At 37.5% G+C, this 70,438-nt stretch overlaps 6 protein-coding genes, 1 non-coding gene and 1 pseudogene across 10 annotated transcripts; 6 read left to right on the top strand and 2 right to left on the bottom strand.

The window, feature by feature from the left end:
* Nucleotides 1-12,836: 12,836 nt before the first annotated feature.
* On the top strand, nt 12,837-17,233 carry LOC112178925. Its single transcript, XM_024317200.2, has 10 exons — nt 12,837-13,318; nt 13,411-13,480; nt 13,935-14,051; nt 14,176-14,481; nt 14,667-15,052; nt 15,226-15,325; nt 15,687-15,740; nt 15,825-15,911; nt 16,414-16,542; nt 16,692-17,233. The coding sequence occupies exons 1-10, from the start codon at nt 13,305-13,307 to the stop codon at nt 17,013-17,015; spliced, it is 1,587 nt and encodes a 528-aa protein (XP_024172968.1). The 5' UTR covers nt 12,837-13,304; the 3' UTR covers nt 17,016-17,233.
* A 4,374-nt stretch (nt 17,234-21,607) lies between these two features.
* LOC112177832 (AP-1 complex subunit sigma-2) lies at nt 21,608-24,047 on the top strand. 2 transcript variants are annotated; one of them, XM_040512206.1, is made up of 7 exons: nt 21,608-21,694; nt 21,788-21,874; nt 22,813-22,904; nt 23,030-23,138; nt 23,288-23,323; nt 23,410-23,496; nt 23,749-24,047. In XM_040512206.1, exons 1-7 carry the CDS (start codon nt 21,692-21,694, stop codon nt 23,818-23,820), a joined length of 486 nt encoding a protein of 161 aa, XP_040368140.1. In that variant the 5' UTR covers nt 21,608-21,691; the 3' UTR covers nt 23,821-24,047. The 2 variants fall into 2 exon arrangements, with proteins under 2 accessions (XP_040368140.1, XP_040368141.1); XM_040512207.1 differs by having other exon boundaries at nt 21,638-21,694; nt 21,811-21,874.
* Nucleotides 24,048-31,363: 7,316 nt separating this feature from the next.
* On the top strand, nt 31,364-33,554 carry LOC112180743 (30S ribosomal protein S9, chloroplastic). 2 transcript variants are annotated; one of them, XM_024319300.2, is made up of 4 exons: nt 31,364-31,510; nt 31,900-32,062; nt 32,251-32,657; nt 33,006-33,554. In XM_024319300.2, the coding sequence occupies exons 3-4, from the start codon at nt 32,316-32,318 to the stop codon at nt 33,291-33,293; spliced, it is 630 nt and encodes a 209-aa protein (XP_024175068.1). In that variant the 5' UTR covers nt 31,364-31,510; nt 31,900-32,062; nt 32,251-32,315; the 3' UTR covers nt 33,294-33,554. The 2 variants fall into 2 exon arrangements, with proteins under 2 accessions (XP_024175068.1, XP_024175066.1); XM_024319298.2 differs by lacking the exon at nt 31,900-32,062.
* Nucleotides 33,555-36,818: 3,264 nt separating this feature from the next.
* On the top strand, nt 36,819-46,494 carry LOC112176355 (tetratricopeptide repeat protein SKI3). Of its 2 annotated transcripts, XR_002926905.2 has the most exons (21): nt 36,819-36,964; nt 37,059-37,142; nt 37,233-37,649; nt 37,736-37,786; nt 38,035-38,127; nt 38,567-38,707; nt 38,780-38,860; nt 39,079-39,326; nt 39,406-39,577; nt 40,039-40,154; nt 40,273-40,330; nt 40,664-40,729; nt 40,864-41,076; nt 41,571-41,622; nt 42,447-42,820; nt 42,926-43,020; nt 43,196-43,432; nt 43,871-44,514; nt 44,819-45,022; nt 45,332-45,561; nt 46,344-46,494. XR_002926905.2 is itself a non-coding variant. In XM_024314229.2 (20 exons), the coding sequence occupies exons 1-20, from the start codon at nt 36,950-36,952 to the stop codon at nt 45,508-45,510; spliced, it is 3,540 nt and encodes a 1,179-aa protein (XP_024169997.1). In that variant the 5' UTR covers nt 36,819-36,949; the 3' UTR covers nt 45,511-45,843. The 2 variants fall into 2 exon arrangements, 1 of the variants encoding a protein (XP_024169997.1); XM_024314229.2 differs by lacking the exon at nt 46,344-46,494 and having other exon boundaries at nt 45,332-45,843.
* A 112-nt stretch (nt 46,495-46,606) lies between these two features.
* Nucleotides 46,607-48,928, bottom strand: LOC112176356 (protein LYK5). The gene has a single exon (XM_024314230.2). It carries the CDS (start codon nt 48,768-48,770, stop codon nt 46,773-46,775), a length of 1,998 nt encoding a protein of 665 aa, XP_024169998.1. The 5' UTR covers nt 48,771-48,928; the 3' UTR covers nt 46,607-46,772.
* Nucleotides 48,929-52,635: 3,707 nt separating this feature from the next.
* LOC112176294 lies at nt 52,636-53,255 on the top strand (annotated as a pseudogene).
* Nucleotides 53,256-61,035: 7,780 nt separating this feature from the next.
* Nucleotides 61,036-63,466, bottom strand: LOC112179751 (protein LYK5). The gene has a single exon (XM_024318230.2). The coding sequence runs from the start codon at nt 63,255-63,257 to the stop codon at nt 61,287-61,289; it is 1,971 nt and encodes a 656-aa protein (XP_024173998.1). The 5' UTR covers nt 63,258-63,466; the 3' UTR covers nt 61,036-61,286.
* A 6,701-nt stretch (nt 63,467-70,167) lies between these two features.
* On the top strand, nt 70,168-70,239 carry TRNAD-GUC. The gene has a single exon. It is a non-coding gene; the product is annotated as a tRNA-Asp (tRNA).
* The last annotated feature ends 199 nt before the right edge of the window (nt 70,240-70,438 follow it).

Raw genomic sequence — 70,438 nt, forward strand, 5'->3', positions numbered from 1 at the left:
GGAAACGTTGAAAAGAAAGGAACTTGATAATAAATGAGAAGACCACCGTGTTGCTACTCGACGGTCAAGGGGACTAAGAGTCCGAGAGAGAGGTCTTGGTTCTCGTTGAAGTGAAAGAATTGATTACAGCGTTGACAGATTGAGTTGTTTTGACATAATTTTTTTAGCACCTAATGCCCAGTCCCCGCACCTAGACTGCCAAATAGATATCCAACAAAACCTTATTAGCAAAATCCCCAAATCGATATCTAACAAAACCCTAAAACTCAAAACAAACCAAAGTCGAAACCCTAAGATTGACGAAGAAAGAGGCTTACCAATGAACAACAATGAATCAGACTCACTCCTTCTTCAAATCGAAGAACTTGACCAATAGTGACGAGGGCCTCAAAATCGGAGAGAGGTTGAGAAGACTCTTCTCTATACCAAAACTCAACAACCTCTCCTGGTTTTGAGACATGAATCGATCTGAGTTTATGTGGAAGTTCACTCTTGGTCGAGAGAGGGGCTGAGTTTCTGTGGAAAGAGAGAACTCAGGAGTCTTGTGGGGAAAAAACACAGGGTCTAAGGGCAAAACAGATGGATAAGTTAGTTGAGTCAAAAATATTTTTTTGGTCAGATTAAGAGAAATTATTTTCCGGTTTACTCAGACAACATTTGAACGTTGTCCTAATTTTCCACTTTTTCATGAGAATTTATCAGTTCTTTCAGACGACAGATATATGTTGTCTTAATTTTCTAACTTACGAAAAAGATGAAAAAACTGAAATAATATGGATTCTCATGTTATTCAGACAACAGAATTAATTTATATGTCGTCTAAAGAAGTTTAAAAGATTCAGACAACAGAAAACAAAAATTCTGTCGTCTGATGGCATTATTGGCATAGTGTAAGCCTTTCAACGTTAGTCTAAAAAAATCTCATACTTTCATGGCATCAAGATTAGCACAACAACCAAGAATCAATCCAACATTTATTCGAGAGTCAACAAAAACATATAACTTACATATGAGTATGTAGGATATGGGGCAATATTGGTGATATTAATCTCAGCATGCTTCAAACAAGTTATGACTTAAATCCTCACCCGTTTACCCTCTTTCTTCTCTCAAATTCATGGGCTCATGCAAAAATATATATTCACTCAAGTTATATGTGAGAGAGATAATATATAAGACAAACAAATAGCTCACATATAATAGAAAGAAAAACTTTTTTTGAAAATATTTTTTCAAGTATGATCTCATGAAGAATACCAACTACTTGCACAAATGGGCCCAATCCATAAGTTCAATTCTTATAACTCATCTCCACAGATCAAATGCTACTTTTTTCAAGGATCAAAGAGGTCTTATAATTAAGGTTGTAATGGGGCCAAGGCTTAGGATTTATAGAAACGAAGGGATAGGGAAATCACAAAGTATCCTAAAAAACCTAGTAGAGCTCTTGTTGATGTAGAGAGACAATCTTGAAATTCCACCAAGTAAAAATGTCATAGAATCATTCAAAGTCTTTATAAATGGCCAAATTTCCTCTCTCTTTTTTTCCTCTCTTAACCATAATATCCTGCAAATGAAGAAAACAAAGTAATATTACAAAATAATGCTTGAGTATTCACTAATTTCAAGGTAATTAGAGTTAGAAACACACTCATTAGATATTAAATACATCGAAATAGCATCAACCCTCATTTAGTACTACTTCATAAGATTCGATCAAAACACAAAAAGTCCATAGATCCCTAAAAACTAGAGAATTATTGAAAATAGACTAAGTTACTAACATAGAGCTCCCTAAACAAAGGGAAATAAAAGAAATAAAAAAATCTAACTAACTAGACCTAGTAGCCCAGTGGAAACCCATAAAGAGAGTCCAAGCCCAAAGTTTAACAGAATTGGCCCAAGCCTCAAGCTCAGTAACGTCTCCTCTAGGCAGGTCATCGAATGCACAACAGCCAGCCTCACCAATCTAGGACCCTGTTGCAGTCACTAACCTGGCCCAACGCCTCTACTGCCAAACCTCAGACGCTTTCAAACATCCAAAGGCCACGACCACAAGAAACCATCAGAAGGATCCGAACCCAAAACCAGGTTGAAATAGCATCTAACACCACAGAAACTATCAGAGAGGATGACGCCAAATGAACGATGAAGAGCGAGAATTCTAGAGGTTGTAACGATGACTTAGTGTAATAGATCGAATTCACACCAAAACCCGACGCTGAGCAATTCCATCAAACTTCGACTGCAGCCCTTCCTTCTGAGACCCTTCGAGCACTAGTATTAAAACTCATGTCTGGCAACAACCACCGGACATGAGCGGTTTTGCATAAATCTACTATGATTTTAAGCTGCTAGGGTTTCAATGCTTAAGAATTGTCAAGATTATGTGATACTTGATTAATGTGGTAGTCACCTCCATTATACATCCTTGGGAAGCCATGTAATGGAAGTAAATGGAGACTTATTCAATTGATGATGCAAATAAGAGAGAAGATATTGATGGAAGTAGATGGATATTTTTAGTAATCAGGTTCCAAACCTTTCTTTATTCTCTTACATTGGATTACTGTTTCAAAACTTGTCCTTTTGTCATTTCATCTTAAAATTGCTAATGCGCCAAGAGTATCTTTAGCAATGCTAACCATTCTTTAGTCAAATTTTAGCTGTAGCTAAAAAATCATTATAGCCACTTTTATAATATGTTTGCATCAGTTCTCTCTATTTTAGCTAGGTTTGAATTTATATTATTTATTAAATGAATATTAAAGAGTTTAAATGTATTTATAGATTACATAAAATAACTTTTTTAAAAATATTTTAAATTAACAAAAGTAATAGAGAGCCTCATCTTCCTCTCTATATTTAGTAGCAAGATAACTGAAAGTTAAAATGAAGAGTCACTTAAGAGTCTAGTGCAGTTGCTGAAATTGATAAAAAGTTAAACATGCTATCCAAAATAACTAAGAATCCAGATAGAGAGTCTGTTAAAAATACTCTTAGAAGTCTTGTATCACTGTTAAAATTATTAAAAAGCTAAACTTGCTCTCTAAAATAATTGAGCAGTCAAAATAGAGTCTTAAAGATGCTTTTAAACCACCCAATGAATTCTTTCCATGTCAACTATAGTCATACATTCACTTATTAGTTGTCTAAATTCATTCTCTAGCTGTCTATTTACACTAATTGCTTGATGTTAGGAGCATACTGCTTTTAGTGCTTTCAATGTAAATTTGTAATTATGTAATTAGCTAATTTTAGGATCTTATTTCCTTTAATTCAGTTTTCCTTTGAATATTTAGGGCAAATGTTATAAATGGTCCCCGTGGTTTGGGGTCATGACTATGTTTGCCCCCGTGGTTTAAAAATATCCAATTTTGGTCCTCGGGTTTCATTAATCAACTAATTTTGGTCCAACTATAACATTCCGTCTAACACCATTAGTAAGGCTCTCACGTGCGTATCACATGCCAAGGTATATTTGTCTTTTGCATTTAAACCTTAGTTACCCATTGTTTACAACTCCACGTTTCAACTGCATCCCTTTGATGCTCCTCTCAAGAACACCAACAAGAATTAAAAAATTAGGGTTCCTCATGAATTGGAATCTACATCAAGGATTTCATTCCTCGATCATGGTGCAGGTAAAAATATATATTTTCCTTGATTTATATAACTACGAAGAGGTCAAATAGTGCATATAACTACACATTAGTTCTGTGTGGTCTTGTGCATATGATGGTATGTTAAGATCAACTTAACTAGCTGATCTATAAACAGCTAGAATATGATGAACTTATCACAATATATATATATATATATATACAAATTCTGTGGCAATATGATTATTTTGAGTAAATATACAGTACTTCCCATTCTATCTTTAAGTGATAATTAAAAATCATGTGAAGTTTTTCTTTTTCTGAAGGAGTTTCAAAGGTACTTAATAGATTTTTTGTTTGTGTATTTATGCTATGTCTAAACAAATTAATATGAGGCAAGCTCTATTTCTAGATATTTTCTCAATTGCAGGTGTTCAAGTTGAGGCAACTGAGGGTGTAGCAATTGGAGTGAAATCATTTTGCTTGAATGGGTGAAGAGAGATCATTGCGAAGCTTCTACTGTTGTGATAAAAACTAGGGAGATAATTGGAGCTATTATTATTTGTGAAAAATTCTATGTAGTTGTAATCCATGAATAATTGGTGTATGAATGCTTGAGGTTCTTGGAATGTTGTTGCTGTTATATATCTTGTAATATCTAGCAACTGATTATTCTATTATGTTTGTTTTTGTGACAAGTTGTCTTCTAACTTGATGTTTTAAAGACACAAAAATATACAGCCACAGCATTCTACTACAAGACTGAAAAGCTTCATGTTATACTTTTGCTTATCAAGATTTCTTGTTTATTTTTCCTTGTCAGTGTCAAGATAAGTTCTTCACTAAATATTTCTTATATATCATAGCTCATGAAATTATACATCAATTGTTATTACCAATATTAAAAACTATTTTTCCATCAAATATTAATTGGACTGGTAAAATAGATGAGAGAAAACACTGAATTGCAGCAAATTCATATATGAATACACAATTAAAGATCATTCCAAGCTTACACAATACTGACAATAGAGTGCCAGACTCTTCTATTATGTCAAGCATGCAGCCAATACTTTTTTGAATATCAAAATAGACTGCTAACTACTTAAAGATAATGTGGACACCAAAAGACCAACACATGCACCTAAAATAATCATAAATTTGATTTATGGACAGTAACAACACTGCTCATTTTTTCTGCTGATGAGTCATTCCAGGTGGTCTCCATATGGGTGCAAAACCTTGTGTAGTATTTGAGGATGTCATTGAAGCCAACCCAAAATTAGAAGTTGATGTACTAGTCTTGGAAGATTTCTTTTGTGTTGGGCTGTGGATGTGCCAAATTTAGGAGCTGAAGTTCCAGCCTTCTGTTGAGGCATAATGTTTACTCTAGAAGTTGAGGTGGTTGTCTTGGAACAGTTCTTCTGTCTTGGAATTGTGGTGAATGTGCCACCTTGTGACACTCTTGTAATGATAGGTTGACGTGGAACTTGGACATGCAAGCAAATCACCACTTAATTATAGCTCTCTACATTCAAGGTCATATAAGTATATAACATAAGTTGTAATTAGAGATATACATAGCTAGCCTCATGTGGATTGCAATACAGCCCTTGCCATAAGTTTGTACTTGCACTAAACATATTTGAATTTTCAATTAGTCCAATGTTTTGGCATGAAGTAGGGTTAACACTTGTAGTCTTCTTTGTCTGAGTAAATGTAAACAACATAGAGAATACTATCAAAAATCAAATTCTGGTATAAATCAAATATCATAATCTTACGTTAAATAAATCAATCTTACCGATATGTTTACCCTTTTTCCGTGTCTTGAACCTCGTTCTGAAGTTTCACCACTTTCTTGACCTCTATTTACAGGAACATTAGCTGGCCTTGGATAAGCATATCTTTAATTTATCAACATATACATTTGGGGGGACATCTACAGGCTGATTTTTACAACTTCTCCTATTGTGTCATTTTCCATAACACTTGGTACATGTAGTGGTCTTTCCCTTTCTATTGACAACCTGCATAGGATTGTTAGGATCTTTCTCTATTTATGGGTCCTTCCACCTAACCTTCTTTGACCTGCCTGGTTGCTTTTTCACTAATGGGGGCAAGAGTGGCTCTTGATTACACTTAGGCCACATGTCAAACTCTTTAATTGGGTGAATCATAGACTCATAAGCCTTTAAGTAAGTCTCCTTATGATAATATTTATCAACATATGCCTCTGGTTTCTCCCTATTATAATGCATACATGCAACCGTATGTATGCATGGTATTCCTGTCAAATTCCACCTTCTACAGCTACATGCCCTTTCTCTTAAATTAACAACATGCCTATCTTTTATAGTCACTCCCACTTGAAATTCAAAATTTCCCGAGTATGTTGGTGTATAGTACCTAGATGCATGAATGGCCTTGTTCAGCTTCTTCTGAATTTTGGGACATACCACATTCTGAAATTCAGCAATTTGCTGTCTTTTAACTTGATATCTCCTCATTAATTTACACCTTATTATCTCCAACATGGTTAATATGGGCTGGTCTCTAGCAGTAAGAATCTAATTGTTGAAAGTCTCACATAGGCTATTCAAAAGCATATCACACTTTAACCTGCTTGTAAACCTAGACCTAGCCCATCTTCTAGGATCTTTTCTTACCAACCAGTTATATGCAGCTTTACTCAACTTCTTCAACTTCATCATTTCCGTTTGAAACTCAGCATTATTAGGTGCCCTAGCAGCACTCCACAACAAGTCTTTCAAAGCCTTCCCTTTGTGAAGTGTTTTGAAATTCCCGTACAAGTGTCTCACACACCATTTATGATCTGCCATTGGTACCACAATTTTGAAAGCCTCATCTAAACCCTGAAAGTAAAAATGCAAAAAAAATTCTCTAAATTACGTTTTGTTTCCTAGATCTTATGCACAAAACAAGCAAGATACTTTTTTTTATGACTCAGAACTTGATTAATAAGGATAAACTAAATGGACCCCTATTAATTTATTAATTACGATCCGAGAAAAAATTCCATCCATGCATCTCAACAGGTCCAAGATCTTCAATTAGAAGTTGTAGAAACCAACACCATGTTTCCTTATCTTCACTCTCCACCACTGCATAGGCTATTGGATACATATTGTCATTGGCATCAATGCCAACTGCAGCTAGTAGTTGCCATGTGATAACGTATTGACAACTTCAATTTCTTTTACATTAATTTAGAGTAATCACAAATTTATATATATATAGGGAAGTTAATACATGATAGAACTCAATACCTCCAAACACACCTTTAAGATGACATCCATCTACTCCTATAATTGGCCTGCACCCTTTTTTGAAGCCGTTCTTACAAGCTTCAAGACACACAAAAAGCCTCTGAAAGTATGGAGCATTAGTCCTCACAAACATACTGCTATTCTTATTGGTTTGCCTCACTTCTGCACAGTACTCCCATATCCTACCATACTGCTCTTTATAGCTTTCTTCAATTATTTTAATGGCTTCTTGTCTTCCCCTAGTACACTGACCATGAGTTACATCCACTTCAATTTCTCCTAACAGTTGGTTTCAAAGTTTTTAAGGACAACTTAGGGTCATCTCTAAACCGATCCAACCACTTTTTGGCAATATACTTATAGGTGACATGCTTGTTTTTATATTGCCTGCTGCAGTTGTGCACATTTAACAGAGATTTGATTTGCCACATACCTTCTTCATTCAGAGATGCATGAATTTTCCAAGGACAACCTGGGATACACTTTACAGTCATCCTAGTTTTGTCATTCTTTTTTATAGTTGTCTCATAACCCCCTTTGATTGAATACTCCTTAATTGCTTCATTCACATCATTTTTTGTAGCAAATAACATCCCTATCACGAAAAATAGGGTTCTCCATATCTGTGGCAGCGTTAAACTTAGGATATTTAGCCATTCCATCTTCGTCATCCTCTGAATTCACTGGACTATTCAAATCATCTTAATTATATTCTTTCTCTGACACAATGTCATCTTGCATGAAGTTTAATGGTAATAGGGAACCAAACTCCATAGTATTGACTTGAATCATAAATTCTTGCAAGCGTACGAATCGTTGTCAAGTAAGGGAAGTATTTGGACTTCAGTAATCGTACCTCGGGGATTAGGTGTTGGACCTAACCGAGGTAATTGGCGCTAGAATAACTGAAAAGTATACAATGAAAAATAAAAATAAAAAAAATTAAGTAAAATAATATTCACAAGGCACCAAGCCTCGGCAATGCTCGGCTTAGCTCACACCAAACCTATTCAAAGCCACTAACTTATAGCCCAAATGAGTTATGCACAATGGAAGGTAGAATTTTGTTGGGGAGTTTTGAATTGAGAATTAACTAAATTAAATGCAAACTAAAATAAAAGCAAACAACTAATTATCAAGCACAAAATTAAATTCGGATTTCAAATTAATGGAAACATGGGAGTGCCGGGTGATTCACACTAACTATCTTGTAAACATAGATGCTAATTTCACAAATGCATGCATTTCGCATATGTGTCGAGTCCCGTATCTAGTACCGGTTAAGGCTACTAAACCAATTATCCTTTCGGTGTATTGATTATGCCGGTTAGAAATAACTCTCTAATTTAGGCATTACGCCGGTCAAGGCCGCAATATCTAAAATTAGAGGCTAGAGAGTGTTGATACCCAAATTTCCACAAGTTCAAATTTAACTAGTGACAGGCAAAGGGAACGAGTCATCAACCTCGTAACCTAATTGGGCCTTCAAGCAAGCCCATTTCATGTCAAAAGGAAGTTCTCTATTTAGCAAGCGATACGAGAAGCCCAAATACTGAAACGATCGACATGCATTTTCAAAGGAGCCAACACGCTTATTTACCATGCGATACGCGTAGACCCAAGCTACGTTTGGGGCTTATACGTCGAGATATGGTGTGGAAGGTAACAGATCATGTGAGGCCCATTGTTATGATAAGGCTCATCGATAATTTTGGACTTGGGAACCAAAATTCATGCTTGAAGGATCAATATCTTAACATGGGCTAGTGGAGAGATGAAAGCAGGCCTAACAAGAGCCCACTAGAGTCACTTCCCTACCCAAAGTCCATTACACCAGTCTCTAGCCCAAAACTCGTTGGAATCGTCATCTTCCCAAACCAGAAACGTTGTTCTATCAAACTGCTGCTGGGATTATTGCTTCACCCTTTCCGGTAAGAGCCCCGAATCTATGGAAAATCTTTCCAATTCGTATCTTCCGAAATCCTGCTTCAACTTCCAATAACCCTTAGATTTTTGTGATCACAATTTACAATAGCAGAAATTAGGGATTAGGAACCCTCAAAGATCATAGCAACACAAAATCTGGGATCCCCATCACCGTCCTATACCTGCACCACCAATCTTTACCCTCATAGCCAGAGCAGGCTTTCACTCTTTTGGTTTCATGGGGAAAACAAAAGCCGAAAGCTTTAGAATGATCCCACCAAAACTGAGAATACCCTTTCAAAACCTCTGGTTCTTGGCACAAATCTTCCCCATCTACCTTCGCTATAAAAGGCGAGTTCATTGCCGTTGGAAAGCAAGCCACAACAGCCCAGAAACATCAAGCAAGAGGTCAAGCTCTATCTCTGAATCTTTAGCCATCAATTCCTCCCAATCAACCTTAATCCAAAACCCAAAAATCATGCCATTGCCGGAACTCTCCCTCTCTGCTAAAATCCCAGACATCTAGCTCCCACACCATATCCACCTATAAGCTCTGTACTTATGAAATTAACTCTAAATCGCTGCTGTTATTATCTACCTTGCAATCACTGCCGTTATCATCTAGCTAGTCACAACGAGGTTGTTCTTAGGTCCAACCTTTGATCAACTTGGGGCCTAGTCTCGCTTAATCAAAAGGGCCCTGCTGCAAAAGATCCAAAACATAAAATTGCCCTCACAGAGAGCAAGATAATAGAGACCCAAGCAAGCTTATCTACAATTAAGCTAGCTAATGGTCACCACACTTAAATCCTAGTTGCCACAAGACTAATAAGTTGTCAATTTATCAATCTATTCATCATAATTGCCCACAACATAATTTCAAAGGGTGACAAAGCCTAGAAACATGCTTCTAAGGACCAATAAATTCGGATTTAAAGTATACACAATGGAAATTGCATTTATTAACAGTAAAACATCAATATTTATACAAGATGAGTTAGGGCTTCACAACCCTAACTCCCAAATTGAACTACTCACAACCCATTATCAAATACATCACCAAAAGCATAGAAAAATTATGAAAGAGATAATAAGGAAGAGAGAGGAGAGTTAGCTTGGTCACTTCTAGCTATGGGCTAGTATGAACTAAGTAATCTCTTCACTCAACTACCCAAAAATGGATTTGTGCTCTTGATGATGATTTCCTTAAAGCCTTCAGTGTCCAATCCCAAAAGATTGAAATTAAAAATGAAGAAGGGAAGAGGAGAGAGTGTGAGGTCATGGGTGAGAGAAAATGGGAAGAAAAATAATAAAAATGGAGGTGGGTGTGTGTTTCGGCTGTAGAGAAGAAGGAAGAGAGAAAATAGGGTCTAGTGGAGTGTGAGACCACTATTGAAGAGAGGAAGAGGAATATATATATATAAATATGGGTGTGCGTAGGGTTGGAAGAAGAGAGAGGGAGGGGACATGTGTCAACAAGTGATAGGAAGGAAAAGAAAAAGGAAAGAAAATAAAAAGAAAAAGGAAAGAGAAAAGGTGAAGAGTGCACGTGGGGAGGGGAAGAAGGAAAAAAAAGGCTAATATGACGTCAGCAAAGGCTGAATTTTTTTTCCTTTTTCTTGTCTTGTCTTCTCTTTTCTTCTTTCTTCTCCCTTCTCAATGCATTTCCACAAATACTATCAGAGGCAATTAGATTTCGCTCCCTTGATGACGTTGACCATAGTTGACTAGTTCATCCTTTTGTCAGAAACCCCATTTTGCTCCAATTTTCCACAACTTCTTCCAAAATCCACAACTCTGCTTATTTACTACAATAGAAATAAAAATAGATTAATTACATAATAATTACTTTGGAGATTAGCTTAATTCTAGTGTTTAGAACATAATTACGCGCATAAAAATGCGTGGAATCAAGTATAGTCCTTCTCTAACACATTCTCTTGTGAAAGGTTCAGTGGCAAACTATCTTCATCTTCAACATTTAGTCTCCCTAATGGAGTCAACACAACAGTGTTATCAAATAAATGATCATCCTCTATGGCAATATCATTTTCTTCATCATACAACTCGTAATCTGAGTCATCACTTTCACTTCCATGTTCATATTAAGGCCTCTGTTGCAACTTATCATCTTCCCCTTCATTTTGCACAAAATTATCATACAAGCTCTCCTCTTCTTCTACATAATTCTCTTCTTCAGTCAAACCCCTACTTCTTGATTTAATCCTCGCAAGAATATTGAGACGTTGACACTCCAGTAGGTTGATCATGACTAGGAACTTGGTTAAACAACTCATCTAGGAGTTGAGAGGGCAGGTCATCAGAAATCTCATCCCAATTATAATTCAATGTACCATTACCTTCAATTTGATTAAAGATTTGTAAATAACAGATGAGTAAAAAGAAAAAGATTCCAATTTGTATACAATTATACATTAGTATAATCACTTTGGAGATTCCAATTCTAGATTATAACCACTATCTTCACTCTTTATTTGAATACTAGTATAGTGAATGTTGCAAGATGGGGTCGTGCAGTTTATATTATCATTCAAAATTTTGTTCAGTTCTAGTTAATTAAGATTAAAATTGTTGCTCTGATGCTCAATATATTTTGTATCAATATGCATCTCAGGTTTGTTCATACAAGTTCATTATTGTTTAATAATATATAACATTGAACAAACTCTAGCTAACGTATTCTTTCTTTGTCCACTAACAATAATTAATGTATTTGCTATTTCATCTAATCACCCAACAGTACTACATAAATCATGCACTTAAAATTCACTACATAGCCTTTGTATAAAGAAGGGTCCCCTATAAACAATGATAACTAACTTAGAATTCAAACGCTCAAAATATAACTTTTTGGCTAACTGCATTCTAAAAAAAATAGCACAAAGAGAGATTAGGATATTCTAACCTGGGTTAGGAGGCCCTCTGTAGAGTTTCATAGAAGAGATAGTCATCTGACGAAGAAGATACACAATGGAATTTGATTGATGTTTTGGTATTCCTAAAAGCCGTTTTAAGAAGATAGTTGAAACATGGAGTTGTAAACAAGGAGTGGGTAACTGAGATTTAAAAGAAAAAGACAAAAATAGCCCGGCATGTGACACGCACGTGATAGCCTTACTAACAGTGTTAAACGAAATGTTATAGTTGGACCAAATTAGTTGATTAATGAAACCCGAGGACCAAAATTGGATATTTTTAAATCACAGGGGCAAACATAGACATGATCCCAAACCATGGGGACCATTTATAACATTTGCCCAAATATTTAAACCGATCATTCCGATTAAAATCATACCATGAAATTCACCAACTCTTTCAACTACACTCTCTTGTGTCTTATCCACAATAAAGTTTGACGCTTTGCTTCACGAGAGATAGTGCATTAGGTATTCAGGTACGTCTTGTTGCTTATATGAATTATGAAACGACATTTCTGTAAGTTGGTTGAAAACGTGTTTTAATTTCTGTGTCTAGGCTAATTCGTGCTTGGGTGTGCTATAGTGTCATCGAGAATAATTAGAGCAGAATTTCAACCTTACTCGTGTAAAATCCAAAGAATTATTGGAGGCAATAAACCCCCCAATCCCAATACCCAAAACAACATTATCATAATGCTAAGCTTAACTACCTACATCATTGAAAAGACATTAGATTCTTCCTTTATGGTTTTGTATATTGGCTATGTGTGATGATGTAATGCAATGCAATGAAACCAAGCATGCGTTGCAAGTGAAAGCGAGAGAGGGTTCAATAAGAGCAGTGGGGACTATGGAGTTGGCAGACCCAGTTCACCTGCTTTTCTTTTCTAATCATAACGGTCACTCTACTTCCCTCCACCTAATCAACAATGATCACTCTGTCGGTCTCCTCCTTCTTAATTTTCCCTCCTTTATTATTTTCCCAATATTAACTTAATTAAATAGTCCAGAGAGAGATTTAGTTGCTCATTAATCATGCTTCATAATTGTCTCCTGTTTTCTAATGCCTCGTTCGACCTGTCTCGGTGGGTGTCTGCCCCCACATCTCTCTCATTCATTATTAATCTGAGCTCTGGTTGGATATGTTTGCACACTCCATATCTCTTCTGGTTATGGTAGATGAGCTAATTAATATATTTTTGGGCCTTGGAAAGCTCATTTGTTGTCTGTGGGTCATTTTCTGATGCTTGTTTTTGTTTTTTGGGTACCCATTTCGTGCAGTATCTGGCAATGTCAGCTTCTTGACTACTTGTTCGTTTCTTGTTCACCTTCATTCATATCTCTCCTTTTTATTAATATAAGAGATATGAATGGAAAGAAATGATTGTTTACTCTAGAGTTGAAGATACTCTTTTATAGATAAACAGGTCAACTTTCTACTTCGGTCAGAAATTTGTGATCACATCCTCCATATTTTGCTCTCTCTCTCTCTCTCTCTCTCTCTGAACTTCACATTCTGGGTGTGAATTGCCTCTCTTCAACAACCCATGAATTCCCGAAGGTAAATTGCAAGGTTAACAGGTTTTGCATTACTGATATGAGTGAATTTGAGCTAGTGTTTCTTTGCTGATATTGATAGTTGGTGATTTGCAGAGCTTCTGATAATGGCCTTCTTCAAAATATACTTGGCAAGTCTCCTAGACTATTCTCCTACTTTAACCCTGTAAGTTTTTCTTGCATTTCAGGCTATTCATATCTGTTCTAGTTGATTCTTTCTATTGACATAGATTAGTAAGTCACAAGTTTGTTTCCATTTAAGAGAAGTCCTTGGGATTTAGGAGGCTCCAACTCTGGTCCTCTCCTCTTCACTTTTAATAAGTTTGGTTCGGGAAAGTTGGAGTTAAGACATAGTTCAATGGATCTCACACCTTGCTTCTTATCGCAGTACCAAAACATTTAAGTACTTGGTTGAAGCTTTGCAGTAGTAAATGCTATAAAGTCGATTTATATTTCACAATTCATTTTGACAATGAGTTTAGTGGATCCTGCATACCATGTTTAGGATATATGAAGGACTTGAAATAGTTCATATTGCTAAAAAAAACAAAGGTAGATATTAATGGTTGATCGTTGCCCCTGGCGTGATACTGACACATTCTTTGTATCTTTTCACATAGATTGCACAGTTGGACAGGATTTTACCTGACCAGGCTTCCCTATGTTGTGACTCGGAGAAGGCACTGTGTTGTAGTGTCATCAACTCTTCTGCTTCAGATGACACTCCAACACCAAAGGTTTGTGTTTATACACCCATCTGATGGCTTTAATAGCTCTCAACAGAGCAATCTCTCTGCCGTAGTTTCAGTGCTACATTTGCTTGTTTGATAATTAAAATTTGGCATTTGGGTTGTGAAACAGTCTTCTGCAGAGCTGGAGGAGGAGATTGCCACACTAGAGCTTGAGATTTTGCATTTAGAACGCCATCTTCTTTCACTATATAGAACAGCTTTTCAAGGATGTGCCTTTCCAAGTACCCCGGATAGCCATATACAATTTATGACACGATCGCCATTAAAAGTTGTACAGAAGCAACCACGTTCCAGTTTGGAGTTGCAAATGCACAGAGGTGGACCTTTCCGTCATGACCAAACTTCCCCTTCACCTAGTCGGTTCCACTCAGATCATCACAGCAGTGCCACCAGCATAAAAGCAACACCTAAAAGGGTAAATATTCCTGGCAAGCGAGATTAGATTTATAGATTAATCAGATCATAATCATTTACCCAAGTCTTCTCTCTGCCTGGCTATTGGAGTTTCTAAAATACCGTGCCTGTTTTATTTTATTTCCATTCTAGAACATGCTATTCAAGTTATGATTTTTCTTTAATTAATTGTTTGTGCACTTGCAGGACCAGAAAACCGCTGATTCTCGTCATCGCAGTCGCAGCCTTGGGGATCATCTAGGTGCTTCTCGCATTGATAGTTCCCTTAATACTCCGGATAGAGTTTCTGAAGATATTGTAAGATGCATCTCTTCTATATACTGCAAACTTGCCGCTCCCCAAGCTCAAGTTGCACTATCAGCTTCTCCTACTTCATCCTTAGCTTCATCAAGTATATTTTCTTCAAAGAATCCTTGTGACAGTTGGAGTCCACATTGCAATGACGATGCTACAACAGATCATGAAGGGTTCAAAGATAATAATGGACCATACACTACAATGATAGAAGTGTTGAAGATATGCTTAGATGATGACAGCTTCAATTATGCTGCTCAAATGCTACAAAATTTCAGGTTGTTCACATGAAGATAAATACATATTCTTTTTCTTTTGGTAAAACAAAGCCCTGTGGGACTACTAATTAAATCATGTGTTTTTGCCTTGAATTTTTGGTCTGGTTGAGATTTCAAGACTGCTATAGAGTTCTGATATTCTCTCAAATGTGCTATGATTCAATGCTCCATAGGTCATTGGTTCGAAGTCTTGAGAAGGTTGATGTTCTGAAGATGAAGCGTGAAGAGAAGCTTGTATTCTGGATTAATATTCACAATGCCTTGGTGATGCATGTAAGCCTCCTGATCTTAGAAATATTATGTTTTTGATTTTAATTCATCTTTGTCTCCACTAGAACTAGAAATCATAAAATTTATTTATTTTTTGACTGATTCAAACTTGAGTTCATAATGAAAACTTCTACTGTGAAACTTACTGCTCTATAGGAAAGTGATTATGGTGAAACAGAATATTCTAATATCACGAGTATTACTTTTCTTGTGCTCTATGTGAAATGTGAAGAAAAAAAATCATATGATATATGCCAAGTATCGAGAATATTACAATCAATATTATATATTGATAAAGACGACCAAAAGATTGGCCATAAGTTATAGATCATGTCAGGTAAGGCTGATGAAATTTCTTTTGCAGGCATTCTTGGCATATGGAACACATAATCGTGCGAAAAGTACTTCAATTTTGAAGGTAGAAGTTGCGTACTTTGCTATTATTATGTATTTCAGCACATTGAACTGCAGTAAAAGCACTACTGACTTTTTAATTTTTCAGGCAGCCTACAACATAGGGGGACATTTCATAAATGCATATGTCATACAGAGCTCCATTTTAGGAATTCGAGCACACCATGCAGCACCGGTATGCACTCTTCTTTGAAACTCTTCCTACCTATATGGTCTGTGTGCTTTATGACTCTCAACATTGCTGGTGGTATAAATTTGTGACAACTAGATGTTAATCAGGGAGCAAGTCTGATTGTTTTATAGTCATATTACCAAATAGCATCTGAGCATGAAAACTGGTGTGTTCTTCTGCAACACCTTTGTTAATCAATGGACAGAAAAACTTAAAGTGGCCCATCTTTCCACCCTAAAAGTAGTCTGCTTCTTTTATTCAAAGGACCACACTTAATGATCCCTTCTACATGAAGTGTCCTTCTGGAGAGCTGCATGGTATGGACGGCTCTGCCCCATGAAAATAATTACTGTGTTCCTGTTTCGGTCAAACGGCAATTCGATTTTGCTGATAGCATGTCAAGCAACCATCATTTTGAAGTCAATTTGATGCCTATCCAGCATTTCACAATCTCATTTCCTGTACGGGAACATTTCACTTATATCTGAATACTATTTCAATGCAGTGGCTACAATCATTGCTGCATTCAGGAAAGAAGTTCAAGACAGGGAGCTTGAGGCACATCTACGCTCTAGAATACCCTGAGCCACTAGTCCACTTTGCTCTATGTTCAGGGGCTTACTCTGACCCAGCGGTAATTGTTTCTTTTCTTTCTAAAATGATTTATTAGTTGCAGATTTATCTAGCTCTATGCCTAGACTTGAAATAGTTATGGCTCCTTAATAAGTTAATAACTTTGCATCTATAGTCTGGTCTCAAACAGTTGTGCTTTGCTGGATGTAGGTTCGAGCATACACCGCAAAGAGTATATTCCAGGATCTGAAACTTGCTAAAAGAGAATTTATTCAAGCCAGTGTCTACACAGATAATGATACAAAGGTTTACCTCCCAAAAATTCTTGAGTACTTTGCAAAGGACATGTCATTAAGTATCCGTGGACTCTTGGAAGAAATAGAGGAATGTCTCTCAGAAATTCAAAAGAAAGCTATCAGCAGCTGTATGAAGGGGAGGCTTGAGGACAAGTCTGTACATTGGCAACCTCAAAGCTCAACATTTCGGTATGTGATCCATGAGGAATTAGCCACCGTAAGAATAGCAACTGAATAATTAAATTTGTGGTGATGGATAGGATTTTTCTTTTTGTGCAAAATTTCCCAGTCTTAGAATCGGTCTATGATACCAGTACATGAAAGTATATAGGCATTGAATTACTTGTACAATCCACTGATGAAATTAATCCATTAATCCATACAAAACTTATTAGAGGATTTGGATCATGCTGAGCTTGTACTGGTCTAAATTTATTTATTTTAGTCTTACACTCACAATTTTTTTTAGTAAAATTGAGATGAACCTCTAAACCTAAAAACAACCTAGTTTCGGACATAAATGCAGTTTCGGACTTTAGAAGGAGGTTCTTATTCGAAAAAGTTGATTGACTACTTTTGTCATTTTGTTCTTTTTTTTTTCTTTTGATCTAGAAGAAAGTGAATTCATGGTCACAAATTTGCGTTTCGAATCATGTTCAACTTAATGACGTCACGTAGGGAAAATATTACAAATGCTCACTCAATTTTTACATATATCACTTTGGTCACTCACCTTTTAAATATATCACTTTGGTCACTCAACTTTAACTTTGTTATTCACTTTAGTCACTTCTTTAATATTTTTTTTCATTCAAAAAAATTATTTACCACAATATTAATGATATTTTCGTCTAACTAATTATGAAAAATTTAGAAATATGTATTATAATGATTGGGAGAAGTAATCAAAGTGAGATAAAATGCCCCTTGGGTGACTAAAGTGATTGACAGTGTAATAGTTGAGTGACTAAAGTGTCGAATGAGTCATAGTTGAGTGACCATTTATGGAATTCTCCCTATCATGTAATATATCACGAGAGCAATACAAAAATATTAGGTCTCAATTTTGTCATGAGTTGTTGATACAATGACATGCAGAGACAAGAATAATTATTGAATACTAGCGTTGTAAAATTCTCTGCAGCAGCCGAACCCTAGAAAATCCAAAACCCTGTGTTTACGTCTCTCTCTGGTTCGATGACAACGGTGCATTAAATGGCGGTGTGGCTAGCTTCCTCGTTTGCTCTGGTTGAGGGCAAAGGCCCCGTTGACTTGCGTTTGTCTAAAGGGACGAGATTCCAGTGATCCCAATCGCTTTTGGTCAGAAATTTGCTGACCACTCGAGCCTATTCAAGGGGCTCTTTCAAAGGGATGTTTAGGCGTGCACAAAGTTTTATAGCAACCTATCATCTTTAAGCAGAGCTTTACAGTCGAGGATGGGATGGATCTACACATCGACTTCTATTTCGAAAACTTGATTGGGCATCGCATAACTTGCGGCCTTCTCACGCATGTCGGGCTTCCCTGCTCCAGACCAAGCCACGTCTGATTGCTTATGGAAGAGCTGTCGTTACTAGGGTTCCGACAGCTAGGGTTTCTAGACAGGAGGTGCGCCCAAGGTTGCTAGGCCGGTAGTGGTTCATCAGGGGACGGTGTTTGTAAGTGGGCTGGTATCTATAAATGAGCTGAGTCATCTTGTTTCTAGGTTGGCTTTGGTTTTTAAGGCTCAAGCCCCATATGTTTTTTTTGGGCTACTATTATGGTTTGCTATGCCTAAGCCCCGTAAATGGGTAACCATTAGGGAGTTAATTATTCTTCTCTACCGCGCCTGACTGGACAGAGGAGGCAGTTTGAGGATGTTCTGGAATCCTCTCCCAAGAAGCCTCGTTTGAGTTTGGCGATGGGCAAGTTGAATTTGGATGCTGCAAGTATGGGAATGGAAATGGTGGTTGCGCCTCAACTTGTTGCTAAGAAGAGAAGAAGACCTAGAGGCAGTAAGAACAAGGTTGCTGCTGCAAAGCCTGCGACTATGAAGAAGCAAGGGTCGTCCAAGAAGAAAAAAGTTGTCGCGCAAAAGAAGAATAAGAAGGCTAGGGAGCTTGTTTTTAGCTTTCTTAGTGAAGATGGGAACTCCAACCTTAAGGGGAAGGAGATTGTTCTGGCTTAGAGATTGGTCTAGTTTATCCTAGTGGAAGATCTTCTATGAGTTTCTTAAAAGTGTTACTTAATTTACGTACCACAATTGTGTGCACAGCGTGAATTAAGTAACAGTCTATATTTTTCCTTTGAAGACGAAGTTCTTTTATTAGTTTTAGACTGTGTGCTCTAATATTATTTTAGAGTAGTTTGTGTGCCAATGTATGTGCCGGCCTATGTCGTGTATTGGTGTACTACTTCAGCCTTTGGTTGTTTTCATTTATTTAATGAACTATTTTATCCCTAAAAAAATGATATACAAAGAGAAGTGGGGGTGTTTCATTTGTTAGTAAACGGTGTTTGTACTGAAGCATCCAAAAAAGAAAAAAGAGCTGCAAATGACACAGATCAATAGGCTGGATTCTATTTTTTATATGCTCTTGTCAAATCAATTCATCAAATAACGTGTTTTAACTTACCTATAAGTTATTGACATGTGTTCATTCATTTCAAACTCTCACATTCACAATCGTTGAACTTGAACTGATCGAAAAATCGAGAAATTTCAATTCTTTTCCAATCGCAAAAACCATAAATCAATTGCTACATTGTTATGAACAAAACAAATCCATATTCAACCTCTCACTCTCTCCAAAATTATTCTCCTAAAAACCCAAACCCATCTTTAAAAATCTTCAAGAAAAATCAAAAAAGATTTTTGAGATTTCGAATTTGAATTGGGGATATAGAAAAAGAAACAAAAAGAACTCAGAGCCAATATGAGAATTGATGTTAGAAGATCTAAATAAGTAGGGCTATTAGAAAGGTTGCACAGTTTTGATTATGGTTAAGAAAGAAAATATCGAGTTAAACTTGTTGAATCCGGTGTTGCTTGGCAAATGTGAAAAGGAGGCTGAAGAGTCAAGAGGAACTAGAATCCCAAGCCATTGATGTAAAGAATTCTATATTTTGCATTAGCTTTTACTTAAATTTCATTACTAATGAGGTTGTTGGGAAAAGAGAATAAAATATAAGGATGTCTCCTTACCCCATTTATATCAAAAATACTTCTCATACACCCAACCAACAAATATTTTTCCCCACTTACACAAAACTTTTCCTATTTTCTTCCCATCTACCCAAATCAATCATTAAAATACCACTAGTACCATTTTTAACATTATTTACCCTTTTAACTTTTACAATGTCACTTTTACTGTGAATAGTATATATTTAAAAAAAAAAAAAAACTTTTTCTGACGGGGCGTGGTGGGTTTATATCTTAATTTATTATTTTAAGCATTTATTACAGCTCCTGACAGTAGTAGAGGCTCATTAGCTACCTTTGCTGACGAAGAACTCCACAATATTATCAACATGATAGAAAAATAATTGGTTGCGGAGCAAAAGGACAGAAAATTTTACTTTTTCAAAAAGTACGATAGAGATGTGAGCGGTGATTGACGCAACAAGATGAAATATTTTACTTTTTTAAAAGTAAAGTTATTATTATTTTTTTTTTCAAAAATGAAGATTCTTCTTGTATTCCACTTTCTTTTAGGATATTTTGAATTCTATTTTGAGTTCCACTCCCTATATAAGGAGCTGTAATCTTCTCTTAGAAGGCTTCAGAACCTTGAGGTAGAAGCTCTCTCCCACTCTCAAGAAGTAAAGATAGCCAAAATAGAAAAGTGCTTGTAGAATTGCCAGAATAGCAGTGTGCTATGCCTACTTTCCTGTAAAGATCGTGTGGAATGGTGTGCTTTTGTTTCAACTAAGTACTTATAACTATAATTAAGGATAGTTAAACAGTTTTTAGCTGTTTACCTAAGAATGAGGCTATGAGTTCTTAGCATGTAATTATGTTTGAATAAATAAATTCAAATTGCTCATCCACTTATTCAAGCTTTAAATTTCTGTTATTAATTAATCTTTGTTTAAGATTTTGTTATTATCTTGTAAGTTAAAGTTTTAGAATTTTTTGCTTCAAAGGAAGCCTTTTTTACTTTGTTTCAAAAACATGCAGCAGTGATTTAGCCCGTTTTAGTAACCGTTAGGCAGAAGGCCGCTAGGTGAAGTTGTGGCATGTTGAAAGCTAGTTTATTTTTATTTCAAAACTTAGAACATGTTTTCCTAAGAGTTGGTAAAAATTAAAATTTGCTTATGTCGGCATAGGATAGATGTCACTATCTTAAAAGTAAATACCATTTTAAGTCTTTTCCTAAGAGATTTGTGTAAGTGGGCACTATACAAACCAAGTGGTCTAACAAGGCAAAATACGGAGTGATTTTGGAAAATGAGGAAAACCCCTAAAATATAAGGAGTGTGAAGCAAAATGATTTTTATTTATTTTTGATATAAGTGTTTGTTAACAGTGTTAAGAGAATGAGTTTTAATTTATTATGATTGTACACATGTCAACAATTTCTTGGAAAGTCAAACCATGTCAACTTGATAAAGTGGTCTGAAGAGAGAATGGACTAGGTTGATTTTGTCACAAGCCATTGATATAATGATATACAAGGACAAGTGGCGTTGTTTTATTTATTGGTAGATGGTGTTTATATTGAAGCATCAAATTAAAAAGGAAAGAGATGCGAATGACACGGATCAATAGACCAATTCTTTAAATGCATATATATCTGAAACATAACGCCTACTCCGGTCTTTACTCGATGAGATCTCATATATTTAATTCTAAATCAAGGGGATAAACATAATCATACTAAATTAGAGCTCATTGTTCTGGCATAGTTAAGATTTACAATTTTTTCAGTGATGGTAATTATTAATTGCATATGTTGTTCATTTGTCTTTCCTGATCTCAAATATTCTCTCAATATTTGGCTTCTTGTTCAATTGTTGTTCATGTAGATTCATTTTGTCATTCTTGTTAGCCGACAAGGAAAGGTGAGGCTGACTAAATGGTTTTCAACCTATTCCCAGAAAGAAAGATCCAAGGTACAGTCTTAGTCACTCGCTCGATCAAATAACCTTAATACAGTCTCCACTCCATTACGTAGGTACACATAATTCTATCACCTTTTCCTATTGTAGCTATGGATTCTGTCACCACTCTAATAAGACTAGATCAACAATATACATTTGTTTCTTTGCAATTGCAAATTCATTAAGTTTTCATCATGAAGTAGGATGATGATATTTTGTCCCACTCCTGCTGCACTATTACTTTTGCATGTTTAGGAAACTTAGTTACTTTTATGAGTCATTTTATCAAACACATGCATACATAGCGATCATAAAAAATTAAGCAACAGTAAAGGGTCAATATCCCCCTTTAACTTATTTGGCTTTCTACCATGCTACCATGCCAAAGTAATTGTAAATTATGTACGTATTCAATTCATATCTATATATAGTACAACAGTGCATCAAACCCCTGAACTGTTGATACCTTTTTGTTTGACAACTTAAAATCAATTTATCGACAACACTTGCTTGTTTTGCACTTGTACATGTTACATACTAGCATTTACTTCTTGGAAGCTTAGGGTAGAGCAATATGCACTTTCTTAAAAGCTTCTTGTAAAGGTGAATCAATGAATTTTGTTGTTGTTGTTTTCAACGAAACACTCTAGTTCCTCTGCATTGTTACCTAAAGAGACCATATTAGTATCCCCTCAGACATTTTATCAAACACATTACCCTAACTAATGTATTAAATATGAGAGAAAGGTTAAAACAACCCTTGTATATAACTCATTTTAGACTTACATAGCTGTTATATATTGTACCAAGTATGTATTCGATAATTTGGCTTACAAAAGTATAGCACCCTCAACTTAAAGGAATTAGTGTAGTGCTATCTAGAGATTGAAGTTTTTCCATTGTTACATGCTAGCTAATAGTTACGATTGCAAACTTTTATGGAAAAAAAGGTAATGCGGGAATTGAGTGGTATAATACTCAATCGAGGCCCCAAGCTGTGCAACTTCATAGAGTGGAGAGGACTTAAAGTTGTCTATAAAAGGTTGTGCACCTATATATGGCTTACCTCATTTGAATTTTAACATGCTAGTTGTTGTGTTTTTCTATATATAGTTATAACTAACTGGTTTAGTTGGTTTATATATGCATTGGAATATACTTCATCAGATACGCGAGCCTCTATTTTTGTATGTGTATTGACCAAGAAGACAATGAACTGGAGATTCTTGAAATAATTCACCATTACGTTGAGATACTTGATCGATATTTTGGCAGTGTACGTAATTAAGCTTTCTTGATTGAATTGCTAGGGTTTTTTCCTCTCTTGCAATTAATGACTAATAAAGACAAGCATGTTACTAATAGCTACTAATAGTTGTAATTTATTTTGGTGTTTAATGATCTGCCTTTTCGTCTACCAAATAGGTTTGTGAGCTGGATTTGATTTTTAACTTCCATAAGGTATTCTTTTTCTTTTTATTCATCGTCACATATCTCTAGCCTCTCATTTAGTTTCAAAATTTGAAAAGAGTACTTGAAACTTGCAGGCTTACTATATACTAGATGAACTTCTACTTGCTGGTGAGCTGCAAGAGTCAAGTAAGAGAGCAATAGGACGAATGATAGCTATACATGTAAGTAATATATATATATATATATTCAGATGCTAATGTATAATGCATACTTTATAATAGTGGAATCAAAAAAATGATATATAATTCGAATCATGGAATGATTAAATTATAGAGAGCTTGAAAAAATTGTTGTCACTGTAACCTACCAACTAGTTAATATTTGAGCTCTCCTAAATATGTATAGTATTATACACACTATAATGGAATTTTGATATATTGTTGAAGTATAAAGACTGAGTTTGATGAACACAGGATCGATTTGTGGAGGCTGCTAAAGAGGAGGCCAGTTCAATAAGCAATTTACTCGCACAAGTTAATATGTAGGAGCTTCAATTCTTTTAAAGGAATACTATATTTATTTATTTTCTTTTACCAAAATCCTCCTTTTAACTTTGCGTCATTATTACATTTACCAACTCAATTGTCATTTCTTTGCTGAATTGTACACAATGACTACCAATATATATTGTGTAGGTGTATGTGTGTACATGAGCCCCAATTAGGTTTTTTGCAACTGGGTTCATTATAGCATAAAAGTTGGTTTTACTGCACCATCTATCTTTTGTGATTGCTGACAACAGCTTATATTTGTCCAAAAATATGTACATGATGAGTGTCAACACTTGACACATACATATAATTTTTCAACTATGGTTGGGAAAGAAAACTAGACATTTTAAGATGCATTAGTGGTTGGATTTTCATGCGGAATGGTGGTATTGCAATATGTTTTCTAAAGTACAAGGAAAACTAGTACTTGTGAATTACACGAGCCATCTTTGTATGTATTTCATGATTGTCTTTAAATGTCAAGGGGTGCAAGGCAATCCAAGGTGAGTAATTTTGGTTGGGGAAAAGGGAAATGAAAGAAGTGACCGGTCGATCACTGGTGGAAATGAGAGACATGGTGTAAAAGAAAAGAACAAAGCTAAATAGTTTTAATCAAGTCATGCAAAAATGATAATTCTTGGGGTTCAGCATGCATAATGTTATGTGCAAAAGGATAATTTTTTGGTTTACCTAACTCAGACTTCAAAAAAAAAAATTAAAAAATCTCTAATTTAACCAGCTAATGACATGTTGTTAGCCCTAATCTTACTTCATTCTTTTTTAACAATTGCAACTCCTTACCTCCACCTAACATCCTATCTTTTCAAACAAAGTTCATGACTAACGAATGGAGGCCTTATAATGAGTACTTAAAGTGTTGGGATCGTTAATACCAAGTGTAGGAGTTGTATGGTACAATAAACTTGAAAGTACGAGTGTCGAATCCAATAAAAGCAAAACATTTGTTTAAACAAATGGTTAATGATTTTTACTTGAGCTTCCACCTTTCATATACGCTAACTTTCATGCATGTGCAAAAGAACTGCACTCGTGCGTTTCATTTTACATTTGTAATGGTAGCAGTAGCACATGCAATTTCATGTTACAATTATACCCATTTGTCTCAACCAATAACCTTTTTAATATATAGTTTGTTACACTGGAAATAAGTGAAATAAATCTTGCAAAACTAAGTAATAAAAAAGTCATGAATTATAATTATAACAATATGGAAATCATTTCGACTTAAGCTAAAAAGAGCCTTTATCACGCAATACCATCTAAACCTACAAAAAGCTACATAACCACCATTCTTTTAGTTGAGCATCTCGCAACATAGCAATTTGTTCCCATCACCAAATACATTTTCTCTTGGAAAGGGATAGGCTCTAGGCTTTGTATTCTTGCCAATGGTGAATACATTTTCAAGTCATGGAAAATCTCCTGAAGCAACTACGTACTAATAACAGTTTCCTTAATGCTTCTCCTATAATGACTTCTATATGCCCCTGATTTACCCAACATCAACCACGATAATAATGTCATCATCAAAAGTAATGAAACAAACCAGTCAGATTTCTCAGTTGAGTTCTTCCTATATGTTATAAGAAGATATAAATGTATATGACATATATCAATAACCAGATACATTCAGTACCTTTTAACATGTGAAAGCACAAGAAATCTTATAACATCATATAACTCAATGAAACTCATCTAGGTGAAGAACAAACTATCAGGAACTTAAGCAAGTACTTCCAATTTGTCCTCCAGTATTCAAAACATTTGATCATGTTGAAGAAGAACTATTTTAACATTGAAAAAAAAAAAGATGATCGCATTATTTACCCTTTTTTGTTTTATTCATTAATTGAAAAGTGATGTGTGCACATTTTTTGCAACTGCATGTTCGTTTTTAGTCTAGTTATTCATTCTTTGACTATACCTAAAACCATTTCATTTTGATTGAATTTTAACAAATATCATAGTAACTATTTTTGTTTTTAATAGCTCTAAAAGTTATTTAAGCTGTGAAGACATTCTCATTTCAAATAACTTTCCTCACACCCATCGCTCTTTCGCTTTTTTCCAAAGACCTGCCTTGAATTCCACTTAGTTTTCTCATTACAATGGAAATTAATCTCAAAGTCCTTGAAGGTCCAGACAGCTTACCCCTACTTCCATTTTCAAATAACCCTAATTCCAACCCATATGTTCAACGGCCTATGAAATCACATTAATTTCCAAAGTTAGAATCGTTCACCTCCTAATTCTAATGGTTACATGTTGGGCAGTCTTGTCCTTGCCTTCTTTTTTCACCTCCATGTCCTTGGTTCACCAAACTCCAAATTTCCAACTCAAATCTCTTTTCCTTTCTAACTTTAACATCTCAAACACAACCTTCGGGGCTGACTGGGATATAACTCTTAAAAGAGAGAACCCCAATGTGGTCAGGAATATTCACTTCGATGACATAAAGGGCTCGATTTCGTACAAAGACAACTCTCTTGCAATCTACTTGATAAAGCCATTTAAATTGAGATATAGGGAGCATAGACACAACTTAAAGATATCAAAGTATCAGACAACGACAAAGAATGGATGGGTTTTGGATGAGATCAACATGCAACGAGATGAGAATGGAGCTGTGATTTTCATCCCCACAATATTTGTTTCAACTACATATACAACTAGCTAGTGGGGAATCAAAAATGTTGTATTGAACCCTCAGTGTTTGGATTTGAGGGTTGGCTTTCTTTTTAAAACTGGGTTTGGAAGTTGGGTAAATGGAGGGCCAATGAAATGGACACTTTCTATATTCTGACCCAACTAAACCATACTTCCCTTTTCTTTTCCTTCCTGAAGTAAGAGTAGACTAGCATTTTAGTTTGAGATTACAACAAGATAGGTCGTAGAAAAGTGCATATATAAGATTTTTGTCAATTACGCACTCAAACAAATCTTTTGTTGTGTATTTGCCTATTAGGTCTTATTTAATTTACATGCATTCAGAAATAAAATTCACAATTGAGACTGAGGTGAAATAAACTCCTTGCTATATAAAGGGCCCTTGACTTTTTCTATTATAAAAGAAAGGTCTCTCGTCATAGGAATCACACAAAAATGCAGACAAAGTAAGCATGCAATTTAGATGTCATTATTTATATGTTTCCTTATAGACGGATTTGGTTAGTTTTACTTTGAATCTATCGAAATGTTTCTCGTGTATTTATGAAACTTCGATTATCCATGAATATTGAGTCACTAGCTGAAACAACGAAAGAAAGTTCAAAAGGCTGAGTACATTTTGTGTTTTCTCCCTTGCATACAATATTGAGGTTTTGCAGCAGCTGAAAGTTCAATCAAGTACTGAGAATAGACAGGGCTTACAAAAAATGATGTTTAGATGTTTCTCTAGTACTGATAATATTGTGTTTCATTGAAGAGTTTTCAGCTTAATTTAGTGGATATTAACAAACACCATTGCTAGTTGTTTCTTGGTATAACGATATGTGGTCATTGACATGCACATAGAAATAGCATTAATTTAGTAGAACCATTTGATGGATATTTTCGATTTAGGGTTTTTTAGGATATACTTGATATAAGCACCACATAACAAAGATTAAATAGTCATTAGCAAACATTAAATTAGAAACTTTAAAACCATGAGGGGAAGTAAGAATACCAATCTGAGATTTAGGAATATCAGATAAATAGTTCAAACTTCTGATAAAAGGTTCCATGGTTAAAATAAAAAGATAAGGAGATAACAGATCCCCTTGTCTAATACCTTTAGTAGGTGAAAAAGCACCATGAGGGATACCATTTAGAATAATGGAAAAGGAAACCGTTCAGAGACAAGAAAAAATTAGTTGATTCCATTTTGTATGAAACCCAAACGCCTCCATGCAAGCTAAAAGATAGTCCCAATTTAAAAGATGGGCTAAATACTATTTAGTACCCTGTGGTATGGACCTAACATCTATTCAATCTTTTGACTTTCAATTTCATCAAAAACACCCCTGCAATATCATCTTCTCGTCCAATAGGTCCCTCCGTTAGAATTCTGTTAATTTCATACGTTAAGCTGCTGACATGACATTCCAACTCACAAAAAGTGGGGCCCACATAGAAGTCAAATTCCCAAAATGACCCTGGCTCTTTAATATCTTATTTTGACTCCCTCGCGATCTTCTCTCCCTTCTTTTCTTCTCTTCTTCTTCGTTTCTGCTCAGGCTCGGAGACGGCTGCTCAGCCCACCTCCACCGCTCCCCACCGACAGTCCGCGATGCGACCTCGTCTGCAAAGCCACCCAAATCACCCTCCCACTTTATTCCTATCCACTAGCTTCAACTCTCTCTCTCTCTCTCTCTCTCTCTCTACTCATCCTACCATAGAAAAATTCACATTCATTCTAAAAATTAGTGCTTAATTAGCAAGAAGAGAAAACCTTGAAGACAAAAGTTTGCGAATCTACGCAGTGAATAAAGACTGAATCGTCGTGATCTCTTCTCTCTCAGGAGCTCAAAGGCCTGAACTGAACGCAAGTTCTTGCACTCAACATTTCCAATCAAATCAAACTTGTAAAAATTCAAATACGAAAATCAAAACGAAAATTCACACACGATCTGTTCGATTATACTAGAAATCCAAACAGAATCAGATTTCTAAGATGATCGATTCGAATCAAGCTCAGCTTAGAAAATCAAAAATTCGATCAAAAACTGAAATGACGTCGGTTTAATTTCTCAGTAAAGAGATTCATCGTCTCAGTAGCTCATGAGCTTCGAGATTTGTTTGGCTACTCAAAAATCTAAAGGAGAAAATTGAAATTTGCAGAAATAATCAAGAAGAGGTTAAAGAGAGTACTCTGGGTTTTTTTCCTGTGAAAAAAAAAAAAAAAAGAACTCCAAGTTTCTTGCAATCTAATTGTCCGAGATCGGAGCCGAGATTTGGAAGGCGACCTTCACGAGCATAGGATTTCAGGCCGTCTCCGAGCCTAAGCAGAAATGAAGAAGAAGAGAAGAAACGAAGGGAGAGAAGATCGCGAGGGAGTCAAAATAAGATATTAAAGAGCCAGGGTCATTTTGGGAATTTGACTTCCATGTGGGTCCCACTTTTGGTGAGTTGGAACTCCATGTCATCAGCTTAACGTCTGAAATTGACGGAATCCCAACGGAGGGACCTATTGGACAAGAAGATGATATTGGGGGGGTGTTTTTGATGAAATTGAAAGTCGAGGGATTGAATCAATGTTAGGCCCATACTACAGGGTACTAAACAGTATTTAGCCCTTAAAAGATCATAGGCCTTTTCAAGACCTAACTTAAGAGCTATACAACCAACTTTCCTTTTTTTTATTAGGAAAAGTTGAAAACATCTCATGGACAATTAAAATATTATCATAAATGGACTTACCTAGAGCAAAGGCTCTCTGATTAAGGGAAATGCATTTAGCAAGTAAGGATCATAGTCTGGCAATTAAAATCTTTGTTATGATTTTATAAATGACATTGCAAAGGCTAATAGGGCGAAAGAGATTTATAGTTTCTGGATCCCAAATTTTGGGAATAAGGACTATATTTGTTCTATTGATTAGAGAAGGATCGATGTTATGTTCAAAGAAGTCAGACACTAGTCTAAAAATAGGTTCTTTAACTTGCTCCCAATAAGTTTGGTAAAATAATGTTGGAAGCCCATCTGGGCCTGGGGCTTTTAAAGCACCAATATTATGGACAACATTATAAATTTCATGAACAGAAACAGGAGCTAAGAGCTGTTGATTGTCCTCATTAGTAATAACAGGAGAAATACATGAAAGAAAGGAATAGGTAGAATCTTTAGAAGGCTATACTATAGCAGTAAATTGTTGTTTGAAGGCAGCGACTAGAATTTGAGATATTTGATCTTGATCAGTAGCCCAATTACCAAAATTGTCTTTAAGTTTCAAAATTTGATTATTTTTGCGTAGAATAGTGGCCTGAGTTTGAAAAAAATCTACTATTCTTATCTCCTAACTGTAACCATCTAGTTTTAGACCTTTGAGCCCAGAAAAGTCTTCATTCCTAAATAATTGTTCTAAAGTATTAGTGAGGAACATTTCTTGTTAAGCAGTATGAGGAGAAAAGGTGTTATATATTAGATTGAAGATGCATGAGCTGTGTATGAATCTGTTTCATTTGCTGATGCAGATTTCCAAAGATATTAAAATTCCAATATTCAACTAGAGCCTGAAAAGCATTGACTTTGGCTACAAAACTCTCCATAGCATTGCCGCTAGTATAATTTGTCCAAACAGTGGTAACAACCGAAGGGAAATCTAAGTGACTAATCCACATAGCTTCAAATTTAAAAAATTTTCTTTTCCTAGGAACACTAGGATTGAATGACAAGTAAATAGGGCCATGATCTGAGCAAGCAATAGGCAAATTATGAAGATTTGCATAAGGAAACAAAGTAAGAGCAGGAACTATTGGCAATAACCCTATCTAACCGCTAAGAAATTTTAAGATGATGCTTTTGTTTATTAGTCCAAGTAAAAAGATTACCAATAGAAGGTAATGAAATCATACCAAGTCTATTTAGAGAGTTTCTAAACTGAATCATATAACAAGTAATTAAACATAGACCCCCTTGTTTTTCTTGCAAGGTTAGAATACAGCTAAAATCGCCCATGATGAACCAAGATTCATTGGGAGAAACCTGCAAACGAACAAGTTCTTCCCAGAAGTCTTGTTGCTTTTCTTTTTGAGGATACATATAAAGGAACATGATGAACTAAGAATCACCAGAACAAGCATGAACAATACGACAGTGAATAAACATAGAATGTAGTTTAATTACATAAACATGATAAGTAGAGTTCCAAGCTAATAACAAGCCACCAGCATGACCAGAAGGCGGGATGCAACAAAAATTAGCAAAAGAAAGTTTAGGGACTAACGAACAAACAACATCCTCATCTAACATAGTATACAACAAATTACATCAAAAGCCAAAATGATTCTAAGAAAAGTGGCTTGGGACAAAAAACCTGGCTGGGAACACCCACAGCAATTCCAACAAAAAATACTTATAAAACTTATTAGTATTATGAGATTTGTTGGTTTTTTATTTTGATGAAAATTATTAAATAATAATTTGATGAAATTTGATATACAAGAAAAAGAATATAAATAATTATATATAATTCATAAATAATTAAATCAAATAATTAAAAAATGAAATATTTCAAACTGTCTAATCTTATGATCAAATACTCCGAACGTCCAAAATTTCAAGAAGAAACATACCACAATTGGGTTACACGGATACACTTCGTGTTAGCAGGTTGACCCGTAACGGACCCATTTATTAAATTGGTCATAACGGGTTGACCCATCGCCGACCCGCTTTCGTGCTGGTTTCAAGTCGTGTCGGAATTGACAGCCCTACTAGATATTCTTCCTCGCCGGTATGGTAAAAAAAAAAAAACATTTATTTGATTAAGTTAAATGAAAAATGAAAAAAATTAAAAATTGATGGAGAAGCCTTATCCAGATGGCAACGCTCCCTCAATCCACTTCGTGGCCTCTCGCTGCTCACTCTCCCCCTCCCTCCCTAGTTCCAAAATACTCTTATCAATCAATCGTCAATCTTTTAGGCGACTCAGTGAGACTCCATTTGGTTGCGGCGGCATCAGGTGTGTCTCATATCTTAGATTGTACATGGGTATCTGCTTGAATCATAGAATGATAAGTCTGCTTGGGGTTTCGATTCATTTCTCAAGTAGAGCTTGGGTTTGTTTGCTCTAAGAATCTGATATCTTAGTTGGGTTTTGATTGGGCTTTTTCCTTCTTCAGTTTCTTTGCGATTCTATATGTAATGGAACTGGGTTTATTTTATATGTGTTCTTTTTGCTTGAATTCTGGAGTCAGCTTTCTCATTTAGTTTTGGTCTTTTGGTGCTTGTTTTCTTAATTTATCGGACATTTAGTATACTTTATATCAATTTCTTAAGCATATTTCACAATGTTATGCTGATTAGAGGACTTATATAATTTTGGAATCTTGGTTGAAAAATCCATACCAGCTCAACTTAAGCTCTTAAACCACATAGCGAGATGCATCTGCAGAAAATGCAAGCCTTTGCTACTACACATGCAATCTACTTCAAGGTTCATTGTGACAATACCTCTAGGGGGAAAGGACATTGAGATTAGGTCGGCTTTCATTATCTCTAAAGAGATATAAAGGTTATTTTCTGCTCTCTCGATTACAAAATATACAAGACATTACCGGAGAGACAGATCAGTGTAGGAATATGTTTGGAAGAAAAAGTTGTGAAAAGGGCATTAGGAGTTTTTAAACTAGTTTGATAATCTGATGTGTTTTTCTTTTTAAATTTGTCATGCTCTTATTGATTATTATACGCCCATTTCAGGCAAGTCTTTCTCAGCTGGGAGATTGCAGAACCAATTCTGTAGAGCAGTTTAGAGATAGGGCAAAATGACGGCTTCAATACTAGCTCTCACATCCTCCCTTTCTTCGCTCTCATTTTCGTCCCATGTAGCTCAGAAACCTACCACTGTTTCATTTCCCTGTTCCAGATCAGCCTCCATTGCAAACATATGTGGAACCTCTAGCCGTACCCCTCGGCTTGTTGTCTCTGCCACTGTAGCTTCTCCGGAGTTGGAAACTGTGAACCTCAAGAAATATGTGAAATCGAGGCTTCCTGGTGGGTTTGCAGCTCAGACAATCATTGGTACTGGTCGGCGAAAATGTGCAATTGCTCGTGTTGTACTCCAAGAGGGCACTGGCAAAGTTGTAATCAACTATCGTGATGCCAAGGTTTTTTTGTCATTTCCTTATCTCTGAATTTTTAATTAGGGTTTTGGATTTGTTTTATGTTCATTCAAATGCATAATGTTCTGATGCTGTTTTTCCAGTGCTTGTAGACTTTTTAATTTTTTCAAGGAAAAAAAAGTTTTTGCACAGTAGTGAACATCAATGATTTGTAGCATGCTGCCCTTTTCTTTTGAATTAGCTGTTTGCCAAATACCTGTGAACGTCATGCATGGGGTTTCTGATCCTTGTAGCATGTTGCTTTTTTAAATTGGCGCTTACTCTGTCACATTATCCTGCTAGTCATCTTGTTTTACTGTTTTTTGTTTATGGTGCTCTTTTAATGATGTGTAGGAATATCTTCAAGGCAATCCATTATGGTTACAATATGTCAAAGTTCCATTGGTTACTTTGGGATATGAAAGTAACTATGATGTGTTTGTCAAGGCTCATGGTGGTGGCCTTTCTGGTCAGGCTCAAGCTATATCACTTGGCATTGCTCGAGCATTGCTTAAGGTAAGTGAGGACCACAGAAGACCTCTGAGAAAGGAAGGTCTACTAACCAGGGACTCCAGAGTTGTTGAGAGGAAGAAACCTGGTTTGAAGAAAGCTCGCAAAGCCCCCCAGTTCTCAAAACGTTGATTTGGTGGTTTATTTAGTTTCCTTCCTTATTATTTGTTATAGCTCGTTTCATCAAAGATCTTTACTTTCATTGTAAATTCAGTTGAGATTCATATGTTATGGTTGCTGAAGATTTAGATTGATTTAGGCTCCGTATTCAGGTCCAAACTCTTTTGAAAAAACTTTTGGTTTAGGCTCCTGACGTTTTATGTACAACCCAAACATATGATGGTTTTATCAAGTAAATGTGAAATTGTTATGCTGTCTTTGTTAAGTATTAAATATTTTAGTCCTTATCTTTGAGGGATCCCCCGTGTTGATTTCATCTACGTGATGATCACGTGCCGTTACTATTCGATGCAAGGGCTAGTTTGAGATTGCTGTAACTTAAAAAAAAAAAAAAAAAAAAAACACTTATGCAGGGACTGACAGCATTTTTTCTTATCTTTTCTTTGATGACAGAAAAAACATTTCACTGAAAAAGAAAAATACACTCCCTCCCCGCTAATTCAACTAGAACGTTGGACACACAGAAAGGGGTAAACAATAGAATCAGATTTAGGATTCTGGTGGGCATAAGCTAGAGAGGCTACAACAACAAAGTTAGCTTCTCGAAAAATATGTTAAAAAATGATAACTTGGAATTGCTCCGCCAAAAGCTTGATATCTCTAACTAAAAGTCTTCTAGTCCAAGGAATAGAACCTTTGCCCAAAATGCAATCAATGACAAGTTTAGAATCGCCTTCAACCATAATATGAGACACGTTCTGACAGAAGCTTTTAGAAAGGTTGCTTCTAAAAGTTGTTGTCAATTACCCATATTTTTTAATTAAAGCTACTTTTTTTAGTTTACCAAACATCTTAAAACCTAAAACTATAGAAAAAAAAAACTTATTTTTGTAGAAGCGAAGCAATCCCAAACTAAGCCTTAGTAGGGATGGTTCTAAATCAAGGATTGAGGTATACTTCTTGTCAAAAACGTTAAACAAGTAAGTATTATTCACAAAGTGCGAAACAAAAATAAAATAAAGTGTGTGTGTATTTACGAAAATTACAAGATTGGGGGGGGGGGGGGTTATAAGAATTTGTATTCTAATTTAATTATATACCACAAGTGATCAATCAAACCATGAATCAAGATAGGAAAAGGGAACGAAAAAGATGTAAGATGTAATTATCAACCATTAACACGAACACAGAATATCAAACTATAAATCACGAATCAAAACATGATGAAAATAGAAATCAATCAAGAACAGAGATGAATGCATATAAAGTCCTTATTACTTCCCTTAATTAATTAACTAGATGAACGCATCATAATTAATTCTATTAAATATGCATCGCTAGTGACTGATTGATTGTTGGATTCTTCATAATTGAATCTTCCATGTATCAAATTAAGTATTGCAGAGGTGGAGTTTGGCTGCAAATCCTTTTGGTGTACTAATTTCATACTGAAGACTTGAAGAGCAGGAGCAAGATGAATCTGAGTTATTGGGTGTTCATCTGAGGAGGTAGAATACATATTTGGGTGTTTGGTTTTCCATTCTTTTTTTTTTTTCCTATCAAAATCTCATTTGGATATTGGGATTTGCTAATAGTGTAGGGATATTGACCCAATGCCCAATTTTGAGTCAAGTTACTCCCACTTACTCCACTAAGAAAATTTTACTCCCATCTACCCAATTTAAACACAAGTGACATTTTTACCCCCAATCTAATTAATAACTACAAACTTCTCTCTCTCTCTCTCTCTCTCTCTCTCTCTCTCTCTCTCTCTCTCTCTCTCTCTCTCTCTCTCTCTCTCTCTCTCTCTTTCTCTCACACACACACACACACATGCTTCCTCTCTTTCATCGACGGTAGAGACGACACCACTGCTAGAAGTCATCGCCAGAGCCTCAGAATCGGATTTAGGAGCGGATCGATGAGGAGTCAATGACAACCTTATTAGGTTCTATTCCAGCGCGTCAATATGGAAGAAGTTGAGGTGGCCGACGATTGGAAGTCACGGGGTCTGGTTCAACTTGGTTTTGGTTCAAGTCTGATCTCTTGGTTTTGGTTCAAGCCGGAATGGAGTTTGGGTCGAATGTTGGCAGCGTCTGAAGAATTTGGGTCATTGACGTCGGCGTCTGAAGATGGTTCACGATCTGGTCTGATGCATCGATGAGATCTGGATAATAGTACTCATTGTACGGGTTCTCGGGTTTCAATTCCGACGGTGGCTCCAAGGGACAACCACTACCACAACAGTTGGTGTCGCCGCCGCAGGGAGTGGGAAATGATAAGGGGATTGGGTTGGGATCTGCGTCCGGCTCGATTTCCAATAGGACCTCGTCGGTGTCTTCCATCCATGACCAGCTAAATATCCACGACCTTGGTCAATTAGGGCTTTCAGGTTGGTTTGGATTTTGGGGGTTTTGCTGTTATTGATCAAATTGAGTTTTGGTGAATTTGATTCAATTGAAGGAAGTAAGATGTACATAAATGAGCAGTTTTATTGGATTTGGTAGTTGTCAAAAATAGCCACCTTGTCGATTTTGTATCCTCTAAGAAACAATTGGTTTTGTTTGTGTATTGCTCAATGATCAGTTTCACGTTTTATCTTCAAGTTTGGGATTTGGATTTTGTTTCAAGTTGTTTTTCCCTTAAGTTGATGATCAGAATAGCTGGATTAGCTAATTATTGGGAGGCAATAATCATTTTATTGGGGCAATACACTTATTCTTGGGGGCAATAATCATATTATTAAAGGGCAGTAATGTTCTACTGGGCGGTAATAATCATGTTATTAGGGAGTAGTAATGTTTCTACTGGGAGGGGACCAATATATGATCAAGAGTGCTGAAAATCAGTTTCACCTGAAGAGGCGGCTTTTTCGATCATATTATTAGGGCTACTATGGGGCAATAATCATATTATTAGGGAACAATAATATTCTCCCGTGACTTATGAGATATCCGACGAGCTTTTTGAGAACTTCCGACCATTTTTTCTTCAGATTTAAAAGCCGTATTTTGAGATTATAAGATGAAACAAATCTATTATATATTTATTTTTTAAACATTCTGGAGGCCATGGACGTAGGTGAAGTTTTCAAAGAAAGAAGTTAAAAGAACCAAAAAAAAAAAAAAGAGCTGAGAATGGAGATGAAAATGTCGGAAGAATGATGAGTGTTGATAGAAAGAGGAGAGAACATGGTTTGAAAGAATCCAAATTTTGAGTCATTAAGTGTCATTGGCTCACCTGGCTCATTAATGACCCTTAGATATTGAATCAATAACTAGAATTAAAAATGAAGAATGACTAAGAAAAGAAGAGTATCCGGATTCATTCGTAAGTTGAATAGGTAGTGAATTCGATCGCATAAAATTAGCTGTTGTAAAATTAAAAAAAACGAGCCAATTTTAAAAATTTCACAAAAAAAGATGAAATTCACTTTGAGTAAAAATGTTTCACTCACTATCCAAAAAAAAAAAAAAAAAATGTTTCACTCAAATATAGATTTTTTCACTCTCCAAACTTTTATTCCAGTCTCTTCGATATTCTTTGATAAAGTGGCGGGCAACCGCTCAAACAAACAAAAAAACCTAACGAACACTCTTTGCTGCGACTACAAGGGGAAGTTCGCCTTTACCACTGCGCGTTGATCTTCCAAGAAATCCCTAAATGCAATGCCACACTCGGAGGTCTCTTCCTTCACTCTCCTCTCTCGCCTCCCTCCGCCTCTCTCCAAATTTCAAATTCACTGAATTTTTAGGGTTTTAACTTCTCTTTTTCCAGGAGCAAGATAAGGAATGCGAGCTGCGACGGCTAGAGGAGTCCATACAGGACCGTCCAGACGATCCCTCCCTCCGCTTCGAACTCGTAAGCTCTCACGATTCAAATCCATTACTTCCTGCTAATGAAATCGCCGTTTTGATTTTGATTAGTGATTGAATGCTGAATTATTTCCAGGGGGTGTTGCTGTGGGAACAAGATGAGAAGGAAAAGGCCGCAGAGCAATTCGTGGTTGCGGCGAAACTAAACCCCGAAATTGAGAAGGGAGGGGCGTTTAGATACTTGGGGCTTTATTACGCCGGGCTCGAATCACAGTCCCATGCCCAGAGAGCTCTAAAGTGCTTGCAGAAAGCTGTGTCTCTCAATCCTGATGACTCCGTTTCCGGGGAAGCTCTGTGTGATTTGTTGGACCAGCAAGGGATAGAGACATTGGAGGTGGCAGCGTGCAGGGAGGCATCGCAGAAGTCACCCAGGGCTTTTTGGGCTTTTCAGAGGCTTGGCTACCTGCAGCTCCATCAGAATAAGTGCTCTGAAGCCGTGCACAGTCTTCAACATGCCATCCGCGGATATCCTACCTCTCCAGTTCTGTGGGAGGTATATGCTATTGACTATCTCTGCCCTGCTTTACTAGTCCGCTTACTTACTACTCGATTATCTCATTCGTATTTGTATTGTTTCAGGCTCTTGGCCTTGCCTACCAGCGACTTGGCAGGTTCACTGCTGCTCTCAAGGTGCCTTTTCCTTGTTTCTTTGCTTGTTAGGACTTAATGCCATGCATGTGTTTATGGGTATTGTTTTCTTCTTAGGAGTTAAGTTCTTACTTCGGAACACACGTCCTATCCATAAAGAAACTTTTATTTTCTCTTGGGGAAAAGCATGATATGATTTTCTGTCTTCTTAATTTTAACTAATATTTCTGCAGCGATAGTTCCTCTTTTTTGCATATGAATTTATGGTTTATATTACCCATTTTCGACAGTCGTATGGAAGAGCCATTGAATTGGAGGGTACAAGAATCTTTGCTTTGATCGAAAGCGGAAACATCTATCTGATGCTTGGTTCCTATAAAAAGGTAAGCTCAGTTATGTCCATGGTAATTACTTATGGCTTTTTTCTTGCATACTATAATTTCTTTTGTCATTTAGTGACTTATATCTAGGATTCTATCTGGAGATTAGTCTGTTGAACCATTACTGATTTATTTGTTTATAATTGTCATCAACGGCAATGTTGTAGGATTCATCTTGCATTGTTTTTACCCATTTGATGTACATATAATTGAAATTTGAGCATTTATCCACTGTGTTCTACAAACCTCTCACAAGTATAAAATAAAATGAAACCAATTTTCTTATTGAGTTGTGGAGGAGAAATTAATTGGACTTGCAAGTTTAGTTATGTCAATTGGCGAGCAGATTTAAAGCATAATTATACTGGAGTTTCACATAATGTTCAAATTTTTCTGTTCTATGATGATAGAATATTTCATTTTTGGTGGCTTTTATGTGAAGGGAGTTGAGGCATTTCAGCAAGCTTTGGAGTTCTCTCCCAAAAGTGTCTCTGCACACTATGGACTTTCTTCGGGGCTGCTTGGTTTGGCTAAGGAATGTATTAATCTGGGAGCATTTAGATGGGGAGCTACAGTTTTAGAGGTAAATTGTCTTGAAGTTTGAATAGAATCTTGTTGTTGAAACTGTAAAAGATGAAATGTCCTTTGATTTCAGGAGGCATCTAAAGTTGCCTGGACGAGTACTCATTTAGCTGGAAATATGTCGTCTATTTGGAAGCTGCATGGTGATATACTGGTATAATCAAATTCAGTCTTGCTACTTTCATTTCTGTCCCTCAAAAGTACTTGTATATGATTGACTTATTATGCAGTGTTTCATGCTACAAAAAATTCGACTTAACTTTCTCTTGCATATAAGTCTCGTTGTTCCAAATTCTTGGCCTTGCTGTTTAATAAACAATAATTAAACAATAATTTTGACATAAACTCAAACTAATAAATATATTTTGCCAGCTTACTTATGCAAAATGTTATCCCTGGATGGAGGAGGACCGTGGTTTAGAATTTGATGTTGGTGCTTTCAATAATTCCATCCTCTCCTGGAAGCATACCTGCTGTGTGGCTGCAAAAACTGCCAGGTGCTCTTATCAGCGAGCTTTGCACTTAGCCCCATGGCAAGCTAATGCATACTCCGACATTGCAGTAACTTCAAATTTCATATACTCTTTAGATAACAGTTCTGGACATGACTCAAGTTCTTGGTATGGTCTAATGCTTTGTTTTAATCATCTCATTTAGCTGTTTATTGTTACCTTAACGTACTAATTTCTTCCATGACAGGCAGCCATCGGAGAAGATGGCTTTGGGGGCCTTGTTACTTGAGGGTGATAATTCTGAGTTTTGGGTAGGATTAGGATGCTTGTCTAATCACAATGCACTGAAACAACATGCTCTAATCAGGGGATTGCAATTGAATGTATCACTAGCTGTTGCATGGGCCTTCTTAGGGAAGGTACTATCCAGTGTTATTACATTGAACTTTTCTTTCTCAGTATTCTTTTCCCTTTACTGTTTCTCTTGGACTTTCTATATGAGTTCTCTTTTAATGAAGTCACTTTTCAACGGAAAACGAGAAAAGAAAAAAATGAAAATTACCAAAAATTTCTGTTGTAATCAATTATTTGAGTTCTTTGGATTTTGTACTCTGGTCACATTTATCCAGTTGGGATTGGAATATAAACTGGTTGAGCCTTCACCAAGTGAGATTTGGCTATGCTTGCATTATTGAATATTGGCCAAAAGCTTAGTAACTTGATTATTTGCTTATTTATTATATTTATGAACATCATTTTCATGCCACTGGATTGATTCATCATATAATTTGAAATATCCAGAAGGTCTGAATGATGTTTGTTAGAAAATTATAGCTTGCAAAATTTCCTCTTGGTGTCTGAGTTTTAGTTGTTTCTACAGTTGTACAGAAAACAAGGTGAGAAGCAATTTGCGAGACAAGCATTTGATTGTGCTAGAAGTATAGATCCTTCTCTTGCTTTGCCATGGGCTGGCATGTCGGCTGATTCTCATTCTAGGTTAAATTCCTTATTTTCTTTGGATGTGTTTTCTGTTTCATCTGATTTAATTTTGGTAACTATATATTTGGTGTTTTTAAGTATCTGATTTATTAAGAAACGACTTGTTCCTTATTAGGGAGTCTGCAGTAGATGAAGCTTATGAGAGCTGCTTACGAGCTGTGCAAATATTTCCTGTAATTTTCTTTTTTCTTTCTTTTGCCTCTTATGTTATTATGATTCGGTTCAAGGAATGAACATTAAGTTTATTATTTTTTAAACTTGTAAAAACAATTTTAATTTTGTACTTCATTGATTTTATGACCTCCTTTAAAGCAAGATATAAATTTCATTTTCTGTCTTCCTCTTCTTTCAAATTATGAAACTTTTTCTTTCTATAATTTCCATGTTTTTCTCTTTTTTTTTTTTTTTTTTTTTAAAGACGTTGAAGCCTGTGCTGTTATTTTCTTATGGACTTGGATTTTGCATCTTACTCAGACTATTTTTTTTGTTTTTGATTTTTTGTGTAGCTTGCTGAATTCCAAATTGGTCTTGCAAAGCTTGCTCTTGTTTCAGGGCATCTTTCATCCTCACAGGTCTAGTCATACATGCGTTAGCACATATTTTCTTCTCTGAAGAGCCAGGAATAGAGACACAACTTTCATTTTAATTTACTTTTATTTAATATTTTATTTTTAAATGGAGCTGCTGCTGCTGATTATTGCCACAGGTCTTTGGAGCCATCAAGCAAGCCATGCAACGTGCACCTCACTATCCTGAATGCCATAATTTAAATGGGCTAGTCTCTGAGGCACAGTCCAATTATCAGTCTGCTGCTGTTTCTTATAGACTAGCACGCTGTGCAATCACTAATTTGTCAGGCAGTGATACAAAATCTCAAATGAAGGATATAACAGTCAATTTGGCCCGAGCACTTTGTAAGGTAACATATGAGTCTCTCAGTTCTGTTTTGAGCCTATAGGGTATATCTCTAGTGTGTGTGTGTGTGTGTGTGTAGATACATATATAAGTTCAGATTGAGAACCCCCTATTGTTAGCCAGTAATTTAATAATCAGAACAGTTCATCCTCTAGCATGAATCCTACAAAAAAATCAGCCAGTTGGAAACCATTAAACCATTTGATTAGCATCATTCTTATCTCGCAGACTGCATTTGTTTGTACACATTAGATGACTATGGATTCTTGCATAGGAATCTAACAAATGAATGATTATTTTTTTTTTTTTAAGAATAACAAATGAACAGTTCCAATTGTTGAATTAAATGGCATAGTAGTTGGAAATGGCGAAGTCTGCAAATTTTAAATTTGAGCGAGTCCTTTAGAATCGACCTGCATGTATATGCAAGGTTCTTACTGGAAGCATTGCTTCTGACTTTGTTAAACGCTTTCTGAAAAATGCTTCACTATGATGCAGGCAGGGAATGCTCTAGATGCTTTGCAGGAATGTGAGCTTTTGAAGAAAGAAGGTTTGTTCTCAGTTCTTCAAGTATCCTTACATATGAATTTTTAGTTGGGAAGAAACTAATGCGTTAGTGGCTGAATGCTTTCTTATTCACACCAGATCAACATTTTCTTATGATAAGGATGTTTAACATATGCTTTTGATCACATTGTTCCTTTCTTTTAATGGAGATTGATAATTAGCTGCCAATTGACATAGAATGTGTTCAAGCTACCCAAATTTTCTCATATTTACATAAATGGTTCTGTGTCTGATTTAAGGAAGAGCTTTTTACACTTGAGGTCAAGTTGAGATTTTTTAATTTTAATTTTAATTTTTAATTAATTTTTTTTTCATAGAACTTATGAAAACAATCTAATTCTTCCCTTAAAGCGGTGTGTAGTTTGGTACGTTTGGTTTTCCAATCTTTTTCCAGTACTTCCTATTGGAAAAGAGGCATATCACAGTAAACTTTATAAGTATAGGTTCTGACGTCAGTAACATTTGGTCATATGTTTTGATGGTCAGTGTGCAAATGTCAACTAAATAAAATAAGTATATTTGATGTCAGTAACCTTAGGTTTTTATTTTTTATAGTTTTTTGATTTTTTTTATTTTTATTTTTATCTGATCACTGTGGGTTTCTGATGTCAGTAAAAGGTTAGCACAGAATAAAATGATTATATGGCCTATTAGATATTGTTGCTGCGACATTGAGCTTCAGTGTAATTTTCTATTGAAGAAAAAGCATGTAAAATTCATTTTACGACTGTCCTAGCTTATATATTGGAACACGGCGATCTTATTATAGACTTTGCTGATATTTATCTGGTTTTATACCTGTTTAAGGGTTACTTGATGCGGAATCCTCGCAAATATATGCTTTCTCCTTATGGCAACTTGGTCAGACTGACCTGGCCCTTACTGTGGCAAGAAATCTTGCTGAGTGTGTCTCTGCAATGGAACAAGCATCTGCAGCTGCCGCTGTTATTCTTTTCTCTAGATTCCTATATTATATTTCTGGACTGGATTCAACAATCAATAACATTCTCCAGATGCCAAAGCAACGGTTTCAGAGTTCTAAGTTCAGTTTGATAGTATCTGCTATTCATGCTCTAGATCAAAGAAATCGACTTAAGCCCGTTGGTTCAAGCATCCGTAACAATCTGAAAACGCCTGAAGAGATAACTGAAATGTTCTTTTTATTAGCGCTTGGTACACTAGTAAGTCTATATCTCTAACTTGAAACTGTCATATTTGGTTGGGAGTTGCTTGTTAATTTATTTATGGGTGTGTGGTAAGTTATATGCTCTGGGTAATGTATGCAGGTGAAGCATGGATCAGAATACCGTCTTGGATATCAAAAAGGAATCGATCACATTAGAAAGTCTCTTCACATGTATCCTAACAGTAGTTTGTTAAGGTATCTCTTATGCGCTGAAATCTGATTCTGGTAACTGCTGACATTGCCAATAGCAACAGCTGAAAAGGAATTAACTAAACAATAATGTTGTTGTTAACTTGAGCTTGATAATGCTTTTCTACTAGTAGTTATTGTTAATCTTCAAAGATTATCTTAACCAACTTTCTTGGAACAGGAATCTTCTTGGTTATCTTTTGCTGTCAAGTGAAGAATGGAAGAATACCCACATGGCAACTAGGTGTTGCAGCATAGGCACTGATCCAATTAAAGGCGGTTTTAAAATGGCATATGAAATACTTGGTGCTGGAGCAGTCGCTTGCTATGCTGTAGGCAATAGCAATCCTAAGTTCTCTTACCCAACATGCTCATACCAGTGCCTGAACGAACCTCAAACCATACAACATCTGCAGAAGTAATTCACTTTTCTGCCTTTTCATTTAAATTCATTAGTCCAATCCAGAATTGTCCTGGCACATGTAACCTTTTGAGTAAAAATTATGCTCTTTTGGATTTTAAGCACCAATTTTTCTTATAAAAGGGAAAATGGATAATTATTTCCTTTGCTGCTCCTGTCTGGAAATTTGTGAGCTATTTCAGACAAAAATAGAAGTTATACCTGTCCATTTTGAGTGTTTGTGGTAATTTTCCTTTAGTAGTTACTTTTGTATATCTTTATTACAGTTGGCCCCGTTAAAAGATGGACAGGGCCATTTTAATATCTTATATATGGGGCATATTTTATATATATATATATATATATATATAAATGTATGTATTATTATTTTTTTTATGGAGTCAACACACTTTTCTTCCTAGAGAAAATAATTACATTCTTGTTTTAAATGCGCAGATGTTTACGTCAAGAACCATGGAACCAGAATGTAAGGTATTTGCTTGTTCTCAATCTGGTGCAGAAGGCACGTGAAGAGAGATTTCCTCGTCATCTTTGTATTATACTCAGGCGGTTGATAATTGTAGCCCTTTCCGATGAACTTTATCATAAGCCAGGGATTGCTTTTAGATATATGAAATTCCAGCTTCTACTTTGCGCTTCAGAGATCTGTTTGCATGACGGTTATCTGATTGACTGCATCAACCATGCCAACGATGCTTCAATGATTAGACTTCCTGATGCTTATCTTTTCTTTGCACACTTGCTATTATGTCGTGCTTATGCCTCAGAAGGTGATGCAGTAAACCTTAATAGAGAGTATATACGATGCTTGGAGCTCAGTACAGATTATAATATTGGTTGGTTGTGTCTGAAGTTCATTGAATCTCATTATGAATTGAAAACTGGTTTGGATACTTTGGAGTTGAGCTTCAAAGAGTGCTCAAAGGAAATGATGAATTCATCGAATATGTGGATGGCTCTATTCAATCTGGTTCAAGGTTTGATGTCTTTATCCAGCCAGGATACCTCTTCCGCAGAAGGGTTTCTTTCACAAGCTTGTTCTTTAGCTGGTGCTGAGAGCACTCTCCTGCTTTGTCATGGTATGTTCCATTAATAGATGGGATTTTGAAGTTAGTTTTCTTTTTTGTTTTTTTTTTCCTCTAATAGTTCGAACTGGTCTTCAGATTTGTCCCATGCTTTAGTTAAAAACTTGACATAGTCCAATTGAATTTGGTAACCCAATATTTGGTAGAGTTGTTTTTTCTTGTAACATGAATGCGTTGGGCTTTGTAAATACCCTGTAAGGAGTTACTATTTAGAGTTGGTTTTTGGTCACAGCAAGGGTAGTTGATATCTTTTCTATAGCTCCTTTTCATGCGTTAATTAGATGATTGATGGGTCCAGGTGCCACCTGTATGGAGCTTTCACGCCTGGGCTATGATTCGCAGTTCTTATCACTTGCTGTAAGGAGTCTCACTAAAGCTCAAGAAGCTTCTCTCATTCCCTTACCAATTGTCTCAGCATTGCTAGCTCAAGCAGAAGGAAGCCTTGGTTCAAGAGAGAAGTGGGAGACGAACCTTCATCTTGAATGGCCTACTTGGCCACCAGGTATGATGCTGTGTATTTTTACCCAGCTAGAAATGAACTACTAATGCATCAGGATTTACACTTGTAACTTTACGGTCATGTCAAGTAGTCCTTCTATTCTTTTCTTGCTTTAGAAGTAATGGCTACCTGGACCATATTTTGTACCAGATCACTAATACAAGTCCCACTTATATAATGATGTGGTACACAGTATGGTACATGAATGTCAAAACAGCTTCTTTATTTTTGTATAGATGGGTGGTTTTGTCTCTTAGATGTTTTATATGGTTTATGCTTCATAATGTGTGTATATGTATAAATTTTTTACAGAAATGAGACCTGCAGAACTGTTCTTCCAGATGCACTTACTTGCAAAACAGTCAAAAGCTAGTACAGACACTTCCAGTATTGAGTTCTGTCAGAGTCCACAGGGATGGGTTCTTCGAGCAATCCATACAAACCCTTCTTGTATGAGATATTGGAAAGCTTTGCAGAAGCTTGTGGAATGAGTTGCTAATCGAGAAGATGGGGCATGTTTTTCACATCATGCATTATACAAAGTATGCTTCCTTCTTCAGTGTAGCGTTGCTATTTAATATTTCCGAAGCTAATTTAATCTTCCTTGTGTACCATATGGAGACCCGCCTACATCTTACGTGTTCCCTAGATTTTCCAACTTGTAGATTATGCCATCAATGCTGACCCGTGTTGTATGTAGTGCCAGAAAGTTAGGTCAAGTCATTACAGAAATAGCAGCCTTTTGTACATCAAAATAGATATGGGAAATATATTGTATCACTCTGCTCTGCAAGTATTCCTGTTTTAATGATTTATATCTTGTAGATGCGGTGTTTCACCTGCTGTGTTTTTGCAAATACAAAATATGGAACTAAGTCTGCAAATACAAAGTATGGAACTAAGTTCATATAAAATTCCTCTGAAATGCATTTTGATTCTTTTGCCATAGTCTTGTTTCTTTGGGTAGGGTTCCCCTTTGATTTATTGTTTTTGCATCTTTATAGACTATCTCCACTCGTCAATTGCTCATTTGTTGATTGCAGCCTCTTCGGGTTCTGAAACTTTATTCCTTTTGTAAATTTAAATTGATGAGTCAGGCATCTTTCATGCCTTCCTAGTAGGTTTGGAGTGTGTCTTCCAAGTAAAGTTGAAAATTATATTTGTGGAAACATGGTGACTCGAAGTTGTGGGAGGGTGTGGTCAAATCCCCCAGTGAGATACTACCAGAATCTTGGTTGTCTGAATGATTTTGTGGAATGTGGATTTTTCAAATTGAATACTGATGAGTCTTTCTTGGGGTCCTCCCTATTGGCCTATTTGGCAGGATCGGTGCTGCCCAACTTAGGAGGGTACTGAGTTTGTTCAGATTGGGTTTTTCTACACGGAATTTGATTATGAAAAGTGACCTGTATGCAACCAGTTAAAACAGAAGTACTGGATATTAAGTTGTATTCACGGTTTTCCAATGGTATTGCCCCAACCGGCGCAATTCACTATAGGTTCTAATAGTAATCAATCATGTTTTAGAGTTTATTTCGGATGCCCTTTTTAAGAATCGTATTCAAGAAAAAGAAAAATCACAAGATGTTGTCTTTTAAATAGGGAATTACCGATTTATGTTAATCCCAGTATCTAGAGAAAATAATTACGAGGGTTTCTCTTATTGTTAGAATAAGGTATACCAATAAAAGCATACATGACGGTATAAATTTTACAATACTGGGTATGAATAGTAGTGTCTATCTGCCATGACTCAGGACCTTGAATGTTCAAGATCCACAGCTTTAGATGAATCCCAGTCGAGAGTTGACGAAAGAATCTTAGATAGAGTACCAGAAGCTTGAGCCATGGTGGGTCGTGAGTTGATCTGAGGCGCAACGCAGCTCTTAGCGAGCTGAGCCATTGAAAACGCCAGCTCCAAAGGATACTGGCGCCTCAGAGAAGGATCCATAAACCCTTTAATTTTGTCCCCCACATGATCTCCTTCAAGCACCCCACTAATGGATGAATAGAGCAACGTGTATTCTTCATCACCTGAGGCTGGTCTTCCGGACAATAGCTCCAACAACACAACCCCAAATGCAAACACATCCAGTTTCGGAGTAATCACCCCGTCTTCCATGTACTCCGGCGCCATGTAGCCCCGTGTACCCACCACATGTCTCGTCAGTTGAAATCCCTGTCCTCCATCTTCGACTTCCTTCCCCAAATCCACAGCTCTTGCCAGACCGAAATTGGCAACTTTGGCTCTCAAGTTTGCATCCAGGAGAATGTTGCTGGTGTTCAGGTTCTTGTGGATTAATGGAGGGTGTGTGAAGTTGTGTAGATAGTTGAGCGCATTGGCCACGTCATTAGCAATGTGAACTCTCTGCTTCCATGACAGAGGAGTAATGTTGCCCTTCAACCCAAGACAATCAATGAGTGAGCCAGAAGGAGCAAACTCGTAAACGAGGTATGTGTTTCCTTTGTGGACACAGAATCCTGAGAGACTGATAATGTTGGAGTGGTTGATCCGCTTTAATATGTTGATCTCGTCGGCGGAGAGGGACAAGTTGCATGTCATCACCTTGACGGCAGCATCTTCACCGTCAAAGGTAGCTCTGAAGACAGAGGAGCCGGCGATTCTGTTGGCTTCGTTGAAGAATTGAGTGGCGTTCTGCAGGTCTTCGAACTTGTAAGCTGTCAAAGACTCCACTGCGTTTTTAAGCCCGTTGGTGGATATTGGCGACCACGATGTTGTTGTGTCGTTGGAGGTGGTGGTGGTGGTGGTGGGTAGCGAGTTCTGCGTGTTATTACCGGAGCTCTTTAATTTGTGGTTGGGAGAGTGGCGCCGGTGCTGACGGCGTCGTCGTTTTGACAAGAAGAGGAAGGCGAGGATAGATATAAGTAGGAGGAGACAGCCAGCTCCGACGCCAACGCCGATGAAGACCCACTTCTTGTTGGAAGACCCACTTGGTGGTGAGGGAGGCGCTGGTGATGACGGCGGCAGAGGAGGAGGAGGAGAAGGCGGAGGTGGAGGAGAGCTTGGATACTTCAGTTGAAGAGGAGAAGGTTTGGTTGTGAGAGGAACTAGAACAGCTTGGTAGGGATAGATGATGTCGTCGGAGGTCTTAAAGTTGTTTGCTTCGAGCAAAGTGGGTACATCTACGGCGAAGCGTATGGCGATTTTGTCGAGATCGTCTTCCAAGTCGATGAGGTAGGCCAGCAGGTACTTGATCCCGGCAGCGGTCTGTTTGGCGGTGGGGCAAGCACACCTGATCGGCACCTCTATGACAAGGCCGCCCTCGAGGTTCAGAGGGTCGTAGGGGTTCTGATGCCTGAGGGCCTGACAGGTCGTGAGTCCCTGGTAGGTGTTGTTGGCGATGACGAAGTAGGTGTCGTCGGGCTTCAGGGTGTAGGAGACGTTGTGCTGGGAGTAGGGGCCGGAGCAGGAGCAGTTGAGGGGGACAAGGACGGAGGTGTCGGTGGGGATGGGGTCGACATCGGAGATGTTGTTGGCGGCGGCGATGTCGGAGGGGGTGGAGCCGAGGAGGGAGGCGATTGAGGTGGGGGTGTTGTAGTGGCTGATGGAGAGGAAAGTGACGTAGGAGGCGCATGAGGGAGCGGCGCCGTTGCAGATGTAGCCGGCGGTGATGTTGGAGTCGTTGTCGCAGTCGAGCTGGTTGTTTTCCAAGTAGCTCTGCTGCCCATGCACGACTGCAACTAGAAGAGAGACCACCATTACCATTAACAGCGTCATCTGCATCTTCATCTTCAATTATTATTCTTCACACAATGTCTAGGGTTACCTCAATGGCTGTGAATGTTTTCGTTTATATACTGGAGACTGAGGAAACGATCGACGACTCAAGGCAACGGACCAATTATTATTCTTCACGACACCAACCGCAACCTAGTCTTCATTTATTTTTCTTCCACTCTGGTCCCATCAGCCGACTGGTGTCATTTCTAACACGGCGGGCGTATACAGAGCGGCTTTTTGATTTTCAAATTTGTCCGTTGGCAATTTTTTTTTTTTTTTTTGAGTGAAAATATCTCCATTAACTTGAAAATCTACATACAAAATCCATGTTAACACCAAGGGCTAAATCAGTTACTTATGGTTCTTTATGTTTAGGTGTGTGATGGGTAGTGTATCTTATGTAATGACTATTTCGGATTCAAGGGCTAAACCAATTACTTATGGTTCTTTAGGTGTGTGATCGGTAGTGTATCTTATGTAATGGTTAATTTCAATTTTCTCAAAAGTGAAGCATTATTATATTGTTTAATGAATTGCATAATAGATGACATTTTCAATAGAAAAAAAAAAAACAAAAAAATTATGGTACTAAATTATTTTACTTATGTTTGTAGTAGCCACAATGCTAAGACGCTAAGTTAATGTTCCATGAAGCTCGTTTTCACACAATAATTTTGCTTGTAGTTGTTTGTATCGAAAACAGTTTTTTGAGAAGCACATAGGTTTTATTTATAAAAAAATTTCAGTGTTTTAGGTAAAAGCACTTAAAAAGTTAACTATCAGAAAGTGTTCAATGAAGTGCTTTTTGAAAAATCACTAAGAATGCTTATATAAAAGGGGAAATATCACCAATGGTCACTGAGTTATGACTTATTCAACACTTAACTCACTGTATTTTCAACAATATCACTTAACTCACTCAATTTTACATCCGTCTTTCACTTAACTCACTGCAGTTAATTTTACCATTAGAAGCCATTAAAATTGAGGGTATATTTGTCAAAACACTTAAAAATCATTTTTAACTTAAAAAAAACTACATTTATTAGACTTTTTTTCAATTTTTTTAAATTTCCGAAATTTCTAATAAAAAATGATTTTTTTTAACTTAAATATAATTTGAAAAAAATTTGTCTTTTTTTTTTTTAGAAAAGTTAGAAATGCATTTTTTTGGTGTTTAGACAAATATACCCTCAATTTACATTTATTAGACTTTTTAAAATTTTTTAAATTTATGAGATTTCTAATAAAAAATGATTTTTTTAACTTAAATATAATTTGAAAAAAAAATTGTCTTTTAAAAAAAAAGAAGAAGTTAGAAATGCATTTTTTTAGTGTTTAGACAAATATACCCCCAATTTTAATAGCTTTTAACGACAGAATTAACGATAGTGAGTTAAATGAAAGACGGATGTAAAACTGAGTGAGTTAAATGATATTGTTGAAAATATAGTGAGTTAAGTGTCGAATAAGTCTTATCAGTGACCATTGATGATGTTTTCCCTATATAAAAATAACTTCCAACTTTCTTTGCTAATGTTGAAAGCGTTTATGATAGTTTGGCAACAATATTGCCAATTTCAAAAGCACTTCCAGACCCCCTAAAAAAAAAAAAAATTCACTTCCAGACAAACCCATTATAATATAGGAAAAATTCTACAATGTGTTAAAATATAACATGTATACAATTACCTTAAAGTAGTAAAATGAGCTATCAAAATAGTAATATTAGTCCTCAAAGTGGTAACATGAGTCCTTAAAGTGGTAAATTTTCTTAGTTACAACATGAGTCGTTGAGTGGTAAAATGAGTTCTCAAACTGGTATAAATAGTTGATGTATGAGAAATATTAACATACCATAGCCTTACCCAATAGTATAGATCTCACTACCCTCCATTTAAAGGGTGAAAAATAAGAATTACATAGAAAATGATTAATTTGTATTCGTTTGACTATCATGATCGAGAATCTTAAAACTATAAATACAAATAAATAAGGTTGAGATTGTTTATGTAGAAAACGGTTATGTGAGAAGCACATCTGCTCTATCTACAAATTTTTTTAATGTCTTAGATAAAAACACTCAAGTGCTTCTCGAAAAAATATCAGAAAGTGTATGAAGTGCTACTCTTGAAAAATCACTAAAAATGGTTCTTTAAATTTTTTTAACTATATTAATGTTGAAAGTGTTTATGATAGTTTGAAAACAATAGTGCTATTTTATTATAATAATAATAATACACAAGTCACTAGAGAAAATGATTAATTTACACTCAATTGAAATAATCTTTCATTTGACTATCAGGAGAATCTTAAAATTATAAGATAGATAGAGAGATTCTTGTGTGGGGCAGCGTGGTGCGGCTGACCAATTAGAGCGTAACAAGGAGATATTTTTAGATATTGCACTTTTAAAAGGTAGGGACAGTTTCAAAATAAGAAGAAAATTTTCTAGTGTCTGGTTGGTCAGACGTACCCGTGCGTATGCAAGTCCATCTTTTGGCCGTCATAAGTGCTGTCATTGTACGTAGCGTAGTGGCGACTCTCTGATCGGTAAGTTTTTGGTCCAATTGGACTTTGATTTAATGGGGGGTATACCAGCCAGTCAGCCACCACATATAAGAGGCGTGGTTATGAAGCAATGAGGAGCATTCCATATTTCCATGGAGTCAAGGGGTCCGTTATGTCTCTACTTCATAATAATACATGACAGCAGATCAACTCCAACACCTCAATTCAAGATCTGTTGGCTAATATACATAATCATCAAAGCACCCCAATTCAAAGCTGGGAACTCTCTTTTTGCTGTGATAAGGATAAGAAACTAAATTATAAGAATTGCATCTGATCCAAATAAGCTCTGTTATTCTATCCCTCAATTATATTGCTTTCTTTCTTTCTTGCCCTTCTTTTATTCACTATTTAATGGTCTCATAATTACTCGAAAATTCATTGAAATCGTATTGAATTGTGAATAGCTGAAAAGACATTTCACAACATAATTAAGCGATGAAATTTGATAAATTTAGCATGACATTAACATAGATGCTTTATTTAAGGACAAAATAATGTTTACTCCCTATACTTATAGGGAGTCGACATTTCTGTCCCTCGCCTCTCAATTTCACCTAAAAACTCTCTAAACTCTCCAATTTCACCTGATTGGTCTTTGCCTTCAGTTCTCAGTTAAATTGCTGAAGTGGCATCCTTTATACACTGAAATGTCTATTATACCCTCACTTATTTTTTTTATATATTTATTTTTTTCCTCTCATTTTTTTTAGGGAAATTTTATTCGCACATCCCTAAATACTTAATACACACCTCTTACTTAATACACCACCCATTTGATTTTTTATTCTATCATTTTATTAAATACACCACTCAAACTACCTAATTATCCTCAAATCTCAAAATTCTACATAAAATCACTATATATATAAATCAATATTAAAATCATCATGCTAAACTTTATCATAATCACAACATTCTATATATATCATAATGAATTTAAATGCATTTAATTATTAGAATCATCATAATCAATTTTCTTTCAATTATTATCATGAGACCTGTACAATCTTAACAATTTTGTTATCCAAAAGAAAAATGCTTGGGATCCCAAATATTTTTACTAAAATTGAGTCCCAAATGATTTGGCAGTTGCCACGTAATCATTTTCATCCCAATAGTTTCTGACATGTCCACTTTCTTTTTTATTAATTACTTTTCATTTGAAAAAAAAAAAAAAAACTCTGGTATTTTTATCTTCAATATTCAAATTTAGGGTTCTAGCTACCCGAACATTGATTCATGAACTCATGACATTCAACCTGCGCTGTCCTCTCCTCTATCATCAACTTCTCATCCATCTATGATTCTGACCAAAGATGAACTGAAGAAAATCGTGGCCTACAAGGCCGTCAAATTTGTTGAGTCATGCTCTCGGCATCGGCATTGGCTCCACGACCAAGCATATTGTTGATCGAATCGGCAATCACCTTCGCCAGGGGAAGCTCCACAACATTGTTGGAATACCCACCTCCAGAAAGACCCACGAGCAAGCTATCTCTGTCAGAATCCCACTCGCCGACCTTGATTCCCATCTTGTCATTGATCTCGCCATCGACGGCGCCGAGAGGTGGATTCCCATCTGAACCTGCTCAAGGGCTGAGGTGGGTCACTGCTGGGAGAGAAGATGGTGGAGGGTGCCTGCTGAAAATTTGTGGTCATTGTCGATGAGTCCAAGCATTTGGGTGGTAGTGGGCTGAGGACTTTAGATGCAAAGGGTAAGCCTTATGTGACAGACAATGGGAATTACATTGTGGACCTGTATTTCAAGGAAGACATTTTGGGGATTTGAAGGCGGCGAGTGATGCGATTTTGCAGCTTGCTGGAGTTGTGGAGCATGGGATGTCCTTGGACATAGCCACCACTATGATTGTTGCAGGGGAGCTTGGGATAATGGTGAAGAATAAATCGGGCCGACACTGATATTCCCGGAGGTAGTTTGAATGTAGTATCTGGTTCAGGTTTCAAGCCAATTACATTGCACCTCCAATTCAAGCACTCTCTACATTTTGTGTTGTTCTTTTCATGTGGTTCCAAGGCTTTTTTTTTTTTTTTTGGAAGAAGAGGATGGAGAGAGAGGGGAAGAAGAAGAAAAGGTAAAAAAAAAAAAACGAGAGGAAAAAAATAAATATAAAAGAAAAAAATAAGTAAGGGTATAGTAGATATTTCAGTGTGTAAGGAATGCCACGTCAGCAAGTTAACGGAGATTTTGATGGAGCATTGACGGCAATGACCAATCGGGTGAAATTGGAGAGTTTAGAAAGTTTTTAGGTGAAATTGAAAGGTGATGGACTGAAACATCGTGTTACGTCTGAATCTCAAGTTAGCATCATGTGGGGGCAAGTCTATATCACCACATCACTACATATCTTTATTTAAGTCAAACTGACAAGCCTCCTGCAGGAAAAGAAATAGAAGCCTCCTGCACCCTTGTTTGGTTACGTGCAGATTGTCACTTTCTGCTCAACAGACGACCCTGCAACCCTTGCACTCCACAACATGCCTCCAATCATCAACCATTATCATACCACCGCTCAAGATAACTTAGAGTTTCCAATCGGTGTTGCCTTGAATGAATCCAATTACACCATATGGGCACCTCTTATGAAGATGAGGATTGGAGCACAGAAAAAAGTCAGCTACCTCACTGGAGCCAGAGCTGCACCAAATGAAAACTCTCCTGAATTTGAAGTTTGGGCCACAGATAATGAAACAGTGAAGAGTTGGCTTATCAATTCCATGGAGCCATCACTCATGAATTGGTATATCCGACTCCCAACAGCCAAAGATGTTTGGGAAGCTGTTGAGAAGACCTTTTATGATGATTCTGATGAAACCAGGATTTTTGAATTAAACAAGTGCTTTGGAGCGAAACAGAATGGTCGAACTCTTCCTACCTACTACAATGAATTGGTGGGAATGTTTCAGGAGATTGATCAATGTATGGCCTCTCAAAATAACACAGTGGCTGCAATTGTTCAAGAGACTACTGCCATGGCACGAATGCGAGTTCACATGTTTCTTAGTGGACTCGATTTAGAGTATGATCAAGTTCGTGGTGAGATTCTGCACAAAGACCTGAAGTTCGACTTGGAGCAAAGCTATGCCTATGTTTGAAAGGTGCATTTTGACAGGCAGGCAATGGGATATCCTCTGAGTCTTCTGTCATGGATGTCCAACACAAACAAGGTCCTCCCCAAGCTTCTCAACTCTTCTACCATGCTTCCCTCAGAGTAAAATAAATCCATATGCAAATACAAAGTGTTCGGTCTGTGGAGATGTGGGTCATAGCAAGCAACGGTGCTATAAAGTAATTGGCTACATTGATTAGTGGGATTTCACCAAGAAACTGCGAAAGAACCTTGGAAAAGCTGCCGTGGCTACTACAGAGGAAGATCAACCATCTAATGCCTACGATAATGTGGCATAGTTAGGTATGAAGGGTAAGGTATCTATGAATAGTTCTTGGATAATTGATACAGGTGCATCTGACCATATGGTACCCCAACTCCGGTCACTGGAGAAGGCTCTGTTGTTCTATCTGACACATTAACTCTAGACTCTCTATTGGTTGTCCTTTCATTAGCATATAATCTCCTATCTGTTGGTCAGATTATTCTAGCACTAGCATGTATTATGACTTTTTATCTCTCTTTCTGTGTGTTTCAGAATATTCTGACTCGGTAGATTCTTGGTTATGGTGTTAGAGGGGGAAAAATCTACTACTTGGATCTGACAGAAAGTGGAGAGCAACAGCTGTTAGGACAAGTGAATCAGGTCAATGGAGTAGAAAATGCTAAGGAAACAGTGTGGCTGTGGCACCGCCATTTGGGTCTTCTGTCTTTTAGTTATCTTAAGAAACTGCAACCTCATTTGTTTTTGGTTGTTAGTGATTCAGATTTTCATTGTGATGTATGTGAACTGGCTAAAAGTCATCGGATTTCATATTCACCTAGTTTTAATAAAAGTCTCATTCCGTTTATGAAAATTCATTCTGATGTTTGGGGTCCTGCCAAGATCCCTTCTCTTTCTGGAGCTCAATATTATGTGACTTTTATTGATGCTTGTACCCGTATGACTTGGGTGTCATTATTGAAGAACAAGAGAGATGTGTGTTCCATGTTCAAAGAGTTTCACAAAATGGTGTCTACACAGTACCAACAGACTATTTGAGTTTTCCAATCTGACAATAACGGAGAATATGTTAATGGACCTATGCATGAGTTTATGCAATCTCATGGAATTCGACATCAGACGTCAAATTCGTATACTCCTCAGCAGAATGGATTGGCAGAAAGAAAGAATTGGCAGTTGCTTGAAGTTGTCTGTGCCTCCTTGTTTGGCATGCATGTACCTCGTGAATATTGGGGAGAAGCTGTGAAGTCAGCTGCCTAGCTTATTAATCGTACTCCTTCTCGGGTGATTGAATTTCAAAACCCTCAGCAGCAGCTTCAGAAACTTCTTTCACTTCCATCGTTACCTAACCTAGAGCCCTGTGTGTTTGGGTGCGTCACCTATGTTCATATTCCTAAGCCTCAACGCAGCAAGCTTGATCCTAGTGCCCATACATGTATATTTGTTGGTTATCTGAATTCCAGAAGGGATATCGATGTTATGATCCTCTTACTGGCACTATACATGTCTCTCTTAATGTTGTTTTTCGTGAGTCCGAGCCTTATTATTCAAGGGGTGTTTCTGAGTCTTCCCTTCAGGGGGAGAGAGATTGTGAAGGAAATCCTCGAGATTCTCGAGATTCATGTACATTTGAAGAATTAGAAGCCTTGGAATCAAGATTTGGGGTTGGAAATTCTCCAACACAGATTGAAACCGAAACTGGGGCATTAGGAAACGGAAAAGTAACAGACGCTGGACTGATTGGAAACAAAGAAGAAACATAAATTAGGATGATTGGTGGTGGACCAGTGGCCGTGGGGTCCCCATCTAGCCAACATCATGACGGAAACGAAAAAGAAAAAGAAGCTGGGATGTTTGGTGAAGAAACAGAAGCTGGGATGATTGGTGGTGGACCTGTGGTCGTGGGGTCCCCATCTAGCCAACAACATGACCGGTTGAACAAGAAAGATGCATCCCAAAGTGGCCTTGCCCCATCTAGCCGACGTCATGAATCCCAAAGTAGCCTTGTCCCATCCAGCCGACATCATGACAAGTCAAATAGGACAGATGCATCCCAAAGTGGTCTGGACAAGTCAAACACGGAAGACACTACTTCAATGTGTCCTGGAATATGTGACACACCCAATGTAGAGGATAAATTCAGAGTTCTCATCCATCAGAGTTTTTACCCCTTTCTACATCGTCAACTGAAGAATCCGCTGCGAATGTTCCTCCTCAGGTATCTTTAATTTCGAATGAATCATCTAGGGTAGATAATATTGAGTCTAGGAAATCACATAGGGTTACGAAAGGTATTCCCAAGAAACAATATGAACCAGACATCAAAGCCAAAGCTAAATATCCTATAGCTAATTACATATCTAACCATAGGTTGTTTGGGTCACATGCACTTGTTGTTGATCAATTATCTCATGTATCTATTCCTAGTAGTGTACATGATGCATTGGCAGATCCTAAGCGGACTTAAGTGATGAATGAAGAATTAGAGGCTTTGCAGAAAAACAAGACTTAGGATATTGTGACTATGCCTGCTAGAAAGAAGACTGTTGGATGTCATTGGGTATTTATGGTAAAACTTAAAGTTGATGGGAGCATTGACAGGTACAAAGCCAGATTAGTTGCCAAAGGATACACTCAGCGCTATGGAATTGATTATGAAGAGACGTTTGCCCCTGTAGCAAAGATCAACATTGTTCGAATCTTGATTTCACTTGCAGCAACTAAAGATTGGCCTCTACATCAGTTTGATGTGAAGAATGCTTTCCTCAATGGAAAATTGGAGGAAGAGATGTATATGGATATGCCACCAGGAGTCAAAAATATGCCTTGTGATACTGGCAAGGTTTGTAAATTGAAGAAGTCTCTGTATGGTTTGAAGCAGTCCCCTAGAACTTGGTTTGGAAGGTTCTCTAAGTCTATGAGGATGTTTGGTTATAGACAGAGCAACTCGGATCACACCTTGTTCATCAAGCATAGTCAAGGTAAGGTTATCGCTCTGATAGTATATGTTGATCATATGATTGTCACAGGGGATTATCTAAAAGAGATGGAGACTCTACATAAGTATCTTTCTAAGGAGTTTGAGATGAAGGACCTTGGGCAATTGAAGTACTTTCTTGGAATTGAAGTTGCAAGGTCTAAGAAGGGGATTTCTTTATCCCAACGTAAGTATGTACTTGACTTGTTAGTTGAGACCAAAATGCTTGACTGCAGACCTATTTAGACATCGATCGAGATGAACCACAATCTCGCCATCTATCCGGATCAGGTTCCAACTACTAAAGGAAGGTACCAACGTCTAGTGGGGAGGATCATTTATCTTTCTCATACTAGACCTGATATTGCTTATACTTTGAGTGTGGTTAGTCAATTTATGTATTGTCCTAGTGAAGAGCATATGGATGCAGTGTATCGTATTCTGAGGTATCTTAAAATGGCACCTAGTAGAGGTTTGTTGTTAAAAAAGAATGATGAATTGGGAGTTGTGGGGTACACGAATGCAGGCCGGGCTGGTGATAAGACTAACATACGGTCTACGTCTGGGTATTTTACATTTGTTGGAGGAAACCTTGTGACTTGGTGTAGTAAGAAACAGAAGGTTGTTGCTAGGTCAAGTGCTGAAGTTGAGTTTCGAGGTATGGCACATGGAGTTTGTGAGATGTAGTGGATTCGTAATGTGTTGAAAGATTTGGGTTTTAAACTCAAGAAACCTATGGACTTGCATTGTGATAGCACGTCTGTTATTGAGATTACTCATAATCCTGTTAAGCATGATAGGACTAAGCTTGTGGAGGTAGATCGACACTACATTAAGGAAAACCTGGACAGAAAGATTATTTGTTTTCCCTTCGTGCATACAGAAGATCAATTAGCAAATATTCGCATGAAAGAAGTGTCAAGGAAGAGTTGTCAAGTTGGGCATGATCGACATCTATGCACCAACTTGAGGAGGACTGTAGAATATTTTGTAAATATTTACTTTCCTTGTATGTATAGATTATGTATTCTATATAATTATAGGTGATGTTTTCCTATTGGGATTACTCTTGTATCTCTTTATAACCCTCCTATTTGGAGATGAATAATATTGAAGCATTCCAAACATATTGAATTCTTAGTTTCTACTTGATGGATATGGAGGGGTTGTGAGGACAGCTGAGGATTTCAATCTGTTGAAGGAAAAGGGAAAATCTGGTGAGACATGAGGTGGAGATCATTAATAATTGCAACTTCTTATCTGTCACCTTCTCCACTTGCACTATGACAAATCTTTGATGAACAAGAGAACAGAATGAAGAAAATAACGTAAAAATCGTGTAGTATTTCATTTAAACATGAACGTTGTGTGACTGTGTTTCTTAACACAGAGGATGGTTCTCCCCCTTTCGATGTTCGTAGACTGCAACCCTAATTGTCACTTAGCTGGGAAACTGGACCTGAAGCCTTAAGCAAGGAACTAATGGCAAGAGACTATAGATTGATCTGCCATGTCATCTCCCTCCATGTCAACTAGCTGGCCTTAAGCTCCTCGGATATTACATGTATGCTTCAGAGCAAGTTCACCTATTGAGGTCAATGGGTCAGATACTATTCACTGCTTTTTGCCTTTCATTTCCACCATTTAAGTCACTGGGTCAGATACTGTTCACTCTTGGCATATTTCTATGTCAATTTCGTGACCTACAAACTGACATTATCTGACCCATAGTAAATAGTATCTAACCCAGTGACCTAGATGGTGGAAATGAAAAACAAAAAGCAGTGAGTGGTATCTGACCCAATGACCTCAACGGGTGAACTTGCTCTCAGGATTGATCGATCTGCCATGTCATCTCCTTCCATATTCCAGCTCAGATTCTTGGTTTAACTGATTGTAGCTAGCTTCCATCATTGCCCCTATACTCGTTATAAATCTTCATCAAGATTCGCTTCATCGAGCTCCTTTGATATTGTATGTATAGCTTGAGGGCTTGCTTTCAGTCTTTCACTTTTACCTCGCCCTTTCTCAGCACATTGAAGCTTGTATAATGGTTATCTTGATAATCTTGTTCGCTTTGAATTTGGTTCAACAAGTACTTTTGATTTTTCAGTGCATGTCATGTAAATAGCTTTGAATTGTCAAAGATTCTATGTAAGACTCTGACTTTTCAATACACTTACATAAATGGATTTGTAAATAGTAACAAGACTTCCACCATTGCCATTGCCTCACTAAATAGCCTACATCAGAATTCAAACTCATTACACAACTCTTAGAAAACCCTTGCCAAATGAAGACAACTAGTTTCCCAGAAGTAGGCGAGTTACAGTGGCTTCCAAGTAATGCAGTCTTTCCTTGGACATTCTTTCCATGTCTGCAGCAGTATTCAGTAATTTCATGAATCGAAGGAATTGTAAAGAAGATGCTCAGAGCAGCCGCCGCTGTGCCTTGGAGAGCACGCTTGGAGTGGGAACAGTCCCTGGTTTAAATTACTAGTGAAAGGACTGGAAACAGTTTTTGATGCATGTATGCTTCATTCAATTAATTTAGTTTTTGAATTTTCTTGTTCTATCACATAAGTGAACTTTAGCTCTGTACGACTGTACAGATTTTTTTTTTCTTGCCAATGGGCGAGTTAGAGCGACATTTGGCCTGCCTATGGTTGCTTTTTAGCTGAGTAATCATGTAATTCTTCGAGATCTGGCCGTCCTATGACAGTGGTGGACTGTTTTTCCCTGAAGAAGATGACACTTCTACAAGACATCAAACACACTAGGCTCAACAGAACAACAAAAGCAACAAAACAGCAAAACTAAATCGGATAAAAGCTAATCAAAGACAGTAAGACACCAAGCTGCATAGAGCACATAGAAAACAAAAGACACCAACCAGTTGCTGATATATGCAGCCAGCACATCTCGACTTCAATCATCCAATGAAACGGCTTGTTAGTACTCTTCCATTTCCTTTGCCATTGCCTCTATTCCGAATTCTTAAAGTTGTCTTAGCCAATCTCATTGTAGAAATGATGTTTGTCTCCGACTGTCTGTATGCTTTGTACTTAGGACTGAACTAGTCGAAGGAAAAGCACACCCTTGATTTTACATAATGAATGTTGAATTGTTGAGTTTCTAGCAAGAAATTTTACATCAAAGATCGATCCCATAGTGAGTGACAGCATTATGTTAAATGCATTTCAAATCAATGACACATAAAGCAAAATCAAATTTGAATTACACGACAAAATCAAACCTGAGGAGATTCTTCAAATCCAGTTGCTGGTATATACAGCCAGTACATCTCAACTTCCCCCATGGTTAGCCCACTGAAACGACTTGTTGGTACTCTTCCACCTTTGCCATTGCCGGTCACTATATATCAAAATTCAAACACATCACACACACTTACAAAACCCTTGCCAAATAAAGACAACTAATTCAACTACGCCAAAGTCCAAACCCCAGAAGTAAGCAGAATTACCATGGCTTCCGAGCAACCTTGTCTTTCCTAAGACATTTCCTCACAGTTCATTTCCTTGTACAAACAGAGAAACCAATGGTGTTGCACCAACCAGCGACATTCACTACAGTTTCCGAGACTAACCAATCTTGGTCTCTATTGCTCTCAAGTTTATTTAGAATGCCCTTCTCAAGAATACAAAAGAAAGACCACAAAATGTTTATCTTTTAAGTAGGAATTACTGAAGAAATTCCTGTTGACCCTCAGCATAGAGAAAACAATAACGAATGTTCTCTTATTGATACAGGAGAGTATACCAACAAAACCATACACAAAGTTACAAATTTTACAATGCTGGGTAAAATGTCAAGTAGGAGTGTCTATCTGCCATAATTGAGTGACCTTGAATCTCTAAGATCCTCAGCATCAGATGGATCCCAGTCTAGAGTCGACGAAAGAATCTTTGATAGAGTCCCCGAAGCTTGAGCCATTGTGGGTCGACTGTTGATCTGAAGCGCAACACAGCTCTTAGCGAGCTGAGCCATCGAAAACGCCAGGTCCAAAGGGTACTCGCTTTTCAGAGAAGGATCCATAAACTCTTTAATTTTGTCCCTCACATCATCTCCTTCAAGCACCCCACTAATGGACTCATACAGCAATGTGTGCTCTTCATCACCAGAGGCTCTTCTTCCGGACAAGAGCTCCAACAAAACAACCCCAAATGCAAACACATCGAGCTTCGGAGTGATCACTCCGTTTTCAATGTACTCCGGCGCCATGTAGCCCCTCGTACCCACCACGTGCCTCGTCTGTTGAAATCCCTGTTCTCCATCTTCGTCTTCGTTATCCAACTCGACAGCTCTTGCCAGACCAAAATTGGCAACCTTGGCTCTCAAGTTTGCATCCAGGAGAATGTTGCTGCTGTTGAGGTTCTTGTGGATTAATGGAGGCTCTGTGAAATTGTGTAGATAGTTGAGCGCACCGGCCACGTCACTAGCAATCTGAACTCTCTGCTTCCATGACAGAGGACTAATGGCGCCCTTATGAAGACAATCAATGAGTGAGCCAGAAGGAGCGAACTCGTAGACGAGGTAAGTGTTTCCTTGGTGGACGCAGAACCCAGAGAGTCTGATAATGTTGGAGTGATTGATCCGCTTCAGAATGTTGATCTCGTCGCCGGAGAGTGCCACGTCGCCTGTCATCACCTTGACGGCGGCTTCGTCGCCGTCGAAGGTTGCTCTGAAAACGGAGGAGCCGTTGATTCTGTTGGACTCGCTGAAGAATTGGGTGGCCCTCTGCAGGTCTTGGAATTTGTAAGGCGTCAAGGACTCCACCGCAATTTTAAGCCCGCTGGAAGACCACGATTTCGTTGTGTCGTCGGAGGCGATGGTGGGTAGCAGAGAGTTCGGCGTGTAGTCACCGGAGCTCTTCGGACGCAAGTTGGGTTTGGGAGATTGGCGGAGCTGACGGCGGCGTCGTTTGGATAAGAAGAGGAAAACGGCGAGGGCGGTGAGGAGGAGGAGACAACCAGCTCCGATGCCGACGCCGATGAAGACCCACTTGTTGTTGGAAGAGCCGCCACTCGGCGGGGGAGGCGGCGGAGACGGAGACGGAGGAGGTGAGGTTGGGAGCTGCAGTTGAAGAGGGGAAGGTTTGGTTTTGAGAGGAACCAGTAAGGGCGTGAAGGGATAGATGATGTCGGTGGACAACAGGTCGTTGGCTGCGAGCAAGGTGGACTCATCTACGCCGAAGCGTTGAGCGATTGCTTCAGTTGAGTCGCCCCACGTGACTAGGTAGACGAGCAGGTAGTTGATGCCGGCGGCGGCCTGGGCGGCGGTGGGGCAGGCGCATCTGACGGGGACTTCCATGGTGAGGCCGACAGTGAGGTTTCGGTCGCCGTAGGGGTTCTGGTGCATGAGGGACTGACAGGTGGTGAGGCCCTGGTAGGTGTTGTTGGCGACGCCGAAGTAGGTGTCGGAGGCGGTCTTGAGGGTGTAGGAGGCGTTGTGCTGGGAGTAGTTGCCGGAGCAGGAGCAGTTGACGGGGACGAGGACGAGGGTGTCGGCGGGGATGGGGGCGACGTCGGTGACGTTGTTGGCGGAGGCGATTTCGGAGGGGGTGGAGTCGAGGAGGTAGGCGATAGAGGTTGGGGAGTTGTAGAGAGGGCTGATGGAGCGGAAAGTGAGGTAGGAGATGCAAGAGGGGGAGGCGCCGTTGCAGACGTAGCCGTCGGTGGAGTTGTAGTTGTTGTAGCAGTCGAGCTGCTTGTTGGCTAGGTAGGTCTGCTGCCCATGCACAGCTGCAACGAGTAGAACAGAGACCACCATTAACGTTAGCAGCTTCATCTTCATGATCGATCCTCGATCAGGTATTGTTCAGATAGCTGATATCCAATCCAATGGTGGTTAACTGGTTATGAAGGTTTGATTAATTTGTATACGAGTTTATGGAAGACTGGATGGAGGAGACGACGACCAAAATGTTGATTATTCAACGCGTCTTTAAAGGACCGATCATTATATGGTGTGCGGCTACACCCGTCAGTCGGGTCCGCATCAACTTTCATTGCATTTCATTTCTCACACGCCAATGCCGCAATGCGAATAGGAAATGACAAAATGTTTCAAAATTTCTCCATGGGAGTATGGAAGGGACATGACCAGTTCTGTTTCACATGAGGTTTTGTTGCAACCATTACGTCGGGAAAAGGGGTCAATTTTGTAGCTGGATTTATGGAACCGAAATAAGATCTCTGATTTGGGGTTTAGATTTTTGAGCTTGCATCTTGACACACTGAAATGTTTTCGCTAATCATGCTACGAGTCTTCACTATATAAATGTTGTATTAAGGCATACTAAATGAAGTTATATATGTTCAAATATTCGTAGACTAGTTCGAGACGATGTAGAACTAATTTATCATTACGTGATGTTGTGATGCTTGTCTACAACTGTATAAGTTTTTTTTTTTTTTGATCAAATAAGAACTTCATTAATAATGAACTGCTTACAACGAGTTTTAGGCGACATCTCTTATTCAGAAATGACCTCTAGACTTCCCACTGGAACTCTATATACTGACTCTAAACTTGCACTACAACTGTATGACAAAGACAAAAAGCGCAGGAGCAGTGAACCCTTGACATCTCACCTCTCGTCCAGCCAGTAAGAACTCTAAAACTAGACAACTCACTTGTGTCGACACTAAACTCACCCACCAGAGTCCTCCTGACCAGCATTTAATCGACCAAGCCAACACTCATTGTGACCCAAACTCAACCAAAAGGATTGCCGGACTTTTAGACCTGGGACTTAAGAAAACCCAACACCATCACCACCATATTGTCGACACCATCCATCCACCACTGCTCCAAAACACCATCGCCTCCGACCCGATCCCAGATAGGAAGGACCCACTAGAAGGCCAAGGGTGATTGTCTAGTCAGACTGTTTCGCCACCGCTGCTGACCCAACTCCAGAACAGGAACGATCTCCGAGACCGCGACAGAGAAGATCGTCTCTGCCACACCTTTAGTAGTGTCTTATTACCAACAATAAAATAAAACCAGACCCGAAAACACTAGTAACAGCCAAGCCCGCCACCATGGCAAACCCGATCCACCATCTCACCACCACCAGCGGCGCCCCATCCACCACGATCTCCACCTATCAACCAATCAAACAAAAAGCAGCCCAATACCTGAATCCAGGCCCAAGACCAAGCCCAGACCCCATACGGACTGCTCCAGCCCATTAGCCAAAACCTGCTCTGCCCTTTCGTCCCTACCATCGTTCCACCACGACCGCAGCACCTCCACCGGCGTACCACCACACCCGACATAAGCGAGGAGGAGGTTCTATCAGTGCCCACCCCCGCCATCAGACCCCGACTACCATCAACCAGGCATCGCCGGCCAAGCCCCGATAGAATACAAGCCCCGCCCCCTCCACCACCCCACCTCGCACCAGCCTCATCACGGCCGCCTCCAACGACAGATCACCCAGCGCGCATCCCAGATCTGATCCATGACGAACCAGATCCGATCCGAACTACCCAGCGCTGCCACGGATTAGAGGCCGCCAGTCAATCTCCGATATCGCGCCGATCCAACTCGTTCCAATCCACTCCGCATCGATCCAAACCCCATTGATCTGAGCCAACAACCCCCCACCGATCCACGCCGTTGACAAGTACCGCAAGTCCAGAACCAAAATCCGACTCCCAACTCGGCCTTCCTCTTCCAAATAGCCACCTCGAACACACCAGACTCACACAGAGTGGACAAAGCCCGTCCGACGACGGCGCAGGGCTCGCCGCCGGACAGGGAAGGGAGCGCTCAGTTTCTCTCTCTCTTAGGGTTTTTGATTTACAATTTTTCTCACTTCTGGTTACAACTGTATAAGTTGGTGTACATTCACATAATATTTTTAGTTAATTTTTTTTTTTTTTAGTTACAATATTCTTGGTTAATTTTTAATCTATTATGAGAATTTTAAAAATTTTCAAATAAATAAAAGAAGAAACAACATAAAATTCAATCCGACTACCCACATGGTCCAGTTCAGTTGGCAAGTTGACTGTGCTCCTTAAGCAAGTTGAGGGACTTGAGGCAGAGGTCTCAAGTTCGAGCCTTGTGTATGGAAAAGACTATGCGGGGAGGGCAAGCCCACCTATTTGGTGTACTCGATGCCCGGAGGGGGGGTGTCGCTGCGTCTTTGGCGCGGCACTGTGCTGGACTTCGGGTAAAAAAGGTCATTGCGTGCCTCCTTGTGGTCCTTCCCAGTACCTCCTTTTTTAAAAAAAATAAATAAATAAAATTCAATCCGACTGTTGTCGTTAGCTTTTGTGGTCCAGATAGTGCTGTCATTGTACGAAACTAGGGTTCTGTATTGAAAAATAAAAAGTTGTTTGGCTTCTTTTTGGATTAATTGAACTTGAATTGGGAGTCAGTGGTCAATGAACAGTGTCTGGGGGAGATGCCAGATTACCAGCCACCACAAGACAACGAAGCATTTCATGCATTCTATCTTTCTAAAGTTCCATTGTTGGACTTGAAATTTGAAAAGAAAATTTTGGTATTGTTATAATGACGTGTAGACTTGAGCAGCACAACACTCTGTTTCTATGATAAGACTAAACCATAAGAACTCCATGCCATCTAAATTCTTGATTACCATTCAAAGTTTGGGGAGTTATGGTGGCCATACTTTTACAAATAAGTTACAATTACATATCAGCGCCGGTTCTTAGTTTTTCAAGGCTCTGGGAGAAAAATATATATACATTAATAAAATGGAATTAAAAAACAAAAAGTCTTCAATAATTGAGATCTTTAAAGAGAAGTTAAACATAAGTCTACTAAACTTTAAATGTAAATACTTGAGCATAGAACAATAAAATGTGAAATCAGTCAATCAACTTTGTTCCTTCTTGTTTTTCCTTTTCTGCTTGAGATTGACTTGGAACTCCAACTTCCAATTGCACCTAATATTGCAAATTGAAAATGAATTAGCAATCAACAGAACCCAAAAATCAAGTAACGCAAAATCAAAATTTAAAAACACCCAATACTTATTTTGATTTGTACCTCAGCCTACGTTGATGGAAACCCGAAGAATTCGTATGAACACCGTAGAAGTACATAAGCATAGAGAGGAGAAAAAGTGGGTGATGATAAATGATGAGAAGAAATTGAAGCATTGAACAACCATTGAAACCAATTTAAAGAGAATTTGCTTGATTTCAAGGTTTGGGAGAGCGTAAGAGATGCTGGAATAATGGCATCGTGCGTGCAATTGGAACAAGAAAGAAGAAAAGACGCTGGAATAATTGTGTCTAATTTTTTTTAACCTTCCTTACTTATTTTTATATATAATTATATATATATATATACATATATTAAATCTTATTTTAAAAATCTTATGCCCCCTCTTTGTTGTGCCCTGTGCGGTCGCCAATGCTACCCAGCAGCAATAACAGGGCCATATGAATGAAGAGTCTAAGATATCTCCACTTAAATAACTTTCAGCCAATTGGCGTCCCTGACAAATATATATACAACAATTTATTTTATTTCTTTTACAGAAGTCTAAATCTACTTTGTTTGCTTTTTTTTTTTTTTTTTTACTATGAATGACCATTTTTCTCTAAAACCTTTACATTAAATTGCTCAATTATTCCTATGCAGCTGTTGATCTACTATTATATGAAGTATCTCAGATGGAGTTGTGAATGGCTATTGGCTAAGCAATCATTTTGCCAAATAAGTTATTGAATTCAAATTTAGGTCGGGATCAAAGGACACCTTTTTTTACACAAATTTTGACACACCGTGTAAGCCATTAGATTTTAAAATGCTCAATGGTTCAGATTTATTGATTGAATAATGTCAACATACAACAGGTTGATGTGGCAAATGACATGACATTATATCTCAGATGGAGTTGTGAATGGCTATTGGCTAAGCAATCATTTTGCCAAATAAGTTATTGAATTCAAATTTAGGTCGGGATCAAAGGACACCTTTTTTTACACAAATTTTGACACACCGTGTGAGCCATTAAATTTTAAAATGCTTAATGGTTCAGATTTATTGATTGAATAATGTCAACATACAACAGGTTGACGTGGCAAATGACATGACATTATATTTTTAATCTAAAATTAAACTTTTCTTTATTAAAAGAAAAAAAAAATTAAAATTTTTTTTTATCAAAACAAAATTAAAATTTGAAAAATCAAAATCAACAAAAACTAAAAAGAAATAAAAGAGGAAGAAGAATAAAAGGATAAGGAATGTGCTATTCGATCAAAAGAAGAAGAAAAAAAATGGCAGAGGAACACGCCATTGAAGCTCTTGGCGCTCTTTAAAATTACCCAGGTCATATTCTTTCCTTGATCCACCTTCAAAATTGCCCAATTTTCCATCACCATGAAGCTTGAGTGATAACTCTTTGCATCATAACCTGGATTTTGATTTTTAGGCCACCGAATGAACCAAAGTTCAGTAAAATCGTTCACGTTGAAATTGACCGCTGGGTCTTTAGCATTTTCTTCAAAATTTGCCGGAGGCTTGTAGCCTTGTCCATCATCCATCACTTCCTCTTATCTCTTTCTCAGCTAAGTCAGCCCAACTTCCGAAAAAAAAAATTGTATCTATTTATTCCTCCGCCTTTTCTTTCTAGTCTGTTGGTCACATATTTCCTCCTCATCTTTCGCTTCTTTCTCTATTATATCATCATCTTTTTTAGTCTGCATGACATGTTTACCTTGATGTGCACAAACAAATAATCTACTCGTCACTTCATTTGATTGTGATCTAGACTTTGATGAACTTCGAATACGAGTCCAAAAACCTTCTTGTCGACCATAATCTTCATAATATTTTCCTGCCTCTTCCAATGTTTCAAAAAACATTCCCACATAAGGTGATTTTAATTTTTGAACATTTTTCTTTGGAGAATGGTGACTAGCTGCTTCAACACTTGTTACTTGGTTCAATGAGGATTCAACCTTGCCATCTTTTGAAGTTAAGTCCATCAAGGCCAATTGAGGAAAAAAAAACAAAAAAAAAAAAAAGATGATGAAACGATTGCTAACAAGATTGCAGGAAAAAAAAATGCACAGATAAAGCAATTGCTAACTGAAAAGCATAAATTAACATGACTTCTATTCATAATAATCTGAAAAACATAAGGAAACACCATCCCAAACACATGTGATTTATATTTTGTTTGTTGGTCATTATATAGAAGTAATGAGTAAACATATCTGTAAACTTAACTATATTATCAAGCTGCTATTTGATTATGCTATTTAGGTTACCATGAAAATCTCTAGAAAAAGTTGGCTCTTGTTACTATGATCAGTGCTATGTGGCATGATAATTAAGGGACATTGCTATCCTACTCCAGTTGCAATAAGGTAGCAAATAGGTCATACAATTATATAATATAATTTGGATTCGTTATGAACATCAATGCCAAGTAGTTTGAGTAATGTTTCTGCATCTTTTAAACATTGGTCATCAATGCCAAAACCAATCCTTTTAAAGTTAAATTAGCCCCTTGTAGGGAAGCAAATAGTTTTCTTTATCAGAAAGTTTAGAGATATAAGTTCTTTTTTTAATTTTTTTTTTTTTTTGCAAAAGGGATCAATTCATTAAAAACCAAGAAACGTACAAAACAAACTGAAAGCAAAGACACAAAAGCAAGAAGTCTGCTTAACAAACAAAGTTAATTATAACTAATCTAAGTAGGAGCAGGAATAGCGTCATAAAGGAGAATATGAAACGAAGTTTGGAATGCTTCTGTAAGCTGCTGACTGTATTAAACATACTTCTTCAAGTTCACAGCCGCTAATATTCGTCAATAGAGGATAGGAAAAATCAAAGTTTTCAACCCTGAGGAAGAAGATTTGCCAAAGGAAAGAAAAAAAGAAGAAGCAAAAGCTAGGAAAAGAATGCCAGACGCAAGTTTGGTTAGCAAGACTAGTAAGGTAATTGAATGCCATAAACTTCACAACCAATTATAGGTCTAAACCCTAAACCCGAAAGTTTGGTTAGCAAGACAAGTAACGTAATTGAATACCATAAACTTCACAACCAATTATAGGTCTGAACCCCAAAATTTGGTTGTTTTTATGTCGACAACAGAACAAGATAATTACGTACCTGTGTTCTTGTTGTAAGTATGTTTAGTTCCAAGTCGCAAAGTAATTGGGAGGATGAAGATGAGAGCTTGGAGTTGGAAAGGACGATGATAGCTTGAAGTTAGAGAAGACGATGTTTCTTTTGGCTTTTAGCGTTACGCGTGTTCTTGTGCTATTTTTTTCTTCTTTTGATTGTGTACAGTATTGAATAGTACTCCTGATTCTGTTATTCTTCTTCCTCTTTTATTTCTTTTTAGTTTTGTTGATTTTGATTTTCTAAATAGTAATTTTGTTTTTTCTTTTAGTGAAGAAAAGTTTAATTTTAGATTAGAAAATATGATGCCAAGTCATTTGCCAGGTCAGCCTGTTGTATGTTGACATCATTCAATCAATAAATCTGAACTATTGAACATTTTAAAATCTAATGGCTCACAAGGTGTGTCAAATTTAGTATACAATGATAGATCTACGAAATGCTCTAAGTAGCTTAATATAGTATGAAAAAAGATTGCAAGCTTGTTGACCAAGTAATTGCCTGGGAATGCCTGCTATGTCGAAAGGGAATCTGATTTTGTTTAGAATAAAGGATGTTGAGAATTGGTAAACAAGGGGTCGTTGTAGTATAGTGGTAAGTATTCCCGCCTGTCACGCGGGTGACCCGGGTTCGATCCCCGGCAACGGCGATATGATTTTTTTATTTTTTTTGCCTTTTTTCCTTCCTTCTTTATTGGCCAGAGTCGTGAATATCACCATGTTTGGAGATAAGAGGAAGCCTCAATCTGTGAGCTATTTCTGCAACAATTATGCAGCTATAGACATTACAATCCCACTATCATTAGTTTTAGACTATTCAATGGTGTCTCGTGTATAAAATCAATACTC

This window comes from Rosa chinensis, chromosome 7 (genome assembly GCF_002994745.2).
Source record: "Rosa chinensis cultivar Old Blush chromosome 7, RchiOBHm-V2, whole genome shotgun sequence".
Taxonomy (NCBI): Eukaryota; Viridiplantae; Streptophyta; class Magnoliopsida; order Rosales; family Rosaceae; genus Rosa; species Rosa chinensis.

Bases quoted from the DNA above. Each gene is read 5' to 3' on its own strand.
- LOC112176355 (XM_024314229.2), top strand. The intron at 39,578-40,038 runs GTACTATCCAGT...TTGTTTCTACAG, and splicing joins CATGGGCCTTCTTAGGGAAG to TTGTACAGAAAACAAGGTGA. The intron at 44,515-44,818 runs GTATGTTCCATT...TGATGGGTCCAG, and splicing joins CACTCTCCTGCTTTGTCATG to GTGCCACCTGTATGGAGCTT.
- LOC112179751 (XM_024318230.2), bottom strand. From the start codon at position 63,257: ATGAAGATGAAGCTGCTAACGTTAATGGTGGTCTCTGTTCTACTCGTT.
- LOC112177832 (XM_040512206.1), top strand. The intron at 22,905-23,029 runs GTTGTGCACCTA...ATACTTCATCAG, and splicing joins CTTAAAGTTGTCTATAAAAG to ATACGCGAGCCTCTATTTTT. The intron at 23,139-23,287 runs GTACGTAATTAA...TCTACCAAATAG, and splicing joins TTGATCGATATTTTGGCAGT to GTTTGTGAGCTGGATTTGAT.
- LOC112180743 (XM_024319300.2), top strand. From the start codon at position 32,316: ATGACGGCTTCAATACTAGCTCTCACATCCTCCCTTTCTTCGCTCTCA. The intron at 32,658-33,005 runs GTTTTTTTGTCA...AATGATGTGTAG, and splicing joins TCAACTATCGTGATGCCAAG to GAATATCTTCAAGGCAATCC.
- LOC112176356 (XM_024314230.2), bottom strand. From the start codon at position 48,770: ATGAAGATGCAGATGACGCTGTTAATGGTAATGGTGGTCTCTCTTCTA.
- LOC112178925 (XM_024317200.2), top strand. The intron at 13,481-13,934 runs GTAAGTTTTTCT...CTTTTCACATAG, and splicing joins TATTCTCCTACTTTAACCCT to ATTGCACAGTTGGACAGGAT. The intron at 15,741-15,824 runs GTAGAAGTTGCG...TTAATTTTTCAG, and splicing joins AAAGTACTTCAATTTTGAAG to GCAGCCTACAACATAGGGGG.